General features: G+C 44.7%; 1 protein-coding gene across 3 annotated transcripts; it reads right to left on the reverse strand.

Annotated features, from left to right (window-relative positions):
- Nucleotides 1-18,580: 18,580 nt before the first annotated feature.
- Nucleotides 18,581-58,993, reverse strand: LOC148529108 (uncharacterized). 3 transcript variants are annotated; one of them, XM_088468666.1, is made up of 12 exons: nucleotides 58,888-58,993; nucleotides 54,587-54,619; nucleotides 50,018-50,097; nucleotides 48,613-48,681; nucleotides 41,425-41,769; nucleotides 38,605-38,631; nucleotides 34,526-34,648; nucleotides 33,319-33,354; nucleotides 28,051-29,644; nucleotides 26,001-26,087; nucleotides 23,958-24,119; nucleotides 18,581-19,087 (listed from the first exon to the last, which is right to left on the reverse strand). In XM_088468666.1, the coding sequence occupies exons 3-12, from the start codon at nucleotides 50,043-50,045 to the stop codon at nucleotides 18,718-18,720; spliced, it is 2,841 nt and encodes a 946-aa protein (XP_088324792.1). In that variant the 5' UTR covers nucleotides 50,046-50,097; nucleotides 54,587-54,619; nucleotides 58,888-58,993; the 3' UTR covers nucleotides 18,581-18,717. The 3 variants fall into 3 exon arrangements, with proteins under 3 accessions (XP_088324792.1, XP_088324790.1, XP_088324791.1); XM_088468664.1 differs by having other exon boundaries at nucleotides 48,613-48,684; XM_088468665.1 differs by lacking the exon at nucleotides 50,018-50,097 and having other exon boundaries at nucleotides 48,613-48,684.
- Between the last annotated feature and the right edge of the window lie 13,096 nt (nucleotides 58,994-72,089).

The following is a 72,089-nucleotide window of genomic DNA, read 5'->3' on the forward strand; positions in this document are numbered from 1 at the left end:
CAATACTGACATAATGTCAACAATTTCAAAATGTCAACATTGTGATTATCGACAGTCACAATGTCGACACATGCAATTGGGGTTACGCTGCAATTAGGTTTTAGGTTAGGCTGCAATTAGTGATATTGTTAGGCTCCAATTAGGGTTAGGGTGCAATTAAACTTAATTTTAGGTTAAAATATAAGTGGCGATATTGTGACTGTTAACATTCACAATGTAAACAGTTTGAAAATATCTACATTTTGTCAGTGTCAACATTGTGGATGTCGATGTGTCACTTGTTGACATCCTGAATGTTTACATTCTGAACATGTTGACATAATGAATGTCAACATTCTGCATGTCGACACATACCACACCCAACTTGGACTGCTTTTAACATGTTGTTGTTGCTTTTCTGCTAACAATAGCGCTGTATGTTATTGATTGCATAGAACTTGGTATAAATAAGTGCTTTCATGCTCGCAGCAGGAGAGGCCTCTGTGTGTCTGGAGGCACACTGTGTCTGCGACAGCTTAGACTTAGAAGGCTAATGGCCGCCAGATCTATATATCAGATATTTCAGATGTTTCTGATTTTGTGCATGAGCGGCAATAAATTTCCCACCTCCAGCCATCAAGATCCACACTCTGTGAACAGACAGTACCATCATACTGTTTAAATATCTAGTTTTCCTGCACTTCACTATATATGCAATAAAACCTCCTGCTTAACCTCATCTGTTGCCTATTGCTCCATCAATTAGGGTTACAACTGATTCAACGTGACACAGGTAGGCTTGCCTTCTATTGCAACCTTGGAGACTAGCATTGTGAACGGAGTCATGATTACATTTTCATTGTTCAAATTGGTGTGGATACTCATCGGACAGCACAGCATACTTGCCGACTATCTAGCTGCTCCTTCCGGGAGGGAGCAGCCAGATCGGCAGAACAGGGGGCGTGGCCCGGCAAAAGGGGGCATGGTCGGGCTGAAGGCAATTTGCGGGTGTGACGGGGCGGGGCCACGCGACCGCATCATTTTGGCCCCACCCCCGCTACACAATGCCGAAAAAAACAGGCATTGTGAAGCAGGAGGCGGGGCCAAAATGACACGAATCGCATCAGCGGCCCCCCGCTGCGTGGGTTTTTCAGGTGGTGGGGGAGACGGGGGATCAGCGGCAGGCGGGAGGCTTGCCTGCCTTTCCGGGGGGGTGGGAGCTGCACCCGTTTATCAGGAGGCTCCCGCCCGAATCGGGAGGGTAGGCAACCCTGCAGCACAGTCTACAACAAGCCTGGTTTACAGCGGACTTAAGGCCTGATTCAGAGATGGACAGTAATGTAATCGCAACTGCATTCGCTCACAAATCGTAGTTGCTAAAATATGCTAATGCCTTCTAAAGCACAGTCGAGCGCAGGGATACCCACTGCTGCCTTCTCATATTCATCCGACGACATGGAACAGTGTAAAAACCAGTACCATCGACGCACATCGGGCAGTCATGCAGCATGTAAGTCTAGTCTGACGAGCTGCAACACTGCGGCTCTCTTGACACGCAGCGAACTCTCCTGCTGTGAAGGCGATCACAATGGCTAATTTATGCACACCCATTAAATGGCGTTTAAATGATCAGACATATCTGCGTTCTTCTAACCACCCCTATTACCTATCCAAACGCTGACTACCTGTCACTTTGCGTGTGTTTCCTGTGTACGAATGTAATCGCAGTGCTGCATTCACGCATGCACAATAGCAAACAATCACTCATTCTACGAAAAGATCAGCATTGTATCCATCTTTGAATCAGGCTCTCAATCTCATCCTGTCTTATGGCCTGATTCATTATGGATCACTATTGCTAAAGCGTGCGCAGATGGCCAATTGTTGCGTATGCATTGCAGGGCACGAAGGCACCACTGAGATCACAGACCACGCAAAGCTATCGCAGAGTGATTGACAGGCAGTGAGCGTTTGGGGGTGGTGACGGGGGGGTGATTGGAGAAACGCAGGCACGCCTGTCTGTTTGAACGCTGTTGCATGGGCGTGCATAATTTAGCCATTGCGATTGCATACGCAACTTGAGCACTCACTGTGTGCAACGAGGTTAGCAATTTCTAAGTAAGCTCAGGGCTGCTGTAATTCTGCATGAGTGGGCGATGGTATTCGATGTTACCAATGTTTATGGAGGTTTGCAAGGTTTTACGGATTTGAGATAGCGGTAGTGGGTGGCTGACAGTGCAACGGCATTGTGATAGCAATCATTGGCATATTTTCGCAGCAGATCTGTGTGCGATTACGGAGCTGCGATTGCAATAGCAATCCTTAATGATACTCAGCTGCTGTGTGTTTACATGTAGTTGCTGGCTGGCATCTGTTCTCTATGTATACACTTTGAGCAGAGATAAATGTGCATGCAGTGTTGTATGCATCTCTGTGGTCGGCTTCCCCCTATCCATATGCTTTGTATCATAGCCATCATCAAAGTCAGTGCCCAATTCCTGGTGTAAAAGATCCATCTGAAGTAGGTGTATTTGTGATTATTAGCCATTATGCATGTGTGAAAGCCAAACTGCTCATGCGCAACAATTGTTTTGCGATTATGCTCGCACAGAGGATTCATTTGCAAAGTGAGTGACCGGTATTCAGCATTTAGGGTAGGTAACGGGAGGTGGCTAGGCAAACACAGGAGTGTCAGAACCATTTAAACTCTGGGCCTGATTCAGAGCCGCTCGTAAGCGGGTGCTCGTTCGCTCCAAGCGATGTTCGCACATCTGCGCATGCGTATGGGTTTTAGTACGCATGCGCGAACCAGTCAGTGCGGTCGAAATTCGTGTGCTCACAGAATAGTGAATGCCTGCTAATTTGAGTGACAGGATGAGGCGTTTGTGGGTGGTAACAGGGGAAGGTGCTTGAAAACGGGGAGTGGAGATCCGAACGCAGACGTGCCAAAAGGTCAAAACGGGCGTTTTAAGGGTGTGCATAATTAACAAAGCAGTGTCATCGACCACGTCAGTTGGGTGTCTTTTAGCCAGAACTGCTCGCATGATTGCGGTAGGAAAATGCAACCGATTAAGCTAATAAATAGCGGAGATGACGTATGATGCGAGCGGCCAGGGGGCGTTTTTTACAAAAAAACGACCGCATGTTTTGTTCGCTCGTTCAGACATAGAGGCGTCAACAGACCGCAAAGAGCGAACAGTCAATTTAAATAGCCAGCCCCTTTTTCTGGACGAGCGAGCGCAAATAGCGTCCGGCTCTGAATCAGGCCCTCTGTTTCTTCGGCATGCATAAATTAGCCATTACAACATCCTTCGCGGTATGAGAGCTCTCAGCGTGTCAGGAGAGATGCAGTGTTTGAGGCAGGTCAGACTTCACTCAGAAGCTGCGTGATTGCATGATCTGTGTCGATGTTCCCGATGTTTACGCTGGTGCACGTCGTCGGACAGTTATGAGAAGGCAGCAGTGGGTGTCCCTATGCTCGGGGGAAGTTTTGGAAGATATTAGCATATTTCGCTAATGTGTTCGGCAAGAGGTCAAAGTTGCGATTGCATTAGCGTAAATCAGGCCCAGTGTGTATGTGTGGGTGGGTGGATTATTTGGGGGAAAACTACACTTAAAGCATGACATATTATAGACAAACATTTTGGTGGGCTGCAAATGCTCACTGGTGATGTCAGTAGGGCCGCCTACAAATGGCAGGCGTCCCCTTCAGGAACGCATCCGTTTGTCCGGCCACCCCCGCACCCCGCCGGCAGCAGGGCTGATGGGCGATGTCGCTAGCGACACATGGGTGCACGCATATCATGTGTACACACTAGACAATGTACCCAATATGTCGCTTCGATCCGTGGGATCAGACATATCATCTAGTGTAACCCTAAATGTCCCTCCTAGTGCCTAACCCTCCAGTAAGTGCATAACCATAACTGTCCCTCATACAGCCTTACCTAAACCTAACCATCCCTCCTAGAGCCTAACCCTCCACTAAGTGCCTAACCCTAACCATAAAAACTAAAACAAAACATGTTACCCATTTTTGTGTCAACCTTTTTCATCCTTGTCACCTTTTTGTACCTGTACATTTTCATCCATGTCGACCTTTTGTACCTGTCAACCTTTTGTCCCTGTCTACCTATTGACTGTCTACTATCTGGTGTCTATCTAGACATTGTCTACCTTTTTAGTGTAGATCTTTTGACTGGAACTCGCAGAGACTTGGGATCTCAGTCACAGATGGCAGGGATCACTTGGGCATCCACAGCGCAGGTTCAGACTCAAGAAGGAACCAGTGGCACCCTGTCCCCTATCTCAACCCAACCCTACATGACGCCTGCAGTACTGACTACACCACTTTAGTTCCGCATTATTAGCACCTCTCAAATGTTGGGTGGGAGCTGCGCCCTTGCCTTCCCCCCCATTCCGGCGCCTATGTGTTCACCATAGCAGGCTGCAGTGCAACTGCTTGCCGGGCAGTCATCATGGCTGTGACTGACTCGGCTGGCAGCTTCACGCAGAGGACAGGGGCACACTATAGTCAGACTCAGCACTGCACCAGGGCCACCATCATGGGGGGACTGCCGGGACTGGATTCCTACCACCCAGAGCCACCTGGAGCTCGGGACAGTTCCCAGAGCTCACCTCAGTGGCTTGCCAGGCCCACAGTCCCTGGCACCCATGTTCGGGTCGGTTCCAGAGGCCCTGTGACAGGGACATGCACAGGGCAGTCAAGTCTTTTATTAAATGCGGTGCACTGTGAAATTAGGAGGGGCAGCTGCCAGCCGGAAGGCAGAATAAGGTAAGTGATTGATGCTGGGGCTGGCTGGTGAAACACATGCTGGGGCTGGCTAGAGACACAGAAGGGTGCAGGCTGGTGATATAAAAGGGGGGCAGGCTGGAGACACAGAAGGGGGGCTGGTTGGAGACAGAAGGGGGGCTGCCTGGTGACATAAAAGGGGTATATGCTGGAGACAAAGAAGGGGTGCTGGCTCGGGAGACAGAAGGGTTGGTGGCTGGGGAGACAGAATGGGTGCTGGCTGGGGAGTCAGAATGGGGCTGCCAGGAGACACTGTAGGGCTGGACATGCAGAAAAATGGGGGAAGAGGGGGCCCTACCACTGGGTAATTAATCCCAGTAGTCGATGCAGAGGGGTCAGATATGCATGTGCTGAGCTTGTATTAGAGAAGTCCATCACATGCTCCTCTGATCCATGGAGATCAGCAGCAGCACAGCCTCATGGGAGTGACTCATTGTAAGGCTGTGACTGCTGCTCTGCTGGCTGCCTGATACTGCTGTGGCTTCTGGTGAGTACACTGTGTGGGCACTACAGTGTGGCATGTGTGGGCACTACAGTGTGGCATAATGTGTGGGCACTAGTGTGGCATAATGTGTGGTTATTACAGTATGGCATAATGTGGGAGTCACTACAGTGTTGTACAATGTAGATGCACTCTAGTGTGGCATAATGTGTGGGCACTACAGTGTGGCATAATGTGTGGGCACTACAGTATGGTATGTGTGGGCACTACAGTGTGGCATGTGTGGGCACTACAGTGTGGCATAATGTGGGGGATACTAGTATGGCATGAGGGACCCTACAGTGTGGTATGATGTACATGCACTACACTGTGGCTTAATATTGGGGGCATTACAGTGTGGCATAATGTTTGCACATGTGTAAGGGTCTCATTTACCCACAACTGGGCAGCATTGAAAGGGTAACTGGTTGGCTCACAACTACTTCTCTGACTCCTCCATGCTTACCACTACCTCCCTAACCCCTCCATACTCATCACTACCTATCTGCACTACCCCCAACACCTCCTTACCAAACACTACCTCCCTGACCCCTCCACACTCACCACAAACCTTCTGTACTCAGGCTCGGTCTGGTTGCCAGGGGCCAGGTAAATCCCCGATGGGAGCTACTGCTTCAGAGCTCTGCCCACTATCATTAGTGGGCGGGGCCCATGCAGGTTTGGGTTTCATTGGTGGGCAGTGCCCGTGCAGTACTATGTGTAGCAGAGGCACAAGCTGTTACATACATGGTGACAGAGCCTGCAGGGGAGGTCCCTGCAGCTCTGACAATCTCCGGATCTCTGGTGCATTACAGGTTGTAGCTGAGGCACCGGCTGCTACACAAGTGACCTAGCTGCTGTCCTAGGTGGGACTAGGGGGTGACTGGTGGGACACGGGAGCATGATTGTGCTGCCGGTGCTTAATGCATATTGCTGATGTATTACTCACTGCACAAATGTTGACAGAGCCTCCTCTTTCTTCTCCCACCCCCTCCCTCTAATCTCCTCACCTCCTTCACCCTCTACTTCGGAGTTCTGTAATACCCAGAGTCTGAGACAACTTCAAATAAAGGTAAGTGTCTGGGGAGGGAAAAAGGGGAGTGAAAGTGTATGTCATTGTCATTTGTAGGGGGGAGTGTAAGTGTATGTTATTTGTGGGCAGGGGTGGGTGGGTGTGTGAGTGTGTATTAATGACATTTGTGGGCAGGGGAGTGCAAGTTTGTATTATTGTCATTTATGAACAGAGGGGTGTAAGTATGTATTATTGTAATTTGTGGCCAGGGGGATGTAACTGTGTATTATTGTCATTGTGGGCAGGAGGGGGAGTGTAAGTGTATATTATTGTTTGTGGGAGGGGTGGGTATATTGAAGTTATCAGCAAGGGGGTGGGTGTAAAGTGAATATAATCTCATAATCCCAAGTACATTCATGTAATGTGCCTTTTCCTTACTTTCTCCCCATGCTCTGGCCTGGTCCTTCCATAGCTGTGGTCATTACTCACCCTCTTCACCACCTGAAGCACCTTCTCCTTCACGGCCTTCCTCCAAGGACTATTCCAATCCTCCCAGGTACCTCACCCAGGGGTCTATTCATGTACATCTGCATTATAGAATTGTTACTTATAACTATAAGGGTCACCTTAGCGGCAGCAGGGAAGGAACAGGAGGGGGCGCTGGCAATTCATATGGAGGTGACCCGGCCTATGCATACGCCAGGTCACCTTACTTAAAGGCTGCAGGGGAAGGTACAAGGGGGGGCGGGGGCAATCCGGATGGAGGACCTGACATATACATATACCGTTTCGCCTAGCGGGACAGGTGTAGGAAGGGGAGGCACTGGGTCAGCCATAATTCGCAAGCCAGCACTGCAGGAGGTGACCCGGGATATGCATATACCCAGGGCACCTCTGATTGGCTGCTGGCTCAGAAGGGGCGGAGACAACAGGGAGAAGGCAGGAAGACAGCCGTTTTCGCTGTTCTCTCATAATAGCACTGCTAACGCCATCCTGAGATGGCGAATGCAGTGCTAAGCAGAGGAACAGAAAGATAAGCTTTCTGTTCCTTTATAAATCGCACTCACCGTACATATGTATGGTAATGTGATACACACATGAGCAGGTGCACCTAGCCTGCTCTATAAATTGCTCGAAGCAGAGAACTGCCATGTTTTCAGCTAAACAGGACACGTCACTGCTTCACGAATAGATCCCTCCAGTGTGCTTTTATTGTTTTTGTGCATTTGTCATCCCTACATTCTCCATTGAATTAATACTGTACACCAGGGGTATTCAAAATGTGGCCTACCAGTTGCTGTGGAACAAAACATCCCAGCATGCCCTGCCACAGTTTTAGCATACCCTAATAGCAAACATGCTGGGATATTTAGTTCTACAGCAGGTTGAGAGCTGCATGTTGAATACCCCTGCTGTACTATCTCACCTCTTCACTGCCACTGGGCCTGATTCAGACCCGGTTGCAAGCACAGTGCGCTCACAACTGGGTCGATGGTGGGCCAGTGCGCATGCGCACGACGGAGCCGGATAGCGATAGGCAATCCGTCGCTCCAGGTCTCGCACCAAAGGGTGCGTGTTGTCGATGTTGAGTGACAACATGCCCCCTTTGGTGGGCGGGCCAGGGGGGTGGCTGCCCAGACGGAGGCGTTCCCATGTGAGGCGTTCCCATTTAGGGGTGGCCCCACTGACATCACAAGTGATGTCAGTGGGAGAGCTTTCGGCTCTGTTAGAGCCGAAAGCTCTCTGGGGCTGGCGGCCATGAGACCCTACCACAAGGGTCTCGTCGCAATCCCAATGGTCGCGATGGTCTTGACCATCGCGGCCATCATCCTGGCCGCCCACATTAGCTGTGGTTGGTCACCCACAGCTATGCGAGCGGCCAGGAGTCCGCTCCATAAAAAAAAAAAAAGACGCCTATGATTCAGAGCGAGCGAGCACTCTGTCAGAGCGTCCGGCTTTGAATCAGGGCCACTGTCCTAACATTGAATTGCCACTGTATTGTTGCTTTTCTGTAACCTATCACTTCTCTGTCTCCTCCTCATTCCTGAAGCCTGATGTCAGTTTCCTTGTTTACTCTCCCATTGTCTTCTCCGTCTTCAAAAACCATAGTCACCCCTAACCATGATCCTCCTCCTATGACCCCATCCTCTACAGTCTTATATATTATTATCCAGTCCTATTACAGTATTTTCTTGCATTTACTAATATCACACAATTGTATTTACTATTCCACCACTTTTTGACTCATGTTTTTTTTCATGTTTTCTCCCACCAGAGAGGAATAGTGTGTGTGTGTTAGAGAAAGAGGTACAGTGTATGTATGTGGGAGAGGCTTAGGGGTAAATTTACTAAAGTGAGAGTTTTTAGAAGTGAGTTTTAAAAGTGATGTTGCCCATAGCAACCAATCAGATTCTAGATATTATCTTCTAGAAGGTGCTAGTTAAATGTTAGGTAGAATCTGATTGGTTGCTTTGGGCAAGATCACTTCTAAAACTCACTTCGCAAAACTCTCACTTTAGTAAATTTACCCCTTAGTGTGTGTTTGCGTGAGAGGCACAGTGTGCGTCAGTGTGTGAGGGAGCCATATAGTGTGTTTCATTGACTGTGAGAGGCACAGAGGGTATATATTATTATTAGACAAGAGTGGGCACAGGTTATTATTATTAGACTAAAGAGACACAGATTATATTTATCACACTAAATTTATTAGACTAAATCGGGCACAGTGTTGTGTCTAAGACTCTGAGAATACATAATATTATGCCGTGTCATTTGTACTATGGTCATACCCCTAATGTTGATGAGTACACCATTTCAGTGGGCCCTGCTGCTGCTTATGCCCCAACCCGACACTGTCTGCACTAGCCCCCAGACCACTCCTCGGGGCCGGCTCCAGGGGTCGGAGCACCCTTTGCCGGCCCTTAACAAGGTGACCAAAATTGGGGGTGTGGCCTAATTACCATAGGCCACGGCCTTATGTGACGTTATTTGGCAGCATGCCCGCATGGCACGTCTCCAAATAACGTCAGGCTGGGGGTAAAGCCCAACCCTCCGTCACTGGCTGGGCTTCCAGCCCTCTCCCGTCAGTGAATGGATGGCACGCGCATGCGCGCGGCATCCATTCACACTCCGGGGATCCGGCACAGTTGCACAGCTGCGGCGGTGGGTGTCCCCAACCTCCTGATTTGACCACCCTCGGGCCACTTCGGCCTATGGGCTTCTATCTGCAACTCCCCCTGAAAGGGATTAAATCGGATCCCTCCCGGCACCCAGGGCCTCATTCAGAGGCGGTCGTAGGATGCAAGCAGTCGCTCAGAAACAGGGCGGCCGCTTGCATCCTGAACGGCCGTCTCCATGTCGGTCATTAGGCTGTGGGTTAACACCCACAGCTCTAACGACCGCTAAGGGAGATGGTCGCTATGGTCAAGACCACCGCGACCATCGGAGCTTACGAGGAGACCCTAGGGTAGGGTTTCGTCAACCTTAAGCCCCAGGGACGCCCACAAAACGGCAAGCGTTCCGGAAGGAACGCCTCCGTTTGGCCAGGCACGCCCCCTGCCCGCCCAGCAAACGGAGAGAGCTGTCAATCAACATCGACAGCTCGCTCCGTCTGCTTCGAGCCCGCTAACGACGGGTGATCCGTCGTTAGCGGGGGCTCGCGCATGCGCATGACGGAGCCATCTCGGGGGCTCGCGCATGCCCTGTGGACCAACATCGAGTCGGTTGCGAGCGCTCAGCGCTCGCGACCGACTCTGAATAAGGTCCCCAGTGTGGTGCCTGCGTCACTTGACGCATGTGAAGAGGGACTTCTGCTTCATAAACCGGAAGTCCTTCTATCTTAAAGGACAGCTCTTACCGGGAGAGCTGTCCTTAATAATTTTTTTCAATGGAATTAATAAACACTGTTATGCTTGTGATGAGTGGCAGGATGCATCGCATTCAAAATATCATGCATCCCGCCCAGGGAGATGTAAAAAGTAAGAATATTCAAGGTTTGGTCAGAGGTCAGAAGCTGTTGTAATTAACAAAAATTGTGAAACCAGTTTAGAGCAGATACACTGATATATCACCTAGCATTGAAAGCGGTCTGATTGATGCAGTCCAAACAAAGACATTATATAAAATATATTAGTTACAGATTATGCTATCAATCACAGTAAAGTTAACATTGAAACATACACCCGATTTGGATGTAATTACCCTCAACTTAAATCTGAAAGTCTGCAGTTAAAGCGCATCTTGTTTGTTTCATTTCAAAACCATTGTGGTGGTGGTGAATAGAGGCCAAAATCTGAAAATTCTGTCAATGTCCCAATATTTATGGACCTGACTGTATGTTGTATTAATTTAGTAATTGAAGAAGCGAGTGGATGAAGGAGTTATGTAACAATTTCCAGAAAAATTACTTTTTTTAATGAATGAAGGTGTTATGACCTAGGGATCATAGTAACAATATTACAGTATTTAAAACTAGCTGGGGTACCCGGCGTTGCATGAGTTGAAGACTGGACCCCTGAAGTACACCTGCAGCCTTTGTTTAAATTGTCATCGCCTATAACCCCATTCCGTTGATCCTGAAAAGGACCCCACTGTTTGCTAACATGTGTCACGATCTGGTGCAAGTGTTCCTCTGTGGAGGATGGTGAGCCGGGGGGTTCAGGAGACTATGGGAGTGACTGGACTAGGTCTCCTAGTTGCGGCCGAAACCAGCTTTGGCTAGTCCTGCACAGAGGCGCAGAGTCTAACTCACTTGGTGGTTTTCTCCAGTGACCCCTCCAATTGGGATTTGTTTTTCGCCGCACCAAGTGAGCAGGTCGCGGCCCTCTGGACAGGTACCTGGGATTGGCAGAAGACCAGAAACTATATACAATGCTAGAACACTTTAGGTGAACAGAATGCTAGAAAACAGGGGAAGAGTCTGGATACTAGAACTTAGGCATGGACTGGAAATAGTTAAATATCCAGGTGCTGATTAGCACAGAAAACACAAACATATACTGGGGATTGCACAGACAAGAGCAGAGTGGACTCAGGGAATATATTGGGAATGCTCGAAATGTGGGTGATGACTGCACAGACAAGACACAGAGAGAAGTGGACACAGGCACATGTAGTAATCCCAGTCGCAGGCTTGCTTGGAAACACAGGAAAATGTACAGGAACTGCAACAGATTTTGGAACTGATTAGCAAAGTGAGACACAGAGAGAAGACAGGCATATACTGGGAAAGCTAGAAATGCTGGTACTGGACAAAGGCAAATACTGGGAGAGCTAGAAATGCTGGTACTGGATAAAGGCAAAATACTGGGAGAGCTAGAAATGCTGGTACTGGACAAATGCAAAGTACTGGGAGAGCTAGAAATGGTGGTACTGGACAAAGGCAAATACTGGGAGAGTGCTGGGAGGTCCAGGTGTGAGCTAACTAGTAATTAGCACAGTGAGACACAGAGAGAAGACAGGCATAAATACAAAGACACACAGGAAAGAGATATATAAATACTGTGAGAGAGCTAAAATCTCAGACTAAGGGTTAGCATGGAAGCTAATACAGGAAACTGGAGAACTGTGAGCAGGCTGAAGCAACTCTCTGAAGGAATAGCACAGAGTAACACTGGTGAGTATCACAAGTCACTGCAACAGCGAAGTTGAACAGCTGTTACTTGTTCCTGGAGTCAGACTAAAATACCCCTGGGTGGCTGATCATTGGATCAGAGTATCAGCTGAGTGAGCACAGGACTATCATTGGGAGAGACTAGTCAAGTGATATGAGCCAGCTTGGCTACTCCCGTGCCCGGCACCCCGGAAACCAGGACGCATGCACGGAAGCCCTAGCGGACCCCAGGGAGAATACTCAGTCACCACTCACCTCCACTCCCAGCATCTGGACATCTAAGCCAAAGGACACCAGCACAGAGGTGAGTAGCGGCCGATCCCAGGCCGCATCCTGACAACATGCATGCAAACAGTGGTGTATTTGCCGTAGGAACAAAATATATATCAGATGGCGCTGTCTGACAGCTGCTGGTTCAAGGAGGATGTCACTCTCCTAGCTAATAGAAAACCACAAATAATGAAAGAACCTGCGCTACAGATAACATTCATAGACCATAATAAACAAACAATGATGTGGGTGTGAATATATCACTAGGCTTGAATTAATTTAAGAGATAGCTTCAAAAATCTCAAGTATATAAGACATGAATACTACTAATAAATAGATAAATGTAAGGCTTGACTGACGGTATAAATATATAATTTAATATGCATGTTTAATCATGCCAATAAGAACACAATAGTGCACAAATAATTCAATAAAACAAAATCATACGATTAGAAGATGAATTGATGAAGAATAAAAATCAAATGGATAAAAGTCACAAGGGTAGGGATGGGAAAACTCAGTCCATGGGCCAGTAATAATAGTCAATGATACTCCTCAAGGGATGGAATCCGGAATAATGTCCAGCTATATTGTAAATAATTACCAACTTGAAGGAGGCAAAGGTCCTGACGAGTAGGTGAAATACCCACAGATGGTGAGGAACCTGAGGCACCGTAGTTGGAGAAATGGAAGAAGCCGGTCCAGAATCCACAAGCCACGATGAGGTTTCCAATACTTGAATGCAAGCCACATGCGATGGGGGGGCTAGACGCGTTTCCCTGCGGAAAACCCGCAGCTTCTTCAATAGCATATCCCCTTCAGTAAAAACCATGGGTTTAAATTTAAATACCCTTTTCTTAATGAGAAATGTGCAACAGCTGTGTTAAAATAATTAACCTGTCAGTCAAGCCATATACATAAATCTATTAGTCTCCTTTTTCATATAGCGGAGATTAACACATACATTTATTTATTTAAATCATTATGTTACTTTAATTAGAAATATAAATAGTGTATACATACTTTTTCTATAAAATACATAGCGATGGTCAGTCACGTGATCCAATTGTCCAAAGACCACGTGTCCTAATCACACCTATCAACCAAGAGCTCCCCGTTATAGATCATGCGACACAAACATGTATGGTCGTGTGGATACCACCAACACAACACATGTCATGTGATAGGAAATACGCAACGCATCACGGATCGCGCGACATAAACAAGTATGGTCGCGTGGATACTACCAACACAAGACATGTCACGTGATAGGAAATATGTAACGCATCACTCATCACGTGATATGGTCCAACCATATAGGGGAGCAGAGTACTGGCATATCGTCATGTGTTATATAACCGAAAAACACGTGACCCTCTTTATCATGTGATATTGAAGGTCACATGATAATTAGATATCACATCAATATTTCCATTCTACGCTATAAAATACATATTTTTGTAATTTATTATTTAATTTTCACATCCAGTAACATGTCCCAATAATACATGTGATTGGAATCATTCCAAGAAACATGTAGACTAAATAACATGCTATGCACATAGTGGGTGAATATTATTGAGAGTCACATGATAAAGGCATATAAAGGCATATAGATAAAAAATAATAACTCATAATAAATAATATTGAAAATAATAAGAATAAGAATAATAACAGATAAATAAATAAATAATAAAAATATAAATAATAATGATAAGTAATAAATTTATTTATTTAATTTATTAAGAATCAAACATCTTCCCTATAATTATAACAACATGTAAAATGCATCTACATTCTGTTTGTCTAGTGCGCATGTGCACGAGGGAGCCGGCTCCTTCGTGCGCATGCGTGAGACCCGCTAAGACCGACAGCGCTGGTCGTAGCGGGCCTCTTTCCAAAGGGGGCGAGCTGTCGATGTTGATTGACAGCTCGCCCCGTTTGGAAGGCAGGCGGGGGGGGTGGCAGCCCAAACGGAGGCGTTGCCATGGGAACGCCTGACGTTTGGGGGAGGCCCCACTGACATCACTAGTGATGTCAGTGGAGAGCTTCCGGCTCTGACAGAGTCAGAAGCTCTCCGGGGCTTACGACAAGTGAGATCTCGTCGTAAGCCCCGATGGTCGCTTTGGTCAATGACCATCGCGACCATCACTCTAGCGGTCGTTAGAGCTGTGGGTGTTAACCCACAGCCTAACGACCGCAACAGAGGCGGGCGGTCAGGATGCAAGCGGCCGCCCAGTTTCTGAGCGACCGCTTGCATCCTCCGACCGCCTCTGAATGAGGCCCATAGTCTCTCTCTATATTATTTGAAGGTGCATAATAGCAATCCAGAATCATTGAAAATTGTAGGCCTTGAACAAATAAAGGTCACCCAAAGGGGTGGAGATAGATTTAAGAGAATCTGCCGTCAAGAAGTCTTCTGGATGTTCAAAATCAACTCTCTACATCCAGATAGCCTGAATGAAGCGGTTGAACTTAACTCTTTTCTATAATCACGAGACATCTGGATAGGTAGATAGGGACCCCATCACCTATGCGTTGTGATTGAGTTTTTGGGTGTCTTCATTTTATTTAATATATTTCTACTGATCTCTCCTATAATAATTCATTTTATTTCACCCTTATTAGTCTTAGATATACACTTGTTTAGGCCTAGTTGGATGATATCATTCAAAGGCAGCAATTTATTTAGAATGTAGAGGCATTTTACATGTTGTTATAATTATAGGGAAGATGTTTGATTCTTAATAAATTAAATAAATGTATTATTATTATTTATATTTTTATTATTTATTTATCTGTTATTATTATTATTTTCAATATTATTTATTATGAGTTATTATTTTTTATCTATATGCCTTTATATGCCTTTATCATGTGACTCTCAATAATATTCCCCCACTATGTGCATAGGATGTTATTTAGTCTACATGTTTCTTGGAATGATTCCAATCACATGTATTATTGGGACATGTTACTGGATGTGAAAAATAAATAATAAATTACAAAAATATGTATTTTATAGCGTGGAACGGAAATATTGATGTGATATCTAATTATCATGTGACCTTCAATATCACATGATAAAGAGGGTCACGTGTTTTTCGGTTATATAACACGTGACGATATGCCAGTACTCTGCTCCCCTATATGGTTGGACCATATTACATGATGAGTGATGCGTTACGTATTTACTATCACGTGACATGTGTTGTGTTGGTGGTATCCACGCGACCATACTTTTTTGTGTCACGCGATCCGTGATGAGTGATGCGTTGCGTATTTCCTATCACGTGACATGTGTTGTGTTGGTGGTATCCATGCGACCATACTTGTTTGTGTCGCGTGATCTATGATGGGGAGCTCTTGGTTGATAGGTGTGATTAGGACACGTGGTCTTTGGACAATTGGATCACGTGACTGACCATCGCTATGTATTTTATAGAAAAAGTATGTATACACTATATATATTTCTAATTAAAGTAACATAATGATTTAAATAAATAAATGTATGTGTTAATCTCTGCTATATGAAAAAGGAGACTAATAGATTTCTGTATATGGCTTGACTGACAGGTTAATTATTTTAACACAGCTGTTGCACATTTCTCATTAAGAAAAGGGTATTTAAACCCATGGTTTTTACTGAAGGGGATATGCTATTGAGGAAGCTGCGGGTTTACCGCAGGGAAACGCGTCTAGCCGCCCATCGCATGTGGCTTACATTCAACTATTGGAAACCTTGTCGTGGCTTGTGGATTCCGGACCGGCTTCTTCCATTTCTCCAACTACGGTGCCTCAGGTTCCTCACCATCTGTGGGTACTTCACCTACTAGTCAGGACCTTTGCCTCCTTCAAGTTGGTAATTATTTACAATATAGCTGGACATTATTCCGGATTCCATCCCTTGAGGAGTATCATTGACTATTATTACTGGCCCATGGACTGAGTCTTCCCATCCCTACCCTTGTGACTTTTATCCATTTGATTTTTATTCTTCATCAATTCATCTTCTAATCGTATGATTTTGTTTTATTGAATTATTTGTGCACTATTGTGTTCTTATTGGCATGATTAAACATGCATATTAAATGATATATTTATACCGTCAGTCAAGCCTTACATTTATCTATTTATTAGTAGTATTCATGTCTTATATACTTGAGATTTGTGAAGCTATCTCTTAAATTAACTCAAGCCTAGTGATATATTCACACCCACATATTGTTTATTTATTATGGTCTATGAATGTTATCTGTAGCGCAGGTTCTTTCATTATTTGGTGTAACTGCCGTGGATGCAAGGAGTGCAGCTGCTATGGTGCTCGAACTTCCTCTGTGGCCAACTGCTCCCCCTGCACCGAGTCACACACACAAGGTGGGCCGGTCCAGTCAGGGCCGTCATGAGGTGCCCGGGTGTCAGCGATGTTGATTTGGTGCTTGCCCCTGGCGCAGTGGCAGGCAGTCATGAAAAGGCAGTGCCACTGAACGGGGCCAGATTCAAATTGTGCCGATGCTGTCTGTCCATGTCTGCAGCTGCCTGCCGATTCGCCAGCTATAATTAGCTGGCAGCGCGGCCTAAATCCACACCTGTTGGCTGCTGATGGCACACAGGGGAGGCGAGAGGCTGCTGGAGCAATATAAGGAGGTGAGTTGCTGGGTTGGAGGTATAATGTGCAAGGGACACTATTGTGTGGAAGTATGTGTTATATGGTGCACTACTTCTATGTGGCATAATCTGTAAAGGGCATTACTATGTGGTATAATGTGTAAGGGGCATTACTGTGTGGAATAATGTACAGTATAAGGATCACCTACTACTGCGTGGCATAATGTGTATGTGGTACTACTGTGTGACATAACCTGCATGGGGTCTGTGTGGGGGCAATTGTATGTGTTTGTATGGGGCCCTTTTAAGATCTTGCTATATGGTCCACAAAGTTCTAGTTAAGGCCCCCATACATCAGCAATTTCAAAACCACAATTGTACAATTTGAAGATTTATTGCCCGATCTTAGGATTTCCCAATCGAGCAATCTGCGCCCATACATTACAGATCTTTTTCAGTGATTTGCAGATCAATTGCAGAAAACACAGATCGGACAATCCTGAAAGGCCCATCATTTTACTGGTAACGGTCTGCAAATCTGCTGATCATGGCCATACACTAGCAATCTACAGCCCCAAACGATCTGTGAAATCCAACATTTTGAACAATCAGATTTAACAATTCCAATCACTTTTTGGTTGCAATCTGCGATCTGTGAAGCCCATACATTGCAGATTTTTATACACAATCGATTGCAAATTGCACGATTGCTGCAATCCATCTCTGATGTATGGGGGCCTTTACACCCTTGCATGCAAACACAGAGGCTCTGGATTTAATATGACCGTGTATGAGTCTTCAAGCTTAAGGCCCCCATACATCAGCAATCGATTGTGGCAATTCTGCAATTTGCAATCGATTGTGTATAAAAATCTACAATGTATGGGCTTCACAGATCACAGAATGCAACCAAAAAGTGATTGAAATTGTTAAATCAGATTGTCCAACATATTGGATTTCACAGATCGATTGGGGCTGTAAATTACTAGTAAAATGATGGGCCTTTCAAGATTGGCAGATCTGTGTTTGCTGCAATCGATCTGCAAATCACTGAAAAGATCTGTAGTGTATGGGTGCAGATTGCTAGATTGGGAAATCTGAAGATCGGGCAATAAATCTTCAAATTGTTCAATTGTGGTTTTCATATTGCTGATATATGGGGACCTTTACTCAGACTTAAAAGAATACTCACAGGTTTTTGGCAGACTGCCAATTTCCACTGGAGCCAGCCCTGGAATCTGTGTCATTTGAGAGTGTTTCCATTTTAGGGCTTGTGCGAGAATGTTTGCCCCTGACGAAGTTCAAATCTAGGCAAAAACCTAATCCTGGTCAAACTACACTACCATGCCAAATTTTGTGGAGCTAGGTCCAAAACTGTGGCCGTGCATAAAGGACAAATTGACAGACACGCTTTCTCACTTAAAAATAATCTAAATAGCGCCAATCTATAGAAAATTAAACTTAAGATGTTACTAAGATAGTAAGCTTGCGGGCAGGGCCTTCCTACCTATATATCTGTCTGTTAATACCCAGTTTTGTTCTATGAATGTTTCCAATTGTAAAGCGCAACAGAATATGCTGCGCTATATAAGAAACTGTTAATAAATAAATAATTCTAAGGAGATTCTTGATAACCAATATAATGCATCAATAGCAAAAACAAGGGCGAAGGAGGAAAGAGTATTAGGTCTGCAGCTCCTCTGATAAAGGGTGTCTGTATCACCTTTGCTAATTTGAGAGGAAAAAAAAGGGGGAGAAATCAGGGTGTGCTGACCATGTCTCTCTCAGAATAAAAAGTCAAGAGCATATACAAATAACAATTTATTCAATCATATATTCATAAATACATGTCACTGTAAGCCCAGCCTGGTGTGGTTGCATCTGATGCGACCAGGCCTTGCAGGTGGTTAAATGTTACAAAGTTATTAGTCTGCAGTGTATGCTTAGCAAATCTCTTGGGTATGACAAATTACAGCCTCTAAACCTGACTTCTGGTTGTTCCTGTTCCTGGTATATTGCTTGAGTTTTTCAAGCTGTTGAATAAGGTTGTCCACTTGGTCATTGGTTATATTGGGGTCTTTACCACAGTTTGTACTCCGCAGATCCACTTGGACAGTATCAAGCAACTTGTTCAGCCAATCTTGATTGTAGTTTTTCCATGCCCCATTAAACAAGTCATTGATTTTTTCCTCAACCCACTGAAAAAGCTCCACATTCTCTGTAATCTTCAGCACAATGGTCAGCTCTTTCTTTTTGTCTCTCAGTTCCTTTATATTGGTATATCCTTTCTCCCCAAATGTATTTCCACACAAGCTGAAATAATGTTAAACAGGAATGTTAGCCTAACAAGCATTTTTCATACATTGTATGTTTCCAAAATGTTTAACTCCCGAATGAACAGTATATGTTTACAAAGTACCCCCTAATGTCTACAAACTTTTTTTTAATTAAGTATATTTAATGGAAAAAATTGCATGTAGAGAAATAAACAAAAGCACAAAAGAATTAATACATATGGTTAGCACACAAACATTGTTAACAACAGAATACTGTACAATGCAAGGAGAAAGGAAATATGACTTTTTCTGCGGCACTCATATAGTTTCTAAGTAATTATTGTTAAAAAAACATAACTTTTATTTTTCTAAAACAATTTGTATATACAAAAAACACACCACATATATAACATTTACTAAACTGAAAAGTCAGGAGGTAAATTATTGTCCTTCTGACTATATTGTTGAGTTTAAGAACACTACCATCTGAGGTTAATCCTTCTTTTGTTAAAAATAACATAGATTTAAGGTTCCATAGTAATGGTTAATTTACTAAAAAATAATCTTTAAAGATTTGTACACATCCACAGGACCCCAATAAATTTAGGAAGCAAAAATATTACTACGTAAGGTAAAAACAGAATACAGAAAGACAGTGATACAAATATCTACATGGCAACAAGATAGCAAAAATATGTCTAAAGAGACATAAATACAAATAGGCATCCTCAAAAAATAACTCCATACACATAAACAATTGCAGAAGAAGCATCATCGAGGCGGCAGGGCATCCACAAGTCAACAACTTGAGAATTAACAACGAGATGACCCTTAAGTTCAGAGCATATCAGGTTGATTGCCAAAGGGACCAGATTCTATAAATTTGCACTTAGGGGTATACTTACTAAAGGTCGATTTTAATCATTTTTTATCGGTTGAAAATCGATCAACATCAATGTTGTATTTCTGGGGCTAAATCACATATTTACTAATACTTAAATAAATAAATCAAAAATTGTCTGTTAGTAAATGTGTGATTTAGCCACAGAAACACATCATTGATGTTGATTTAAAATTGATGAAAATCAATCGATTAAAATTGACATTTAGTAATTAAACCCCTTAGTCTACATGAACCGTTCGTGAGACACAGTGAAACTGACCAAGCCTATCCAGGAGTAAAGAGTGAGGGCCTGTGGAGCGATCCAAATCCTAGCAATGCACACTTTAGCTAGGGTAAAGCGAACAATAACATAAGTTTGTAAATGATTCAGCACACCAGCAAGGCCCAGATTGAAACTACATTGCCCTAGAGGGGACAAATGCATCCTTATCCCAGAATTGGCCACACATCCCATTATACTGGACCAAAAGGAGCAACCATAGGGCAAGACCAGAGGAAATGCCAGTAGCCAGCATCGGACTCACGGAGTTGAGGACAGGAGGTGGAAGCCACAGCCCATAAAAACAGCTACTCAACGGAGCCAAATGCCTTGGCGGCATCCTAAGAAACCACCAAGGCCCACATGTTGCAGCTGAAGATAGGAGTAAAGACGTATGACATTAGTAATAGTGGATTTCCCAGGCATAAATCCAGTTTGATCATGATGAATAATCTTCAGTATAACTTTACTTAAACGAATAGCCAGAATTTTAGCAAGTATTTTAACATCTGTAGACAGCAGGAAAATAGGACAGTAGGAGTCTGGGTAAGCCAGGTCCTTACCAGGCTTTGGGAGGACCACTATCAAGGCCTCTGCCATAGAAGGAGGCAAAGAGCCGATAGCAGAGTGGTCATTAAATTTCTCCAAAAGCTTAAGGACAAAGAACGCCAAATACGTCTTATAAAGTTCTATAGGGAGTCCGTCCACTGCAGGAGCAGCCCAGGAAAATATTTAATGGCATCCTCTACCTCCTTTAATGAGTTACGGTTGTTCAGAAATTCATGACTGGCAGGTTACAAAGAAGGTAGGGAGATGTGATCCGGGGAAGAGGCCTAATGACTATAATGAGCCTCGGAAGCATAAACATAGATAAAGTAATTATATGGGTAGCAGCATCTGCACCATTCAGCATATGCACAGTCAGAAAAGTAACCCTATCATGAGCTATATAGGACAGAAACTTATCAGTTCTATAAGCCTGTATGTAGTGATCATACGCAGAAAAGAGGAGCTACGCTTGGATTTATCAAGAAGACAATTAGTCCAATCTCTATGAACAATAAGCCATTCAATTCTGTCAGTAGCCAGCCTGAAAATATACTTTTCTTCATGTCCCGGCTTCTCTGTTCCAATTCTATCTCCTGCTTTTTATAAAAATTCTTGATCTGAGCCACCCTAGAAATTAATTGCCCTATAGAAAAGTCTTAAACACATCCCACAGCAAAGGGGCGCACAGCAAAAATGTCTGCATTGAAACCCTCCCAAGCAACCAACAATTCAGAAGCTGCTCCCATCTTCCAGAAGGAAGCGCCTCTAGGGAAATATAAATCAAAGACTAACAGAGTGGAGTGGCCCAAAACACCCCAGGACAAGTAACAAACTACTGATACAATAATAAAGAATGGGAGACCAACCTCATATCTATTCAAGAAAATATATGATGAGATGAAGAGAAGCAGGAATAGCACCACACCCCTGGATTCTTATACTGCCAGGCATTCACCAGCAACATCTCAGAAAAAAAGATGCGAAAAAGAGGAAGAACCAGCACGCAGGGAGGGATGTGGGTTCTCCCATCATCATCCAATACAGTATTCAAATCACCTACACGCATTACCGGGCCAAGGGAAGATCAGACAAAAATTTGCAGGCCTTGGCAAGAACCTCATAGCTATCGGGTGGATATATAAATACAGCTAGTAAGACAAAGGAGAAGGCATGTATAGAGCCACTAAGAAAAATAAATCATCCAAAATGGTCCAACTGAACCATATGACAGACAAAACTCATGGATTTACTAATAAGAATAGACACTCCACAAGAGTGGGTGTGGAAAGTGGAATGAAAGGACCAGCGCACCGAAGACCTTTTAAGGGACAAGATTCTTCTTCCCGTCACAATACCAGGATTCTGGGCTTTAACAGAAGAAAAACCAAAGACCTCTTAACTTTATCATTAAGGCCACATACATTCCACGATAAGACCCTTAACAGATATAATAGCATAGGAAAAAAGTAAATCAGGATAACTGATGCCCACACAGTATTAAAACAACAAAAAGATGGAACCCTTAGGCGTCCCACCACAAACAGAAAATATATGCACTACAACCATATCATTATAAGAAAAATAACAAAACAACAATTTCCCACAGCTCCCACCTATGCCTAATCCAGGCTTGCCTACCCTCCCGATTTGGCCGGGAGCCTCCCGAATTTCGGGTGCCGCTCCCGGCCCCCCGGAAAGGCAGACAAGCCTCCCGGAAGCCGGCATCCCTCCCTACCCCCACAGAGTTAATATCAAAACCCCCGCAGCGGGGCGAATGGGGGCAGAGCCGCGCTGAATCGTGTCATCAAGGCCACAATGCCGAAAATAACGGTATTGTGAAGAGGGGGAGGGGCCACAATGACGCGATCATGCGGCTCTGCCCCCAAATGTGATGTCACGGCTGGGCACACCCTCCGCTGTTAGCTGACAATCAGCTCCCTCCCGGAAGGAGGGAACTGATTGTCGGCAAGTATGGCCTAATCCCTAAACAAAAAATAAAACCCTTGCAACCCACTAAAAAACAGTGAATAATTACAGAGGGGTATCACATATCGGGGTCCAGGTCTCCATTACCAGGTGCTGCAGTGTCACCCTACAAACATCGGTGTCCTCACTGGCCACCTGTGGCATTCCTGAGACCTGTGGTCACTTGTCTGTAAGTGTAGTTGGTGTTCCACTCCCGGCAGTTCCTGCTGTTCTACATCATATCACTTGATCCATTCTGCCTATCCAACTCCCAGCACTTCGGTCACATGTCTCACCCAGCCTATCAGCCCTCAGGGTGCCCTATTTAAACCAGGAACTGCTGACTGCTCATTGCCAGAACAACATCTTTCACTAAGGATCAGTACCCTGGCTCCTGATTCAGTACTCCAGTATTGCTTTGTAGCATTCTGCTACAGTGCTATCCAGAAAACCTGCTCCAGTATTTGCTACACAAGTAGTGTGTTCCTGCACACCTGCTCCACATTCTGCCAAACATTCTGCCTCAGTGTGTTTCACCATTTTTCTCTAGTACAATCCAGCAATGATGAATAGCATAATTAAGCCATCCAGCTTCATTCACATAACAGCACATACAGCTAGCCCAAGGGACCCAGACCCAAATAAACAAACCCCTAGTGCAGTGACAAAGGGGGAGCACCCGCTGTAGTATGCTCTAAGGACATGGCACAGTCAGCCCAGTACAGGGAAAACAATAAACAAGAACTGACACAGCCTGCAAAACCTTCACACAAACTAGAATGATAGAGGAAATGCCTACAAACTTTTATGGAGCATTACATAATGAGCCTTATTTAGTGTTGAACACAGGACCTTTTTATTGCATAAAATACAAATGTTCTGCTAATCTGTGTGTGTCACTGGTTTTGAAACTTGGGAATAACATGTGCTTTGACCTTGGCAAATGCACCAATAAAAACAGAATTACATACGCACAAGAGCATGAAAGTTTTTTTTTTTCGTGGGTGGTTTCTCAATTATGTCAGACAGGTTGACATTTTGGCTCCCCAAAATTTTTCTCCTGAGAAAATTTTAACTTTACACTTTCCAATTAGTTAGTTCCTCACTCTTACTCACAGTACATACACACCAGGTAGATTAGATAGATGAGACACAAATGTGCAAGACACATTTTAATGATAAAGAAAAAAAGGTTAAAGTAAGAATTCTAATGATAACAAATGAACCTACTGTAGCTCCTTCAGTGAATTATTATTTTGCAGGTGTTCTACCATGCCATATGTGTCTTCAATATTGTTGTCATAGAACGTTAGCATACGCAGGCTCCTGTTGCGACCCAGAGCTTTCCAGAGAGTCTGCGCCCCAACAGACCCCAGCTGATTTGTTCCCAACCTGCAACAATGTACAGGGGTAAAACATATGTAATGATTCAACTGCTCTAATTTAGCTGCAATTACATCACCACTGCAAAACAAACTTTGGAACAGTGGGCCCGATTCAGACCCGCTCGCTAGGAAGCGTTTGCATGCAGACTGCCGATGTTTGCATTGTGCGCATGCATCGCAGTGCGCGTGCACGGACCAGTCCGAGCGATAGGGAAGCGTTTGCTCGCAGCGCATAGACTGCCCAGCTAAGTGAGTGACAGGGGAAGCCGTTTGTGGGTAGTGACAGGGGTTGGTCTTTGAAAACGGGCGAGTGGAGGTGCGAACGCAGGCGTGCCTGAGCATCTCAACGCTGTTTCAGAGGCGTGCATAATTAAGACACCATAGTTAAGACATCATAGTACACGTCACTTGCTTGTATTTAACACTGAAGTGCTCACAGTGCTTGTGGTAGGGTATAGTCAACCACAAGCGCTTGGTTCGCTTCCGATGGACCTCGATGTACCGATGGTTGTATACACATCCTGGAGATGATGTGCGCAAGTAGGCATCTTAAGACAGGCTGGTGGGCGTCTGCATACACAGAGCGATCGCACGCCAAGACATAGTGGGTGTGCCAGTGCCTTGGCATGCGATCACTTGCCTTGCTGAAAATTGCTTACGCATCTAGCGTGCGAACGCATCTAGTGAGCGGGTCTGAATCAAGCCCAGTGTCACATTGTTTTTAAATACAACCAAGAACCAATGAGATGTGATCATTTTATACATTATTCACTGAATGTAAAACATTTTACTTGTATTATACTGCAAAAAGTATTATATAAGTAAGACAACCAACCATTGTAGTAATTGAAGAGGTGAGTAGATGAGGGTGTAATGGAACAATTTTCTGAAAAATTACTTTTTTGTAGTGGATGAAGGTGTTATGATCTAGGGATCATAATAACAATGTTATTTTAAATGTTAGTAGTCTATTTACTTATAGAATTTGGTGCTATGTCCAATTCTTAAGTCAGTTTTTAGTCTAATAATTCATCTTTAACTGTAAATATCTCAGTTTCTGCTAAACGTAACCAGGGGTGTATCTAGGAATCTGAGCACGTCTGGCAAAGTAAGGGACGGGCGCCCCCTCCCCTAAGTCCTCAGTGGCCTCTGGAAGTATGCGCCGGCTGTGAAGGGCAGTCAATTAGGGGCGACCACATAGCCTCCCCTGATTGGCTCCCGCTCTGCGAGCCATGATTGGAGTACAGCCAGCACCAAATTCAAAATGCAGCCGGTTGCCCTTGATTGGCTTGCAGATGGCACCAAATTTAAATAGATGCCCACAGCCACGGATTGAAGACTGGATCCTGAAGTACGTATAACAAGAATAAAGCCACCGGCAGTGCAAAATATGACCACAAAATATATGTACACTGGTTAAGTGTTATGTACGTGTTTTTCTACCTCTGGGGTAGGCCCTTTTATGATCTTGCTATATGCTCACAAAGGTCTAGTTACGCCCTTACATGGAAACACAGAGGGCTGACTAATATATATGGACTAACTCTGGATTTAATATGAACTTGCATGTCATAAAGTTTGCTTAAACTGTGAGGTTAAAAGGATACTTTTGTAGCTTTCACACTTCCACTGGAGCCAGCCCCGGAACCTGTGCAATTTAAGAGTGTCCTCATTTTTAGGGATTGTGTGAAGGTGTGTGGCCCTAACAAAGTTCAAACCTAGGCAAAAAACTAATCCTGGTCAAACTACACCACCATGCCAAATTTGGTGGAGCTAGGTCCAAAGCTCTGGCTCTGCATAAAGGACAAACAGACAGCCAGACGCTTTGTCGCTTATTATATAAATATGTTTTACACAAAACACAGGCTTTACAAGTATGAATACTTACTCAAGCTTTTCAATAACACATCCATGTTCTTCAAGCTCTTCTCCTAAAAGTGTTGCTGTCTTTTCAGTAAGGTTGTTGCAGCTCAGCCTAAAACAATATTATTAGCATAAATAAATGATCATTCATTTTCAGTCGACTATTAGTAGTATGACTAGTAAGACATTTCTTTGGAAGACTAAGCATTTCAACTAATACACTGATATAAATGTGGAGTAATCTTTAAAAGGTTTTTGTGTATATTATTACCCTTTAGATTACAGTGTGGATGAAGATTCCTTCTGGACTATGGACCTCATTCAGACCCACTCGCAAGCGCACATCGCTCGCAAGCGGGTTGATAGTCCCCCACTGCGCATGCACCGCCTCCAGCGTGCCCATGCGCGAGACCCATCCAGCGCCGGCAGCTCCATCGGTACGGGTCTCGCTACAAGACAGGGCGGCTGTCGATGTTGATTGACAGCTCGCCCCGTTTTGTAGGCGAGGAGGGGGGGTGGCAGCACAAACGCAGGCATTCCCTTAGGAACGCCTGGCATTTGTGGGCGGCCCTACTGACATCACTCGTGATGTCAGTTGTGGACTTCCTGCTCTATTAGAGCAGGGAGTTCACTCGCGCTTGCGAGAGCTGAGACCCTACCACAGGGTCTCCTCGCAAGCCCGATGGTCGCAATAATCGAAACGGGCTCCAGGCTGCTCGCAAAAGACCCACAGCTTAGCGAGTGGCATGAAGAAAAAAAAAAAATAGGTAAACCTGTTACAATATGATCAGACCAGCTAGGAATTGCCTGGTGCTGGTTCCTGCTTTTGTAGTGGGACCCCATGGTCTTGCAATAGCAAAGCTCCCAACATGGGACAGTAGGACGGAGCCCTGAATTGCTCCACTGAAATTGGAAAGGTTGAGAGGTATGCAATAGAGTCCACTATGTGGTTGCTATTAGTTATATATACAAACCAGTAATTCTGATTTAGACAGTTGCGTAATCATTATGGGATGCAAACATGTAACTTGGATGGAGCTAAGCATTAAAATTGGGTTGCGCCAGATGTAAAGTTAACACTTGCTACATCACATGAAACAAACAAACATCAACTAGGCACTAAAGAATAACAATAATAATGGTATTACATGAACAAAAATAAATGATCTATAAAAATAAATGGGCAAAAACAACAATACATTAAAGCATCCGCTACTTCAAAAAGAAGGTCACTGCAAACCTTAAGAAAGAAAAGGACTAATCAAACATAAAAAAAAGTTTTAATAAACTATCATACCTGCGACCCTGAGTGGTGAGGGGATAAATGGACATTATGGGGTAAATTTACTAAGCTTCAATTTTTTAAAAAAAATTTATTTTCTGTATGTTTGCATAAAAACACGACTTTAGACTGCAATAGACCATTGGCCTATTGCAGTCTAAACATCAATTATTTTACATAAACAACAATAGAAACTCTGAATTTACTAATCATCAGATTTGTTAACCTGATAGACATCACGGCAGATTAGTAAAAATAATCAGAGCTGCCTTTGGCAGACATGTTTGGGCGAAGCATTGCACAGATCAGTATGATCTGTGCAGGCTTTGTTATGTCTAAAAGTCAATAAATGGTTAAATGAAATTTTTTAAAAATTGCAGGGTGCCTGCCCGCAAATTCCGTAACCAGTCTCAGGTCACTTAGCTTGGGCTGGTATTGGGAAATCATGGGGAATAATGGTGTAAGGTCCCCCTTACTGTGTGATATGACTTGTCGACAGTTTGAAGGCTGACAAACAGAATGCCGACACCAGAATGTCAACTGCCCAAATGACATGAACAATATCTTGACAACCAATATGTCGACATACAATTAGGTCAACATGGTTAAATGGCCGGCGGTGTCCAGTGATTCTGAGTAATTTTACCCCTAGGTATGTAATCGCATTACAATCTAAAATCAGTGATTTCACTGTACTCCACTATACACGTTCACTTCTCTACACCTCAGTAATGATAGAAATGTAATCTGTTAGAGCAGATTTATTAGATATTGTATATATACTGTAACTCACAAGACATGTTTTGTATTCTTAATGATGTTTCTCAGTTGTCTGACACCTCGGTCTCGAAGTGTACATAGCCGCAGGTCCAACTGTTCCAACTTGATGTCTCTAAGCAAGTACTCCAAAGCCTGGATGTCTATGAAGTTTAGTGGGGTATGAAACAGAGTGAATTCTTTAATGACAGATGACACCTTCCGCGTCACCTGCTCATCATGCAGTTCATAAATACAATGGATGATTTTGATCTTTTCATAATTTGAATTGTTTCTCAAAATAGAAGTCGTGAACCTTTCCGAAAGTACATTTCGTTTCTCATTATCCATTGTTGGGGTGTTGTTAAAGAAACTGTTATAATTTGGATAAATTAAAAGTCTCATGAAGAATCTTATAAAATGATAGAATTTTTCACTGTGCTCTTCAGCAATGACTTTCAGCAATGTGTTGCTATTATTGTATAAATCATGGCAAAACACCATACTTAGAAAGTCTTTGAAGCTATCGACTGACTGCGTTTCCCATACACAGTACAGAGCGGCAAACATGTCTCTCAGTATGTTAGACTGATACTTAGAACCTGTTTTGCAATTATCTGCCTTCAGAAAATAATCCCATTGTTTCATGGACTCCATATTGTTTTTTTTCCCTTTGATAAGGTTTCCATAGGATTCTTGGGCCAGTTTTATGAAATTCTCTTTCTCAGCCATCTCAGGTCTCAATCCACTCAAGTATGCAGTCCTCTGTAGCAAAAAATGGGTTAACACCTCATACGGGCTGGTATAGTCTTCTATTTCCAGACATTTTTCACTGTTAATCGCACACATCATTATAACAAAAGCTGGTGTGTAGGTAAAAGTTCTTAGTCTTTTATAAGCATCAGGTGATTCCTGCTTGTCTGCAGAATAACTTTTACATAAAGTTTCAGCCTCGTCCTCAGTAAGGTCTTGAAGGACAAATGAGGTACATTGTTTATGTAACCCATCAACTGAATAATGATGAGCAACCATTAGAACATCAGTTTCAGGAAGCAGTTGTTTGGTAATTATTTTGCCCACTAAGGTGTTAAAATCAAAATGAGAATCAATACCATACTTCGTACCTAAGATGATATTATCCTTTGTTTGTTTTTGTTTGTTTGTGATATTATCCTTGTCAACATCATATAGAGGTTCATCAAGTCCATCAAGAATAAGCAAAACATTACCTAAATCTAGAACTGAAGAAAGATCCTTGAATTTTTGTTCTACAAGTTCCTTCAGACTTATTTCCTTGTCTTTTATTCGATTACAGGATACATAGAGAATACACTTATAAATCAGACTTTCATTTTTTACCCATTTGTTTTCAAGCCATTTGCAGAAGTAGCTCTTTCCTACCCCAACATCACCAATGAGAAGCATTCTCCTCGACCTAAACTGATTTGTTTCTGGTGTGAAAAGTTTTTCTGCTTTCAGTATATTCTCCTTTTCTCCTAAATATCCACTGTTTGTCCCAGATGTGGTACAAAAAGTTCTTCCTTCCACAACAAGTAATTGTCTTGGCAAAATATGATTATCATGGAAATCAGAGGATTTCATATGTTCTCTGTAGTCATGTATAATTTTCTCTATAATGAGAAATAAAGGAATAGGATAAACTGAAAAAACAACTAGTTTTACGTAAAGGCTAAAAACCATGAAGCTTTTACTTAACAGAGAGACTTAGAGGCTTATTTACTAAAGTGCAGGTTTTTAGAAGTGGAGATGTTGCCCATAGCAACCAATCAGATTCTACTTAACATTTATCTAGCCCCTTCTAGAAGATAATAGCTAGAATCTGATTGATTGCTATGGGCTAAATCTCCATTTCTAAAAACCTGCAGCACTTTATTAAATATACTCGGTATACTGAATAGGATAAGTTTATTTGCAGACTGTTGATTCCTTTACATACCAGAAGTTGTGAACTAGCTATAAGTGTGGACATTGGGCTGATTCATACTTGGGAGGGAATTCAATTAGAGGCAAAGTCAGATCAGCCGATTTTGTGGCCGATTTCGCCAACGACGGCGAAAAAACGGCCGTGTTTCGCCTAAAAACTGGAGTAAACTTTTCTCCAGCCTAGGGCAGGCGAAAAAAAATGTGCAAAATACCTATTTTTGGGTAAAAATGTGGGGATTTCTTACAGAACCCTTTGGACAGCCCCCCTAATGATACTTTAGCGCAGTGGTTCCCAAACTTTTTTTGAATCATGGTGCAATAGAGTATCAGCATTGTTTTCATGGCACCCCTAAGTTTAAATTTGTTATTGAGAAATTCAGAAAAAAATTAAGTAAAGTAGTAAAGTGAAGTAAATTTTGCTTAACGGTCATCCTTAGGTTCAGTTATGTGGTGGTGGACAGGTTTGCGCTTTTGTTTGCCCACATATTTACATTACATTGACCATAAATAATTTGATTGGGTGCTGGACCACCAACCTGAGGCACCCATGCAAGTGTCCCGAGGCACCCCAGGGTGGCGCACAGTTTGGGAACCACTGCTTTAGCAAGAAAAAAATTTGTAAGGTGCGTACTTTGGCGAAAAATGACCGCTAAAATTTCGGTCAAATTTATTTATTTTTCCTGAAAAATGCGTTTAACGTATTGAGTCTGGTATTTTGGAGAGCCGTAAGGATGCATCAAGTGTTTTAAACTTCGCACGTGGCTGGCGCAGGTGGTTTTTTAAAACCACCTGAAAAATGCCTGCACCAGCCACGTGTGATGTTTAAAACACTTGACGCATCCTTACGGCCCTCCGAAATACAAGACCCAATATGTTAAACGCATTTTTCACGAAAAAAAAGTACGCAACTTACGATTTTTTTTTCCACTAAAGTATCATTAGGGGGGCTGGCCAAAGGGTTCTGTAAGAAATCCACACATTTTAACCCAAAAATACGGATTTTGCACATTTTTCCCCATTTCTCAAAATGGAGAAAAGTTTTCTCCATTTTTACATGAAAAATTGGAGATAAATTATCACATTAAAACATTGGTCACAAACATGAAAAGACACAAATATAACAAGCATTACATGAGCTGTTTTGTAAATAATATAATTGGCAATAAACCAAAACTAAAAAGTTGAACAGAAAAAAAGGCATATAAAGGGGTTGGTAGAAAGGGTGGGGGAAGGTGTAGGGGGGTGGGAAACAGGACTACTAAGGGAAGCAAGGTACCATAAAGAATACTAGATGCTGGGCATGAGGCATTGCAAAGAGGAAATAAGTGCCACTTAGAGAACAGCAAAGAAAAGTATTTAGTTAGTTAAGGGGGTTTGTCACGGAAAGGTCGGTGCAGGGGGCACAGACCCATCCACTGAAATGTTTTAATTCTGAGCATGCATCAGAGATGAACATGCGTCCCGACGTTAAATGGGAACTCAGACCAGAAGAGATGCATGCAATTCCGTTAGGCGTTCCTGGGCGGTGGCTTTCATCAGCAATCGTGACGGGGGTCTACCGGTGTCAAGGACTGCATTGGAAGATGCAGTTCCACTAGCACTGGCGGCCATGTACCAATGAACAGGGGGCATTACGGGGGCTTACTACAGGGGGCATTACTGGGGGCACTACAGGGGGCTTACTACTAGGGGCACTACAGGGGCCCTTACTACTGTGGCACTGCAAAGGGGGACCACTACTGGAGGTACCGCATAGGGACACCATTACTGGGGGGCACTACATAGGCGGCACTGCATAGGGGGGCGGCAGCTGGGGCTGGCATAGGTGCTGGGGGGTGGTACATTTTAATTTGGGGGGGCACCAACATATATCTTGCCTCCGGGCACTTGGGATGAAGTTACGCCACTGTTTGACCAGCTGAATCAATATTATAACAAATAGTGTGAGCTTGGTTGTGTTTTACACGTTTTATTGCATTTACTAATTTATTTATTATTTACCACTTCTACATTCATCATAGTGCCACTCATTAATATAGCACATCTAAAATTTGTAAGAATTCTAAAAAAAATGTTATCAGAGAAAGCGAGATGGATAATTGGGAAATAGTCTGCATCCCGACAGTCAGAATCCCAAGGCGCTTTATACCGGCTGCGGGATCCCGACAGGTCAAAATGCTGACAACTTCAAATGGTTTTAATGGTATTTAATGATTCTAATGGTATTAGGGTTAGGATTAGCCTGCGGGAGGGGAAATTTAGGGTTAGGGTGCCGAAGGGGAGGGTTAGGATTAGGCTGCGAGAGGGGACGATTAGGGTTAGGTTGCTGAAGAGGTTGGTTAGGGTTAGAATACTTACCGTAAATCACCAGCATTTTCACCGTCGGGATTCCGCTGCCGGCATTCCGACCATCAGGATTCTGACTGTCGGGATGCCGTACCCAACCAGGATAATTCACCACTTACTGTGAAATATGAGAATATTAGAATCATGAAGCATATCTATGGCCATATAAAAGCATGGCATGACTTCTAATTTTTCTCATGTTTCTCAGTAAGTAATGCATTTTCCATATAATACAGTAATAGTAGTTTTTAGCAAAGAAATTAACCATTAAAGGCCATTTCATTATATTATGTATTGGTATACATACCATTTTTTTCTCTCAAAGCAGTTTGCCACATTATATATGCAGAAGCACTGCTTACCACATATTGTTTGCATGTTGAAGTTTCAGACTAATTAATCTTTCCGGTAAAGCAGTAGTTATCAGTGATATCTCCTACATAAATTACAAAACTATTGTTGCATGCCGTCCCGAACACTAGTTTGTTCTCTAGGTTCATCTAGATTTGACAACTCATAGTAGGGATGGAGCAGTGGTGTCCCTACCTTTAGATGCACCTGGTGCGGGCAGCGGAGCAGTGTGCCAAGGAAAAGGGGGCGTGGTCTTGTGATAAGGGGGCGTGACCTCACGTGCGGGGGAGGGGTCACGCACCAAACCCCGGTTTAAGTCTCTCCGGGGGTCTGGGAGGTGCGGTCTGCCCCCCATGCACCACTTTACTTGTAGTGCCGGCTCCCTTACTGTGACAGGAGCCGAGTGCTGCACGTACTGTAATTCTACAGTGCAGCACCTGGCTCCTGTCACTGAGGGGGAGTCTGCACTTTGGTGTCACCCCTTGGCGGGTTGAAACCGTGGAACACAGTTTGCCATTCAATTTCAGTGGTGTAATTCTATATTGTCACCCAAGTTACACAAAACCATACTATGGTTGGCATAATACCTGTCACTGAACTGTACAAAATTTGATAATATTCATTTATCTAAAAATAACTAGTACATAGATACAACATATCTTACCTGCTGAACTATCCAAACTGAGTAAGGGTTCCTTCTCTGGAAAATGAAGAAGAAAATAAATATCATCACAGTGTTTATATATACAGTTTGTTCTGCTTAAGTAGTTGACCAATGGTCATGCTGCATGCACTATGAGCCTGAGTCAGAGCAAAGCTGATATTTACGCAAATTGAGGGATTGTTTGCCATTGTGCATGCGCGAAAGCCAGACTGCACATGCACGGTGATTGCATTGTGATTACGCTGCTAGTGCTGAATCACTCGCAAAGTAAGTGACAGGTGGTCAGTATTTGGGGGCGGCAACGGGGGGGTTAGAAAAATGCAGGCATGTCGCGGACCGTGTAAGTGTCGTTTTATGGGCGTGAATGAATTAGCCATTGTGATCTCCTTCACAGCATGAGGTCTCTCTGTGTGTCAGAAGAGCTGGAGTGTTTGCGGCTGGTCAGACTTAACTTGCAAGCTGCGTGACAGTCCAATGTGAGTCGATGTTACTAATGTTTACGCTGTAGCACGTCGTCGGACGGATATGAGAAGGCAGCCGTGGACGTCTCTATACTCGGCTATGCTTTGGAGGTATTAGCATATTTTAGCAACTGCAATCCTTGAGAGAATGCAGTTGCGATTGAATTAGTGTAAATCTCGGAATCAGGCCCTCTGTTTGGAGCACAATTTGTTCCTTTGGTATAGCCTGAAAACAGACCAGGGGGTAAATTTACTAAGCGTCCATTTGGCTGAAGGTTTTTGAAACCCTGCACATTGCGAGAAATTGAAACACCAATCCACTGAATTTACTATTTTATGGCTGTTCTGTGGTGCTTTTTATAATGGGATTTTGACCAACTGCCATAATACCAACGTAAAACCGTTGCATAGATCTGGCCAATCAGAAGGACAGGAATCACAATGCAATTATAATGAAAGCAATTATTATGTATTGAATAAAGAGGTAGATACTGTAACATTAATAATTCTCTTACGAGGGAAATACTATTTTATTAATATATTATTGGGAAATTATTGTTTCATTTTATTAAGAGTACTATGAACCCAGATGCTTAATTGCTTACATTGGAGGCCATGTGTTTTTCCTTAAAAATGTAAACAGTTTTTTTTTCTATCCATACATTGCATTCAAATATGTCAATAACTGAACAAACCAATTTTATCTTGTTCAGTGCAGCGTACATAATACAAGTCACTTAAATTACCTCCATTTCTTCTGTTAATTTCCCTTTTTCGACTATAACAAACTATGTAACCCAGCAGTAAACTCGGCAATAAAATGGCTGAAATCCAAAGATACCTCACAATTCTCAATTCAGGTTTCAACTCTGAAATTAGAAAGATATAAACATAAAGATTTATTAAAATGGACCTCTACCCTTCTGACCCTAATGGCTTTAATTCTCATTGGTTTCTACCTCTACTGGATCTGCATCAATTTTGCACGTCTGCATAAAATAAATACAGAAATATTCCAGCACTAAAGGCCTGATTCAGAGGTGAACGCTAATGCAGTTGCACTACTGCGTATTTATGCGAGTACTGCAGCAGGTGGGATGTCTACTGAGACCAGGGGCGTATCTAACCATTGGCCAGGCTGGCACTCGCCAGGGGCGCCGGCCAAAGGGGGGGGCGCCGTCCGGCAGTGTCACTAGCAGCCAATGGGTGGACTACCCCAGGGGCTTGAACTGGCCCCGCTAGTCAGACAGACTCTCATTGGCTGCTACGTCCACAGAGCCGGCTAGAGATCACTCATGAACTCTGCCTTCCAGCTCCCCCCACAGCGGGCGATGGGAGAGACGTCATGACGTCGCTCCCAATAGTGCAGAGCGAGAGCGGTGTTTGGGGGGGGGGCGGGAGTGTAGCTACTAGGGGGCACGTTATGGATGGAGAGGTGGGCTATAGCCGCTACTGGAGGCACTGTTTAGGGACTACTACTACTACTACTACATAGAGGGGACTACTACTGGGGGCACTGCATAAAGGGGACTACTACTGGGGGCACTGCATAAAGGGGACTACTACTGGGGGCACTGCATAGAGGGGACTACTACTGGGGCACTGCATAGAGGGGACTACTACTGGGGGCACTGCATAGAGGGGACTACTACTGGGAGCAGTTCATGAAATTATGGGGGGGGAGGGGGGCGCCAGTCCATTACCTTGCCAGGGGCGTTCGGATCCCTAGATACACCCCTGACTGAGACCACCACAGGCTGCAGCTGCAATCCGCTGCGGTGAGCAAATAGTTGCACCATCGAGCGGCCATTGGCTGCACCATTGGACATTAGAGTAGCCCTATGATTGCTCAGAATATCTGACGGTATCATGGCCACAAGTGCCCGTGGAACTGCGCCGACACACCTGTGGATGTAAGTCACCCCACAGGAATGCCTATCCCCATGCAATTCTGATCTGCGTCCCCTGGTGGTAACCACCATATAAAACATTGGGCACCCAATGTTTTTTTATGTGTCCACCTATGAATCAGGCTCTAAATTAGATGATGGTTAAATATCTATAAAATGTTAGTAAATAAAACAAAATGATGAGTAAAGCCTGAATTTTGTTGCAATAGGTCAGGACATACACTGCCGTAACCAGGGGTGTATTAAGAGAGGAAGGGGCCCATGTGCCTTCCCCTTCAGGAGCCCCATCCTCTCTTCCTGGCCTGCCGGCAGCGCACTGACCACAGCAGTAGACTCTGGGCACTAGTCTGTGCCCAGAGTCTACTGCGCATTCGTAGGTTACCGGAAAAATGGCGATTTCCCTACTGCACATGCGCACATCGCTGAGAAAATGGCCGCGGTGGCCATTTTCCAGGCGTTTTGTGCAGTGCTGCTACAGCTGACAAGGGACATTCGGAGAGGTAAGTGTTTAAAACTATGGATGCAGGGTGTGCGGTGTGGGCCCCTCCTGGATCCACACCCTGTACCCATTATACATACTCCCCTGGCCGTAACAGGGCTCTAGTGCCCCCTGTGCTGACCACACACTATGAGTGCATGACGACATGATAAGGGGTCAGGGCTTCCAGCGCTGGGAATTACAGCACTGCCCGGAGCGTCCTCAGGATGTGCATGTCTGGAGAATCCAAAGGACGCTCTGGGTGACACTGCATCGGTGATTCTGACTGCAAGGTGCCGTTCCAAGCACCCTACTCGCCAGATGCAGGGGCCGTGGGGCAGCGACTACAGGGCTCTGCATGGCGGCACTGATTGCACACCCATAGTTACAGCCCTGAGAACATATATATAATTTCCATACTATCAGACTGGTTGAAGTCATTTATTAAATAGGTTTGGTACATCTGTTGAACAGAGGGCCAACAAAACAACTATGTAGTGATATTTACAAATGGGTCTGACACATAGATTGGGGCATGTCGACATTATTCTTTCAGACTATCACACTGTGTGGGGTAGAGTTTAGGAACTTTTGGCAATAGCATCTAAAATACAGAAACTTTTTTTCTGCTAAATTGTGTTTAACAGGTACCTGGATACATTTAGCTAGGCCTCATTTCACTCTGCAATAATAATGTTATGTGCTACTGTTTATATTAACATATTTCTACTGCAGAGACTTGATGGTGCTCAGGGCAAATAAAATAATGAGACCCCTTGAAAATAAAAATAAACACACACTGGTACACAAATTAGACAGCAAGGCACAACATCACTATGACAGCAATGACTACCACTTGCACACACACTGTCTTTGCCCCAACAATCTTTAGGAATTTTGTTAGCGTGAAATTAAATGTAGATGCTTTTTTACCACTCCTACCACCAGTTGAGATTCAATTGTTGCCTGACCAACTAAATGTTCATGAAACTGACTCCATATACTGACAGATTTACAGTAAGATATGGCCGATATTCTCTCTATAAAGGTTGTTTGTCCTATAACTGCTGGTTGGAGGTCCAGCAAATCAAACATGATAGATAACCAGACCAAGCTAGCACAATCATTGTTTATTATCATTTGTCTGTATACACTGATCAATAACCATTCAGAAAAGTCGTTTGATTGGCTAATCTGACTAATTATTGTCCAGTTAAAGGCCAACTTTACCTTACAGCCCAATCCTGGTTGCTGTAGACGGAGGCCACCAGGTAGACAATGATAATGAGGCATGGGCCTCATAAATAGACAGCTTTTTAATGTAGACTAGCCATACCACTTGAGGAGTTGTGGCCAAGTGGCAATGCGTTCATGGGTGGTAATGTCATGCTCAGATCGCATTGCAAATGCGATCATTAATAAATGGGCCCCAAAAGTGAGTAGTGATTCAAATCAGTGCACAGTACAGCTGCTCTACATCTCTGTCAGTGCAGAGTTAAAGCATTTACCCAGGAAACCACAGCACCTTCATATACAGCAACTACTATGCAAGGTAACAGCCACCTTTTAGCCTAGTTATAGGATACATTTCATTAGCTGAATGTAAAGGCATGGAGATTATTCCCTATTATAAAGCCGAAACAAAGGGTCGTGGGAGTTGGATAAAGAAAGGTGATACTAGAAAGACTTTACCATTGCAACAGCCAAAAGTTTATATGATATTAACAGAGTGCTAATTGAAATCGGAAGTACTTAGGGAGACAGCTATGAGACTTTCACAGTTGTAATAAGGGAACTTTAGAGCAGACTATCTCTAAGCAAAAATACTTTTCAACACAGTTGCCAAATTCATGAGGACACTTATAAAAATTGAGCCAAGGATATAAAGTAACTAATATAAGCTACAACTAGAAGAAGGGGAATAAATAACTTTCTCCTGCATGTCTTACCTCGTACATTGGCTTCTGCCTTGCTTACTTTCTATTGGAATATCTATGCTCAGTTCAAGGGAAAAATTAGACTTTTAGAGTTATTAACAATAGAGGATTAAAGTAATTGCTTTCAGAAAATATTCTATCAGCAGTTTCAGCTATTGCTTAACATGGATAACTGCTGAAATAAGGAGCATTTGCATGTGGAGTTAGTATTCAACAAAGAATATATATATTGTTGCAGAATAATAATTGACTCACAACATACCACCTTCCTTATAAACAAATGAGAGTTTGCAACAAACAAAACAAAAATACTATAACCCAGCTTACAATAAGAAAAGTACAGTCACAATATATTCATACAGGTATACATTCTTATTGTAAGCTGGGTTATAGTACTTTTTTTGTTGTTGTTGCAAAGTCTCATTTGTTTATAAGGAAGGTGGCATGTTGAGAGTCATAAAATATAAGAGAATGCCAATATTTGTTGTGATTTTACTTACCTATGATGTATCCAGTTGCATTCAGACCTGAGAAGAAAAAAACAGGTGGTTAATATATCGTGGGAACTGTGATGTACTAGATTACTTTTATATTTGTACACTCTACAGCAGGGGTGGGGAACCTTTTTTCTGCTGAGGGCCATTTTGATACATATAACATTATTCGGGGGCCTGTGCCGGGCACACCCCTCCATGTGATGTCACACTGTGCAGAGCCACAATCACCGGTGATTACAGCAATGCCCAGAGATCCTGAGGATGCTCCAGGGAGCTGTAAGGGCAGCGGTGTGACTGTCTGAAGCAACCGAAGGACGCTCCAGGCGGCACTGCTGCATAGATTCTGGCTGCAGTGTGCCATACTAGGCACCCTGCTAGCCAGATGAGGCTAGCAGAATATAGCTCAGAGGATCAGACCAAATGATTCCAAGGGCCTTATACGGCCCCCGGGCAGGAGGTTCCCCATCCCTGCTCTGCAGAATACAGAAATTCACCAATACCCATTAGAAACAGGCTTACCCAGACAGGCCTAGAAAATCCTATGGCAATAATGTCTAGCTTGGGTGGAGGCACGTTATTATAACCTACAAAGGGAGGGTTACAACTAAAGCAAAACACGGGTGAAAAAACACGACTCGAACAGAAATAGATGGCCAAATATGCCATAGACAAGTATACAACTCACGGATTTACTAAGAAATGTGTTTGCAAACTCGGGCCAAAATAGAAGAATCAAATAGATGACCTCAGCAGCATGTTGTGCAGAAGCAATGCACATATCAGTGTGATCTGTACAGTGCTTCTGTGTTATAGGTGAAAGGGTTAAAAATTAAGGAAAAAAAACGGCGTGAGTTTTCCCTCCAAAAGCATAATCATCCCTGAACCTCTGCTCTAAGCACAGATCTGTCCTCACTCATCTTTGCTGCAGTCATGCCAAACAGCCCTCTCGGCGTTGCACTAGCAGATCTCTCATTCCCTCTCCTCTACACTGTATGAGAGGGAACAGCAGAGCCTAGTTGCACATTTGGAGACACCCAACTTTATCTATTTTCTTTTAATTTTAGGTTTCTTTATTTGTAGATCTAAATAGTGACGGTGGTCATCTCATGTCCTATTGTAGGACCAATTATTGACAAATCACTTGAACCTGATGTTTTTTACATTATAATTTTAACGTATATGTTAGTGATGTATTGTTGTAAATTCTGTGTTATTTTGCCTTATATATGTTAAGACAACTAGAGTGATCTTAATATATTTCAGTCTTATATAATCTGTCTATAACTATTTAGTATTTGTTATGTGTACTTGTGAGTTATTTTACTCTGTCTAGTATATACCCATTAAAGGTTAAGTTTTATTTAAAGTGACATAATGCCAATTTGAATGCTCTCATTATAGAGTCGTTTTGTGGTCGGCCAAACCTTCCACAATTTTCTTTTTCAATGGTCATTTTACTCTGAGAAGCACCTCCACAGTTTAATATACACCCTGAGAGGTATGATGGATTATATAGCGGATGTAGCAAGTTTTATTCACCTTTCACAACTTATTACTTTGTTATAAGGTGAAATCCAGAACTTGTGCGGTGATATTCCCTACTTCCCCAGTCCTATCCTTTATACATATAGCCCTCTCGGCATGCCTGGTCCCGTGAGACACTGCTAGCGCCACACCAGGAGACTGTGCTGATGAATTTGATATGTGACACTTGTATATTTGTGTGCCACTGAGTCCCTGAATCAGTATGCAGAGTGCTATGATGCAGCGGCCACAGCTTTTTTCCACTCCAAGTGTCATTTACAGACTTAATTGCACAGATATACAAGTGAATTTTCAACAAAAAAAAAGACTCCGGACGATAGCAGTCTCACAGGACCAGGCGGCTCACTCACACCAGGCATATTGCGGTGCATGACAGATTGAGGCTAGATGAGCAAGGACACATCTGAATGTACTTACAGCGCTTCTGTGTCAGTGGAATCAGGATTTTAGTTTTTTTTATTTTAAGAAGACCTTGGACTTCTACCTGGAGAAGGGGACTGACCTTCTCTAGCCGACTGGCACTTGTGGTTCTACAAGTGCCTCAGGGCAGGCTTGCTGTGACCTTTAGAACAAAATTATTTCTACCTTTAAACTATTATCCCCCTGGGCTGGCTGGTTGTTCCTCGGAAGACGGGATTCTATTTTATTTTTGGGGTCCCCACTTTCCGAGGATTGCCAGCCCTGGGCTGACCATATTGGAAGCTGGTTAATGCTTTTGACACATGCTGTGTGTCCTCTTGCTATGGCATTATCACCGAGGCTGGTTACAGGAAAATAGGGGGAACCCCACGTCGGTTTTGTCCTCATTTTTCTTGTATCAGAACGGTCTTCGAGGTTAGGTGCTGGTTATGTTTTTTTGGGGGGGCACCACGCCATTTTTTTCTAAGATTTTAACCCAAAACACACAAAGTACTGCACAGACCACACAGACTCCGCATCACTGGGGGGCAGGCAGATAGTTAGCTAGCCAATGGAAGCTGGCTGGCAATAGAGTCTGTGGGGCAGGTCCATTCACCGGCAGTGACCGCTACACCGCAGTTTTCCCCACCTGCGGGACACTGTGACCCACGGGTGGGGATGGCACCCACAGGCTATTTTAGCAGGGTGCCACGCTGGAGGGCAGGGTGCTCTTTGCCCTTTAGAAATAGGGCAGGGCGCGGCGCCCCACGCTAAAACAGCCTAGCTGGAATGCTATACTAGTTCTAATATCAAGCATTTGGAAAATCCTGTAGAAATCCTGCGTTTTCCCCTGAATAGTAATTTTTTAATAAACCTTACCTTCCACTGTGAGATTCACATGTTGGATTTTGTATCCAGTAGATTGTTTCAGAATTGTATAACATGTGTAAAACCCAGCATCTGATTTCGACAGATTCCTCAGAAGCAGGGACATATTACATAAGTGCAATAAATCATAAAACAACTGGGTTCTTCCTCGATAGTTATCCGTTTGATACTCAGAACGACTGGAACCACGAAAGAAACTATGGACCACAGCATCATTCTCTGATCGTTGCCAATTGACCACAATACGGTTATAATCAAAGTTATCCTTGCAGTCTACCATACATGGCAGGAGTACATCTTGGTGCAACACACCTTTCACGGATAAGCACTGACACACTGTCAAGACAAAATGTATTTTATTATATACAGTATGTAAACCTAGAAAATTTTACAAAACAGGTATGAAGCATGACATCATATACAGTGTAGCATGCAACATTTCAAATATACAACATAGCGCAGAACATACAAATGAAAAAAAGACCAATGTTCCAATTGGGATGCACTTTACATTTTTTATATGAAATAGCCCCTGTTAAATAAAAGGCTTATACAGTATACAGCCATTGCCAAAAGTTTTGAGAATGACACAAGTATTGGTTTTCACAAAGTTTGCTGCTTCACTGTTTTTAGACCCTTTTGTCAGATGTTACTATGGTATACTGAAGTAAAATTACAAGCATTTCATAAGTGCCAAAGGCTTTTATTGACAATTACATTAAGTTTATGCAAATAGTCAATATTTGCAGTGTTGATCCTTTGTTTTCAAGACCTCTGCAATTCGCCCTGGCATGCTGTCAATCAACTTCTGGGCCACATGCTGACTGATGGCCGCCCATTCTTGCCTAATCAATGCTTGGAGTTTCTCAGAATTTGTGGGTTTTTGTTTGTCCATCCGCTTTTGAGGATTGACCACAAGTTCTCAATGGGATTAAGGTCTGGGGAGTTTCCTGGCCATGGACCCAAAAATTTGATGTTTTGTTCCCCGACCCACCTTATGGCAAGGTGCTCCATCATGCTGGAAAAGGCATTGTTCGCCACCAAACTTTTCTTGGATGGTTGGGAGAAGTTGCTCTTGGAGGATGTTTTGGTACCTTTCTTTATTCATGGCTGTGCTCTTAGGCAAAATTGTGAGTGAGCCAACTCCCTTGGCTGAGAAGCAACCCCACACATGAATGGTCTCAGGATGCTTTACTGTTGTATATATGTGTTTATTTTTATTATGGCGGTCCTGTATTGACCAAGACTCGATACGGGGCCACCGATTAGGGATAGTATACTATACAGTATACTAGGGATGGCCACCACCATGGATGGTTTGCAAACCATAGATAGTCTATGACAAGTGTTTTTGCCATTGCTGACAGGCACCGTTGTTGCACAAACTATGGTAGCTCCTCAACCGACGTTAAAGAAACATCGGAGCATGCGATCTCAAACCATAGTTTCTATCGATGGTTGAACCCATTGACCATTGATGGTACAGCTGTCAATGGTCATCACTACAGTATACTATAAAAAAATATATTTTTATGGTATGCGGTGTTAAAAAAAAAAAAATATATATATATATATATTATTTTTTTTTAAATTGCATTGGATAAGTTTTAAAAAGATGTTCTTGACCTAATTCAATCAAAAAAAAACCCGACAATTTCGGAGCAGTTTTTGGAAAAATAAATTGTCAGTTAAATGGTTAATCCATAGGGCAACAAAGAAAAATAAAAAGTAGTCCTAATAAAGGGTACTCACAGCATAAATTTAACACATTTCTTAATGACCCATGTTATTGCTGATAAACATTCATAAAATATAACCTTTATTTCAACTTTAAAATTAGGTCAGCAAAATATTATTTCATATATTTATTTATTATAATTTATAAATTTGTATTATTATTTAATACAGTTATTCACTGCTAAAATAAAAATGTGTGAAAGTGAATTAAAATGTTACCACCGTGAGTGTTTCCTATTGTCAAAGTCTTACTCCATGATCATCCCCCCAATAACGGGTGATATAATATTCCAGAGGGTGTCGTCCGACTATCAGACCCACATACTCATTTCGTATTGCCCAATCATATTTTCATACTGTGTTTGTGTAGATTAATCTTCCTTATTTCTGCATACCTGTGAGGGTATGCTTAATCGTATACATCCCATAAAATGGATTGAAATATCAATTCATTGGCATATAAATCAATTTAATGCCAGGCCTCCTTGTCATGTATAATCTAATCCAAATGAACAATCATGCTCATCTGCACCAATATGAATATGCCCTGGTCACTGTGAGAGTGTCATTCATTTCATATAAATCAAATTTGATATCATAATATTGCTCAACATTAACTATGTCTCATCATTAGAAGCACTTGTTTATACATACCCATAGCAACATGAAGCTAAAGTTACTCAATACTGTATCAATTTTTGGTATATAGTCGTTCTTGTGACTCAGGAGCTGCTAGTTTAGCTATATTACATATCACTTTATTATTTATTTAGGAATTTAGGCAAATCCCATAATAATACAGAGTCTCCGTTTAATCTGAATTGGACTCCTATAGTGGTAGTTTACCTATAGTATACACCCCTTTGTCATTTATTTAGGGATTGAGGCGAATCCAATCATAATATTGAGTTGCCGTTAAGCTGAGTAGTGTGTATTAGTTCCCGTATCACAAGCTATTGCTTAACAGTAATACATATTCAATTACTTTATAATTAGGAATTTAAGCAAATCCCATGTTACATCACAATTTGTTAGAACCGTGCTGCTGTTTCTACACAATTAAGGCCCCCACACACGGTACGATTTGCAAATGATACAATCTCGTTTGCGATTTCCCTTGAACTCCTGAACACTCCCAGACAAACGATATTGGGCCTGATTCAGATGCGGATGCAATTAGCGCTCGCTCGTCCAGAAAATAGGGGTGGCTATTCAAATTAACCGTTCACTCTTTGCGGTCTGTTCACGCCTCTAGGTCTGAACGAGCGAACAAAACTTGCGGTCGTTTTTTGGGAAACTACGCCCCCTGGCCGCTCGCATCCTACGTCATGTCCGCTATTTATTAGATTAATCGAGTACATCAACCAGGGTATGAACTGCTCGCTATTCTTGTGGTTGGTTTTTGCTACCACAATTTTGCGAGCAGTTCTGGCTATTAAATAACCCAGTGACGTGGTCAATGACGCTGCTGTTTTAATTATGCACACCCATAAAACGCCCGTTTTGACCTTTAAGCACGCCTGCGTTCTGATCTCCACTCCCCGTTTTCAAGCACCTTCCCCTGTTACCACCCACATACGCCTCTTTCTGTCACTCACATGAATTTCGACCGCACTGACTGGTTTGCGCATGCGTATAACGATCCGTACGCATGCGCAGTTGGGCAAACATCGCTCGGAGCGAACGAGCGGCCGCTTACGAGCGGCTCTGAATCAGGCCCATTGTGCCTACACATGGAACAATTGTACAAACAACCAAACGATATAGATGGATCGTTAACGGCTGCAAATCGTTAAGGTTATATCGTTTGGCAGCAAACAAGCTCAAGATGCATCTGCTGGAACATTTAAAAATAGTGGAGCGGAGTGGCCAGGATCAGTGACAACAAATCGTCCATCGCATCGTTCATCGTGCACACACAGGAAATGATGCGTGCCAAATTGTGAAAGATAGGTCGATATCTTTCTGTAGGTTCAATTGATCAGCGACCAAGATCAGCGACAGCGGGACCACGCATCGTTATCATGGCCACACACGGCACTTTTTAAACGATTTGTCTTTCAAATCGGTCGAAAACAGCCAAATCGTTTCAAAAATCGCTCCGTGTGTGGGGGCCTTTACTCCTGTTTCCGGGGTTGCTGGTTAGAGACTGGCATACAATGTTGCACTTTTCAACTCATTATCCAATTTAAAATAAGCAATAGTAGCGAATGTTTGCAATTGAAAATATTAATAATGGAGCATTAATACTCTCAACATCCAGTCCAATATTAAGAATTTACATAGATCCCATGCGTTCACTATTAAGTTGTTATTCAAAACGACATAGGGCCTGATTCAGCAAGGATCGCAGTTGCTCATACGCCCGCAATCGGCCAATTGTTTCACACTGCGCATGCGCACGCATTACAGTGCACGAAACAGCCGCTGCAATCAGAACATCATTCTCAGTGACTATGCAGACCCATCGCAGAGAGATTGACAGTAAGTGCCATTTGTGGGTGGTGACGGGTGGGTGGTCAGGTGAACACAGGCGTGCCAGTGCGTTTCAACGGCAATGAGGGGGCGTGCATATATTATCCACTGCAATACTTTACGCAGCCTGAGACCTCATAGCGTGTGCTGAAGTTAGCAATTCCTGAGTGAGGTCTGACCTGCCATAACTGTGCGTATGGGTCCTATGTTACTCCATGTTACCGATTGTTTCGCTATATTGCCAAAGTATATGGATGTGTGCAAGGGGAAGTGGGCTGTGATCGCAATGAGAATGTCTCATAATATAATATCCAGCATATGTATAGGTGTCTCCTGTCTCACTCGTCTGGATCCGAGTACATACAGGCCCTCATTCAGAGGCGGTCGGAGGATGCAAGCGGTCGCTCAGAAACTGGGCGGCCGCTTGCATCCTGACCGGCCGCCTCTGTTTCGGTCGTTAGGCTGTGGGTTTACACCCACAGCTCTAACGACCGCTAGGGTAATGGTCGCGATGGTCATTGACCATCGCGACCATCGGGGCTTACAACGAGACCCTAGGGTAGGGTCTCACTTGTCGTAAGCCCCGGAGAGCTTCTGGCTCTGTCAGAGCCGGAAGCTTTCCACTGACATCACTATTGATGTCAGTGGGGCCTCCCCCAAACGGCAGGCGTTCCCATGGGAACGCCTCCGTTTGGGCTGCCACCCCCCCGGCCCGCCTTCCAAACGGGGCGAGCTGTCAATCAACATCGACAGCTCGCCCCCTTTGGAAAGAGACCCGTTACGACCGGCGCTGTCGGTCGTAGCGGGTCTCACGCATGCGCACGAAGGAGCCGGCTCCCTCGTGCGCATGCGCACTGGACAAACATCGAGGCGGCCGTGCAGTCGTAGACCGTACGGCCGCCTCTGAATAAAGCCCACAGTCTCATGCATCTATTAATCAGGTCGAGACGTCTAACAGACACCCATAACAATGATTTACATAGGATTTCACAAGTGCTTATCACATATTAAAATAACATAGTGCGCGCTCAAACAGCGTGCACCACATGTGTCCTGATGCGCATTTCGCTGTTTAGCTTAGTCATAGGAGCAACCCGTCCGCTGGGTTGCAAGGGCTTATATTCTGGTTGTCCTCCAATCAGTCTCGTAATTGAGATGTTGCAACAGCAATTCACTCCCTTCACACCTAATTGGATCGAGCCCTTAGAATTCAATAATTTTTTCACGAACTTCAACCAATCTCAAAAGTTTGCCATAGCAGATGCAACTACTGCAATTGAGCCTAAGGTTACCAGTTACTGTAAAAAGAAATGCAGGGACAGAAAAATCTAGATTTTACTATGTTGTTTTTTGACTCAAAACAAGGCTAGAAAAAGAGACAGGTAACAAAATGCTCCTACAACCTCCTGTGTACTAACAAGCCTTTATTATTTGAATGTTGTTGGTAAGGTTTGGCACGTGAGCAGGGAAGACAAATTAATAAAGATACAATACACACAATAAAAGCAGGGAGATATCTTATATATAAAATTAATTGGTCTGTTTGTTTGTCTGTCCAGTTATGCATTCGGACACCCCTGCACCGATTGGGATGAAACCAACGTGAGGTCATCCGTTGGATCCTGGCCAGGTTTACAGAGGGTTAGAGTCCTGGTCGGACCTCCTGTTGGTGTACACTGGGCAGAACTTTGACCCGGGGAGCCTGTTCTGAGCTCTCCACTGGATGGATATGGACGAAAACTTCAGCGTTGTAACATTGGACCCCAGAAAACATCTAGGGGGTTGAGGTCCCGGGCGGTCCTTCCGCCGGGCGGTCCTTTGTACGATGGGCAGAACTGTGATCCAGGGAGGCTATTCTGGGCCTTCCACTGGATGGATTTTGATGAAAACTTCACAGAGGGGTGGCAATTGGTCTGGGATGCCTAACAGAGTTGTTGGGGTCCTGGTCGGAACTCACTGCAGACTGTGCGGGGAAGAACTTTCCTCATTGGTGTGTTGAAAGAGCTGCTTTTTAAATGTTAATAGTTACATCCAACTCATTGATAACTTAATAATTTGAAGATTTAAACCCGGGCAACACCAGGTACTTCAGCTAGTAAACTATACTTAGAGATATACTAAGGAGCAGTCACTGGGGCAGATGTATGAAGCTCTGTTAAGTGATAAAAGTGGAGTATGATAAACGAGCAGCCACTCAGCTCCCAACTGTCATGTTACAGGCTGTGTTTGAAAAATGACAGATAGGAACTGAGTGGCTGCTCGTTTATCACTCTCCACTTTATCTCTTCCCAGAGCTTCATACATCTGCCCCACTGAAACACAAAGGTCCAGAGTTCAATCTCATGTTGAACCTTACAGAAAACATATGAAGTCCAACAACAAACAGCATAGCAAATATACATATAGAATATCAAAAGTGATTGTAAACCGAAAATGAAAGGTACAGCAGTAACTGAGATCCTTATTTAAATCTGTTTACAGTGAAATTATAATGTCAGGTGTAAGAACAAAAAACAATCTTTCTCTTTACAAAGGAAACACAGTAAACCTACAGGAAGCATCTAGTGAAAATAAAAATAAATTCAGATCACTATAACATACTTACCTACTCTCCTTGAACCTGTAAAAGACTCACAATTTTTTTGAGAAGACCCCTGGGCTCCCAGAACAGTTGGCTGTCCTCTCACAGGATGGGGATAAAAATGCTGTTATTTATGGCCCATGGGAAGGGAGTATGACACGATTCTATGATACTCACGTCATTTTGGCCCCACTCCCTTTTGTCAGTTGCACGATTCAAAGCAAATTACAGCAAGGGGCAGGGTCTTATGACGCAACTACTGTAATCCTGCTCCGCCCCCTACAGCTGCCATCTGCATTTCCCCTTTGTGCTTCTCCCGGAGAGGAGATTATAAAAGTAGGCAGTATGCACTACAAGGATTAAACTTTGCTGACGTCACCACTTACCTGGAAATAACAAGACAATTGAACCAAACAGTTTCATGCTTCCAGAGGTGAAAGAGAAGTCCATGGATGCTGCTAGATGGGTGAAAATAAACCATTGTAAAGGTCAACAAAATAGGACTAAAGTAAAGTACAAGTATTTAATGTAGGTTCTTTGAAAAAAATTTATTGATTATGCATATTTATTTATTTATTTTTTATTTATATATATTATGACAATTCAGTCCTCTTGATTGCGTCAAGTGGTAAAATAATGAGACAATAATCTCATGTTTTAGGGGTCTGTTTCTGAAGATGAGATATGTCTTTTTTTCAGCATCTTGTTCTTAAAAAGGTGCCTATCTCAGCTTCTCACAAAATACCAAGAGGTAAACTGCAGAGAGATCTTTGATTTCTCTCTTGGAGCGGGATGTACTAAAAGCAAAATGAGGCCAAAACTCTGAAAACTGCCATCGGAGTTCTGGCCGAATTCCCTATATGTACCAAGCTCCAGTATGGGATACCAGTGATTGGACCCGTTAGGCAACGCCATCATTAGATGGAATTGCCTAATAGAAGCCTATGGGCTTCTCTACATAATGTTCACTGAGAGGGATCGACCCGTCACCCGTCACATGAGCAGAAGACTCCCTAGGAAGTTCTAGGTCGTAAACCCAGAAGTCTTATCATCGCAAAGGACAGCTCTTCTTTTTAGAAGAAATAGTAATTCTAAGTGCTTAATCGTAATTCTAAGTGCATACCAGAGTTATTAACGCCACTTTGCACTCAATAAGTGGCGGGATGTACCGTATGCATAGAACATCCCGCTTTTATGAAGATGACGACTGGACTCAATTTATCAAGTGTTAAGCTGGGCATCCACTATACAATTATCTGCCAGATATCTGTCCAATCTGGCTGGTTGGAATGAAAACCTGGGTTGGATTGCAGGGTCACTTGACCCAGGTTATTTTTCAGGGACCCTTTTACACTGAGCTGCAACCCGGGTAGACCCAGCAAAAACCCAGGTTTTTGCTCTGGTGTAAAAGGGGTATTAGAGAAAATACAAAGGAGGGAGTTGATAAAAAGAAATGTGTAGTACATGGTGAGTTTTAGGTTTGTTATTTTTAGACAAATTGTAAAGCAATCAGTTTCTTAATCTGAAAATTACCTTAGATGTTGGTCAATGTTTGTTCAACTGTTATGTAATCACACTTTGTGCATTTAACACTTGGTGCTTTTAACCCCAGCTGCCCCTAGACTGAATATAAGGACTCAATTGGTCTGCTGATCAAAGGAGATAACTTGCTCTGAGTTGGAGCAAAAACCAGGCCAGATATATACCATAAACTATGCTTCACTGACCAATACAGACTATACAGGAAAAAAATAAATAAAATAAATCTATGCAAGAGAGACAGTCACCTACATTTAAATCCACACACGATTGCAAGCATGAGGTTCTATGCAGAATATAGGTGCAATAAGCAGGATGAGACAGTCACCTACCTGAGGGATGAAATGAAATACACAGATGATTAGTCCATATTCATGCAGGGTAAGTGTTTGATTAACTGTTATGTAATCACACTTTGTGCATGCTTTTAACCCCAGCTGCAAACAGCCCCAGCTGCCCCTAGACTGAATATAAGGAGTGGTATCCCTTGATTAATACCCCTTTTACACCGGAGCTAAAACCCGGGTTTTTGAAGGGTTAACCTGGGCAGCTCCCTGGTGTAAAAGGGCAGAGGGTTGGATCGCCGGGTCGAGTGACCCGGCAATCCAACCCAGGTAACTAGCAGGGTTTAACACGGGCGTAGCCCGTGAAACCCTGCTATGGGAACAGCGCACTCCGGGTCACAATGACCTGGAGTGCGCTGCTAGCCGGCCGCTTGGTCCGGCTTCAGTGGCGCTTGGAGATGACGTCATCTCCAAGCGTCCACTTTCACTCCGCAAAAGCCGGGTCTATGCAGACCCGACTGCGGTGTGAGCGGCGCTGATTCGGGAATATTCCGGGGATATTCCCGAGTCAGCGCTGGCAAAATTCCGGGTCTGATCCGGATAGGACCTTTGTTCCAACTCCGGGTCAGACCCGGAATTTAGGTGGAAAAGGGGTATAAGACAGGCTACCAATAGCAACTAAATATGCAGATTATTTACATCAAGTATAGGGAAATTTAAACAAACTGTAAACAGCATTAATACAAACATACATATCCTCTTCCTGCATCCATTTTTCCCGGGTTTGCATATAGTTAGATTACTTTGGAGCACCTAAGCTTGGGCTTCAAAGGAATACTTGTTTGCGAGACACAGCAGGGGATATATTTACTGAAGTGCAGGTTTTTAAATGTGGAAATGTTGCCGATTGCTACCAATCAGATTCTAGCTATTGTCTTTTAGTAGGTGTTAGATAAAAGTTAAGTAGGAAACTGATTAGTTGTTATGGGCAACATTACTTCTAAAAACCTGCACTTCAGTAAATATACGCGGGATCGCAAATATGTGCTATAGCGCGTATTTTACCTGCAAATCGGGACCGGAGACTTACTTTTGCAGAATGGGTGGGTCCCCATGGACACGCCCCGCTGTGGCCAATCCCCTGGCTCCTGATTGCATGATTGATGCCTCCCCTGGCCCGGCTGCAGGGAGAACTATAAAAAGGAGGTGGCGCTTTTCCTTGATACAGCGACCCCCGGCACGTGGCTCCCGGTGTGCAGACTGCTCAGGTACCTGTTCCGGCCCCCGCGTGAATCTGGCCCCCATAAGAAAGCTGCCCCGACCCCCATACCAAGACTGCTGCAGCCCCCAGCATGAAGACTGCCCTGGCCCCCATGTGAACCCGGCCCCTGCATCAATACTTCTGTGGTCCCCGCTACAAGACTGCCACGGCATCCGTCCCCCAGCGTTAAGACTGCACCCTGTATTCAGAAGGCAGACCAGGCAAGACACTGCGCATGTAGCTGTACTCCCTAACCTGTACTCGGAGGGTAGACGGGTAAGTGTAAAGCGGGTAGCGCTGTGGGTGGGGGTTACATAGCTGCGATGGGGGTTTGTTAAGTGTGATGAGGGTTGGTTTGGTGCGGTTATATTGGTTACATTAATGCGGTGGCGGTGCTGCTAATAATACAAATAGGGTGGGTCTAGGGGTGGCGCAGAAGCTAAGGGGGCCTATGTACTAAACAGGAGTTGACGGGTAAAAACATTAAAGCTAGGGTAAGTTCATGTACATAACGCTTCTCGATATGTACTTATGGATTTTCTCCTCAGTTGTGCTCCCTGCGCTATCTGTAGGGGTATTTTTCGCTTAGTCATAGGCTCCTATGACAGCGCTAAGTGCTTTAGATGTTTTCAAAGTTTTTCTTACTTATCATCTCCTCTCTTCTCCAGCGCCGCATCGCGACCCCAGGCTGCCGTTAAGTGCTGTCTTTTGTCTCTTGAAATATGGGCCCTCATTCAGAGCCGTACGCTCTGAGCAGAGCGCACGCTCTGCATGAGGGCCGGGCTCCTTTTTCATGGAGCGTCCTCCTGGACGCTCGTATAGCTGTGGGTCACCACCCACAGGCTATACGAGCGTGCATTTTGATGGCCGCGATGGTCGTGACCATCGCGACCATCGAAATTGCGAGCCGGAGCCTGCGGTTGAGGTTTTCAACCGCAAGCTCCGGAGTGATTTTGGCTCTATCAGAGCCAAAATCACTCCCACTGACATCACTAGTGATGTCAGTGGGCCGGCTTCTGACGGGAGGCGTTCCCGTGGGAACGCCCCCGTCAGGGAAGCACGCCCCCGGCACGCCCACCAAAGGGGGCGTGCTGTCAATCAACATTGACAGCACGCCCCCTTTGATCGGACACAACGAGCGAAGGAAAGTCCTTCGCTCGTCGTGTCTGGCGCATGCGCACGACGGAGCTCCCTCCGTCGTGCGCATGCTCAGTGCAGACCATCGACCCACTTGCGAGCGTACAGCCGCTCGCGAGTGGGTCTGAATCAGGCCCATGATCAGGAAGTCCAGGTTGTTTGCTTTGTACTGTGTTATTCAAGTTTTTTTTTAATGTAAAAAACCCCCACATTGCTGCTGGTCTATTTTCTACTTTCTGGGGGAAGCCAAGATGAAGATCCCACCAAGAAGAAAAGTCCAGCCAGCCGTCGTCTATGCTTCCATGTGGCTGTGCGGGCAGTTTTGTTGCTCAGACACCAGGGGTCACGCGGCAATAGACTGGACGCACATACGCATTACAGCCAGCATGGCTGAAAAGTAAAACATAGGAAACTGCTGAGGGAAGGTTTCTTAATACACATCAGAGTAGCCACCTTCTGCATCGCAGCGCTAGCATGCGTGGCAATAACTCCACGGTAAGTGGAGTGAAGATAGTACACAGACCCCTAACACTCTGCACCAAACAATGTGGCTGGCGGCGGGGGAGGTGTGGTTCCTGAGGGTAGACCACAGGACTGTCATTTTAGTGTTTTTCATCATTCATCAGCACTTTACCCCCTCCCTACCCCCAGCACTGCCTGCCCGTCACCCTCTCCTTACCCCCAGTATTATCCCAACATCTATCTACACTTAGGGCTTGATTCAGAGCCGCTCGTAAGCGACCGCTCGTTCGCTCTGAGCGATGTTCGCACATCTGCGCATGCATATGGGTCGTAATGCGCATGCGCGAACCAGTCAGTGCGGTCGGAAATCGTGTGCTCGCAAAATAACGAGTGCCTGCTAATTTGAGTGACAGGATGAGGCATTTGTGGATGGTAACAGGGGAAGGTGCTTGAAAACGGGGAGTGGAGATCCGAACGCAGGCGTGCCAAACGGTCAAAACGGGCGTTTTAAGGGTGTGCATAATTAACAAAGCAGCGTCATCGACCACGTCACTTGGTTGTCTTTTAGCCTGAACTGCTCGCATGATTGCGGTAGGAAAATGCTACCACAAGAATAGCGAGCAGTTCATACGCCTTTCGATGTACTCGATTAATCAAATAAATAGCGGAGATGACGTATGATGCGAACGGCCAAGGGGCGTCTTTACAAAACAGCGAGCGCATGTTTCGGACGCTCGCTCAGACATAGAGGCGTCAACAGACCGCAAAGAGCGAGCGCTCAATTTAAATAGCCAGCACCTTTTTCTGAACGAGTGAGCGCAAATAGCGTCCGTATCTGAATGAGGTCCTTAACCCCCCTTTATTACCCCAACTCCCCTTTACTCCTCCCTGCTTCAAGCCCCAGCTCTACCCCAACTGCTGCCTGTCTTAAACCCCTCTATCCCAACTATTACCCGCCCCCAGCACTGTCCCATCTGCTGTCTGCACTTAACCCCCTCTACCCCAAGTGCTACTTGCCCCAATACTAGCCAAGCTGCCACCTGACCCTAGCACTGTTCCAACTGCCGCCTGCCCTCACCCCCTTCTCTGCCCCCAGAACTGCATCTGTTGGCTATGTTAGATTAAGGCAAAGTAATTATAAGCATTATCTGTACTGTAATATGAGATTGACTTCCCATGGTGTATGTGTAGGGCATGTGGGGTGGTCTGATGCTTTATGAGGACCTCAAAAGCATAATATGTGATGGGACCCAGAATCAGTAGAGTAGGATGCCAATGTCTTAAATCGCATGGTGTATGGGCATGATGTCGGACCGAGCGTGCACCCATGGGGTCGTACATCGCACCCCCAGATCTTCCTGCAGGTTCAGTCAATCAGGAGATGCGATGTGCGATCCCATGCAGCGTTATGCGGGTGGGGGAGGGGGGAGCCGGCATATCGGGTGGTCGGCCACCCGATCGCACCATGTGTGGGGACCGCCCAATATCGGACGTCAGATCTCCCGTCGCGTCGCACGGTGCCTATTGCACCATGTATGGGCCGCTTTAGATGTGCGCAGCTAAGTAACATGGCTTATTGAATCTGCCACTTCGATTATTCTGTGTTCGAACAAATTGTTCAATGTATAGATCAGTTGTATAAAACTTTTTCATTAGAATTGTTTCGTATATGGTTACCTGTAGTCAGCTTCCCATTAATATCCATCTTTCCTAGAAAAACAAAGCAGAGAGCATTCCTAAATTAGTCCCACCAGAAGGTATAATCTATTTTAAAAAATTTGTGACAGTGAGCAAGTTCCCTCTTCAAGTCATTCTTACTCCTCTAATTTATGTTTGCTTATTCTTATATATATTATATATATATATATATATATATTACCAGTTATTTATATAGCGCACACATAGGGCCTGATTCAGAGCCGGACCCACAGCTATAGCGAGCGGCCATGATGATGGTTGCGATGGTCACCCCCCCGGCCCGCCCACCAAACGGGGCGAGCTGTCACTCAACATCGACAGCTCTCCCCCTTTGGTGCGAGACCCGGAGCGACGGATTGCCCGTCGCTAGCCGGGTCTCGCGCATGCGCGCGACGGAGCCGGCTCCGTCGTGCGCATGCGCTCTGGGCCACCATCGACCCGGTTGCGAGCGCTCAGCGCTTGCGCCGGGTCTGAATCAGGCCCATAGTCCGCTGTGCTTTACAGAGAATATTTGCCCATTCTCTCCCTGCCCCAGTGGAACATACACTCTATGGCCCTCATTCAGAGCCGTACGCTCTGAGCAGAGCGCACGCTCTGAATGAGGGCCGCCCTCCATAATTATGGAGCGTCCTCCTGGACGCTCGTATAGCTGTGGGTCACCACCCACAGCCTATACGAGCGTGCAGTTTGATGGCCGCGATGGTCTTGACCATCGCGACCATCGCCGCTGCGAACCGGAGCCTGCGGTTGAGTTTTTCAACCGCAAGGCCCAGAGTGATTTTGGCTCTATCAGAGCCAAAATCACTCCCACTGACAGGCCGGCTTCTGACGGTAGGCGTTCCCTTGGGAACGCCCCCATCAGGGAGGCACGCCTCCGGCACGCCCACCAAAGGGGGCGTGCTGTCAATCAACATCGACAGCACGCCCCCTTTGATCAGACACAACGAGCGAAGGAAAGTCCTACGCTCGTCGCGTCTGGCGCATGCGCACGACGGAGCTCCCGCCGTCGTGCGCATGCGCAGTGCACAACATCGACCCACTTGCGAGTTGACAGCCGCTCGCGAGTGGGTCTGAATCAGGCCCTATATTCCCTATCACATGCACACATACACACTAGGGTTAATTTTGTTGGGAGCCAATTAACCTCAGTATATTTTTGGAGTGTGGGAGGCGACCAGAACACCCAGAGGAAACCCACGCAAGCACAGGCTGCACAGCTCAAACTGGAAATATAGAATTCAGGGTTTTCCAGGTCGCCCAGAGCCAGCAGGAAGTCAGCAGCACAAGAAAGGTTTAAAACTGTCACACAACTGTTGCTCATTGCCCTGACACTGACTAGCGGCCAGGTAGTAGCTACAGTGTTCTAGTGCCAGGGACCAAGGGCTATGCTGGGAGAGCAAGGCCAATTCTGACTACTAAGCACAAGGAGTGCTGAACCTTTTATGTTTGTTTGCTTATTTTCTGTTATGTGCCTGTGTGTGTGTCCACTGCCTCCCACTACCGATATCTCACATCCGAAATACTTTGCAAACCTTCACAAACATTGGTAACATCGAGCACCATCAGTCCCTCACGCAGAATTACAGCTGCTCTGACCTTACTTAGAAATTTCTAACTAAGCTGCATATGAAATCACAATGGCTAATTTATGCACGCCCATGCAACAGCGTTCAAACAGTCAGGCACGCCTGCGTTTCTCTGGCCACCGCCTTCCTCACCACCCACAAATCGCTCCCTGCCTGTCAGTCACTGCGATGGCTCTGCGCGGTCTCCGTGATCGCAGTGGTGCCTTTGTGCTTATGAATGCATCGTACGCAACAATTGTCCAACTGCGAGCGCTGTTGCAGTTGCGATACTTAATGAATCAGGCCCTATGGACGCACTACATAATAGTGCGAGTTGGAGGGTGCAAGTATGTCAGAGATGCAAGTCCGTGTGAGTTTTTCTGGTGGAAATCTCGCAATTTGTAATGTGAGTTTCATAACAAGCTGCGAGTTTAGCAGAAGCCTACACACCCTCACTCTGGGTGCCCAGGCTCGTGATGGATTCTGGGAGTTGCTGGGAGTGCTGCACTATGAAGCATGACAGCCTCAGCAACTACAAATCCAGAGGGGCCGTGCTGGCTGTCCTTCTGTGGCTACAAACAAAGGAGACGGGAGGTGGAGTGGTGGGGAGCAGAGTACACCACTAGCGTATTGTGCATAGCAGCAGGTGCCCGGAAATATAGATCATGTTGGCGGGTGAGAACGGCGAGTTTCGGCCGTGGGGCAGCTCTGCGCGTGCCCGCTGGTCGCTTCTGACATCCGACATCGCCCGTACATGCAGGTCAACCTGACGATCTCGTCAGGTTCAGCAAGTGCGGGGATGAGGGATGTGCCGGGACTGAAGGAGTGAACGTTCAGTCTAGGCACATAGCTAGAGTGGGACAGTTTCCTCATTTCAGATTGTTTTTCCTGCAGTTTAGAACAGGGAAGTCCAAAGGAGTAAAATTATTTTGGCTGGAGGCCCACGACAAGGGTTCTTTGCTGAGTAACTCTTATTCTAAGAAACACTAAGGGGTCCATTTATGAAAATGTATTTGAGGTAAAATCCTCGAAAGTTTACCTCAAATACTAACAGGGGTATTCAATATGGAGCGAAAACTCAGTTTTTGCGATGTTTTTGCACCAATTACGTCATTTTCGCAGGTTTTGGTTTTACACCGTATTCAATTTCAAAGACTTTTCGCAGGTTCGAATAGTCTTTGATAAAAAACGGGGATAACTTTTCACCACTGAATAGGTGGCGAAAAAAAGTGCAGAATTTATGGTTTAGGGGTGCAGGCTTAAAAAAAATAGCCTGCACCCCTGGGAATGACATTTTAAAAATAACTGTGTAAAAAAAAGTTTTAAAAAAAAATAGGGACACCCCAAAAAATGAATTTAAAAATTGGGGTGATAAAAAAAAAAAAAGGGAAAAAAGTGTTTAAAAATAGGGAAATAGGTTCAGGGCTATTCTGCAAGTATGCGGCAGGTGTATTCTAGAATAGGCTATTAGCAGCAGGCGCATAGTTGCAGAATTTTTAAAACTTATTTTAGGGACATAAAAATATGCTAGTACCCATTTTCATGTACCCCAAATTTGATGGGACCACTTAAAAAAACGAAAAAAATAACCTAAGTGCTCTTCTGCAACACTTCTTCAATGTCGGGAAAAAAACACCTGCGGCCGCTATTTAAATCCCCGACTTTCATTTGCAGGCTAAAACGGGGGTACCCATAGTGATCCCCCATGTTTTTACAGTTTTAGGGGGGTCCTACAATTTATTCCAGATAAATTTCATTTTTTTTCGCAGATCCCACTTCACAGGTTCTCGTTTTCATAGGTTTTATATTGAATACTGGGATAAAGCGGGCGCGCGCCCGATACTTTATCCCAGGAAAATCTCCGATGTGGAGCGAAAAGTCCAGCACGGACTTTTTGCTCCCATATTGAATACCCCTGTTAGTATCCTCCGGATGTATTAAGGAGGGACCACAGCAGATATCTCCGATACCTGCTGTGATCCCTCCATTGCCGCTGGCAGCCGCCACCCCCATAGGTTTCTATGGGGGAAGCGATGCTGCCACATGTACCAATATCTGGAATGCGATGCATTCCAGATATTGGCCCCAGCAGCTAACGCCATCTGAACATGGCATTAGTCGCTGTAGCATATGGGTTACACCGCACACTATTAGCCGTGGAGGGATCCGCTGGAACCCTCCCCGGCTGTGGCGGATGTGCATGTGCAGTTCACGGGACTGCACATGCGCACCACCCCCTGCAGTGACCGGCCGCTCTCCGGAGACATCGCAGGAGCCCGTGGCCCTGCATATCCCGGATGGTACATGCGGACGAAGAGATTGCTTTTTGCAATGCGATCAGGTGCGTTACTGGCATGCCCTGATCACATTGCAAAAGCGATCCTTGATAAATGGGCCCCCTTGACTAATGAAATATCTTGAAACAAATGTATTGTGAATGATTTTAGCTTTTAATTTTGCTCACTGTGATGTGATGAATAATATCTCATAATTATTATCTTTTATTTATATACATTTGCATACCTCACAATTAACAAGGACTCTGTGAAGAGTTTTAGTAAACGCCACTAAGAAACCCGTACTACATAAGTGATAAACTGGTCTAGTCGCACTGGTAGGTAATTAGTGATTATTTTCTAGTTGTTCTGTGTGACCTGTAACTATGTCATTTCCTCCCCCCCCAACACACACATCTATCTATATTGATGTACTTACATTTGGTGGTCAGTTGAATGAGCTACAGCTGTCATTATTTTCTACACGTATCTGCTATCAGTATCTAGTAAAGACGTTTTAGTTCTGCAGTCCACTTTCACATTCATTGTGGTTTCACTTTGAAGTAGTAAACAAGTAGTGATTTTACTTTAGTGCCACTAGAGGGAGGAGGAGAGCTGTCTTTGTTACTACAGTAACACCACTGATTAGTTGGTAACGCTCATACAGCAGAGTTGTTAGTATATACTGTTTCCTGTGTATGTAATGATTGCAAATACAAGCTGAGGGTTGGTGAGGGGGCACAATGTAGAGTATGTGTAGGATCCTCCCAGCTGTCTGTATTGCAGCGCATGACAATCACTGGTATCAGGGCCGGATTAAGGTCTGTGGGGGCCCCTGGGCAACAAACTTGTGGGGGCCCCTATATATCACAGTTTCTCGTCACCCTAGGAACATTTTTTTTCCTTTTTATTCACCTCCGTAGTAATGCCCCTCTTGCAATGCCCACTGTAGTAGTGCCCCATATACAATGTCCACAGTAGCAGTGCCCCCAGTAATGGTCCCCCATATGCAGTAGCTACTGTAGTAGTCCCCCATATGCAGTGCCACCTGTAGTAATGCCCCTTATGCAGTAGTGGTCCCCCTATGCAGTGCCCCCAGTAGTGGTCCCCCAGTAGTGTCCCTTATATAGTGCCCCCAGACCCAGTAGTGGTCCCCCCCAATGCAGTGCCCCTTATATAATGCCCCCAGTAGTGGTTCCCCTATACAGTCCCCCAGTGGTGTCCCTTATATAGTGCCCCCAGACCCAGTAGTGGTCCCCCTCAATGCAGTGCCCCTTATATAGTGCCCCCAGTAGTAGTCCCCCTATGCACTGACCCTAGTAGCGCCCCCCCTCAGTGCCCCCATGAAACGCGCCCCCCCATGCAGTGCCCTCTGTAGCGGCCCCCCTCTATGCAGTGCCCTTTGTAGCGGCCCCCCCTATGCAGTGCCCTCTGTAGTGGCCCCCCCTATACAGTGCCCTCTGTAGCGGCCCCCGCCGCAGTCAGCTCTGGGTCCCGGCTCTTCTCCTTCAGTATGGGAGAGACGTCAGTGTCATGACGTCTCTCCCATCACACGCTGCTGGGGGAGCCAGAAGGCGGACCTCATGAGTGAGCTCCAGCCGCCTCCCTCCATTGTGCAGCAGTAACATACACACAACTGCCGCCGGCCACTCTGTGTTTTTTTTCACTGTGTAGTGTGGACTGCGCTCACTGCGCGGTCTACACTACATTAACGGAGGGGACACTAGCGGCGGGTGCAGATAATACACCGCTGCTAGTGGGCGCCCCCCTGTGTGTGGGGGCCCAGTGATGACCGCCCCTGTCACTCCCCCCTTAATCCGACCCTGACTGGTATCACACTGGTATGCTCACTCGACTATAATGTATTATGGTCACAAGTATGTTCTCTGTATTTGATGCCTGTCACTAGGTTATTTTCTGTGTAGCAGTAAATGGGTGCCTATTAGGTGTGCAGGGTGTGTGCCCACATACCCCAATTGAATCTTTTTAAAGAACCAGGATCCACAGCAGGGGGCAGCGTGGTTGTAGCAGGTGCTTCTGGTGCTGGTGTCCAGTGGGGGCACTGACAGGTGACCATCTGCATTTGTCCTTTGTTATGCTAGTATTAAACAATTGGGATGGATATATTACTCGGTCTGGGGAGACTTCGGGACACAATGCCGTATACTGCCTATTCCAATAGAGGCAGCATGCGACCACTCTATTTACACAGGGTAATGTGTGATACCCCAAAGTTTGGGGTCTCCCATTTAATTATTAGGAACTGCTTTGCCCCTTAGCACCTGTTGTTTAACATAAAAGCAGTGTTCTGGCAGGCTACAGTGAACTTTGATTGACCCTATCCCTGTCAGTCCCTACTGAGCATGTGCAGACAGGGGAGAAGAATTAATCCCTTGGACAGTAACCCCTTTTTGCAGGAAAAATCACCCCCATTCATTGGTGGCCTGGGTGTCCGGTAGAGGAGCCCAGGGGCGATGTGTTACCAGGGCCACCTGTCCACTCAGAGGAGTCAGGTCAGACCCAGGTAGGCGGCCAGAGTAGTCATAGGCAAACTCAGGGGGGTTTCCGTCTGCCTGGAAACCCCCCTCCCCAGAAAACACCATGACCACAATAGACATATAATAAAATTTTACTAGTGCTGCATGTTCTTCTCAGTATCACAACTGAAATAATTAGCACAACCTGTGGATTGTTTAACATGTATCAGCCAGTAATAAATAACCTGTGCACCAACTAGGAGATCTGGAAAACACGCACTGTTAGGGATACACTGCTATAGAGCCCAATATGTACATATATGTCCAGGGCAGTGCTAGGTTCTTCTGCTGCTCCTCCAGGCTCCCGGACATGCTCCAATAGTCTGAAATGGTGCCCACATCTAAGATAAAAACATTCAGCTCAGGCAGGATGGCCCTACTGAGGCATTTAATACCTTACTGAGATCACTGGCCCTGTATATGCTGGAATTATGACACACAATACACTTTGTATGACGCATATTAAAGCTGGTTAAGTACTAATTATGCCCTCTTCATGGACTGGCCACACTCACTCTAAAATTCAAGCATTGGGAAACCCCCCTCTATAAATCCTGCGTTTAACACTGGTAATGTAGGGAGATGATAAATACGGTTCCCCTGGGAGGGGGGAAAAACTTAGATGGGAAGTAGCTGGGCAGCAGGTGCTGCCATGTAGTTGATAAGGAATTTAGAAATCCTGTAATAAGGGAAAGACTGCCTGGCCCCGGAGAAATAGCTGTCACTAAAGGAGAGTCCACATATGGGAAGGATCTGTGAAGCAACGCAGTTTTGTAATTGTATATTATGTAATTCCCTTTAAATGTCCTGGTACAGCTAAGTAGCATTGAATTTGGAACAGATACAGCTGCTGCTTATGTGCAGCTGCATCATTCATGCCACTTCCCAAATTAAAACATGTACCACAGCCCCTTTTATCACCTGTGCTTTTGCCCCCTCACTACCTTTGCCATTGCCCCTTTTACCTCTGCTCCATGCACCGTCTGTGCAGCCACAAGTGAGGATAAGAGTCTTACAGATGCAGTGCCCAACGGAGTAGTATAGCAGCAGTTTCAGAAATCAGCGTGTTCCATTTTGGAGACATCAGAGTGCATCATACTTACCTACCTTTTATAATCTCTTCCCGGGAGAATCCCGGGTAAAAGAAACAGTAGGGGGCCGATGGGGGCGGGGCCTAATGATTCGCGTCATTAAGCCCCACCCTGTAAAATTTACATAGGGGGTGGGGCCAAATGCTGTGATTCACGCAGAATCACATCTTAAGCCCCGCCCCCTTCACGGAGACCCGCGATCGCCGCGGGTATTCTCATTCTGCCCACTTCACTAGGAAGTGGGCAGAATGCGGGAGAAATGCCTACCCTTCTAGGGTGACTCTGTATAGCGATCACTAGACTACTTTCTGTATTATATATGTGTAACCTAAATGCTATTTGTATTGTATAGCAATTACTAGCATGCTATCTCTAGGAATGGTCCTAGAATGGTCTCTCTATTGTATATTGGTCCTTAAGATGCTATCTGTATTATATATTGAACACTAGGATTCTCTCTTAATTGTATGGCTGCCTCCCTAGGATGTTCACTGTATTGTATCTGTACTATATATCTATTAGTACAAGTTCTCAAGCTCTGTCCTCAGGACCCCAAAAAGTGCATGTTTTGCAGGTGTCCTCACAGAATCACAAGTGAAATAAATAGCTCGATCATTGGATCTTTTAAAATGTGTCAGTGAATAATGAGTACACCTGTGCACCTGCTGGGTGACCTGGAAAATGTTACCTGTGTGGGGTCCCGAGGACCGAGTTTAAGCACCACTGTATTAGTATAATGCTCTCTGTATTTTATGCTCACTAAAACGGTGGGTTTCATTTTGATCAAAACAAATAGTACACATGTGACCAATATGAGTGATGTAGAAATGAACACACTTTATTTACAAGTAACAAACAATTAACATACAAAGTATACAGTATACTCAACTTTTGTCCATGTATTCAGATGGCATCGGTAGTTCATCATCTTCAACATAAGATGTACTTCACTTCTTCTTCTTCCGGGGAGCCCTCGTTTCAACAACGCCCAGGTAGTTCAATATTCATTGCAGGCATCTTACTGCAGTCTCAGATCCATGCACGAGCCAAGACCTTTGTCTAGCTCTCGATTTATATACCTTAGTCTGGGGTGGTGGCTTTCCGGATATTAAGCCCATATTGGTTACATACTAGGTACCCACTGATTGGTACAACGTAGCATTGACCAAACTTATCTCTCTTGCACATGCTCTATAAGCACTAAGATATACTCAGACAAAGAAATACAGTAATAACGTATCCTAGTATGTCTGGAGATAAACTGTATTTCAAAACTCCTTTATGTGGAGAATATGGACATCACTAACAGTTACCCATAATGCATAGCTTCTCTACACATTTTAGCTATGAATGGCTCATTATACATCTACTAATAGTAATGACAGGTACAAGCTAGGCCTCAATATTTATGTCTTATTTGACCTCAAGGTGATATCTGACCAGTCTATGGATAGACTGCAACTATATGAATACAATCTCTTTTCAAACCTCAATGAGACCTAGCAAGGGTATATGTGTGTTACTACTTATATGCCTATGTAGAAATTAATTATTTAATCCACTGGTTACATCTTTGTATTGTATATCAGTCACTAAGATGCTCTCTATATTGTAAATCTTCTCTACATTGTATATCAGTCGCTAGGATACGCACTACACTGTATAGTGACCGTTAGGATGCTCTCCGTATTGTATGGTGTTAGTATGGGGCTAAAGAATAAATGTGGATTTGCGGGAAATCCTCTGAAAATTTACACAGTGCAATATCAGAGGAGCTGTCCCAGCAAGTTCTTATTGATGCATATGGGTGGTATGCTACAGTAGGTAGCGCAGACTTAGCGATCTATGATACATCTCACCCGATTCCACTAGAATTCTCTCCACATTGTATAGAGGTGACTAGAATCAGTATTGATTGGGGTCACTAGAATTCTCTCTTTATTGTATAGCGGTCGCTAGAATTAGAGCTGACTCTACCACTTTTAGGGCTGGATTCTGAATCGCACGCAGTGACGATGTTCATGAAGTTGAGTGATTTGCTGCTACAGCACATGCACAAAAAATCCTAAAAATGGTGCATGCATTACAATGTGTGTAAGCAGAGAGGCGCAGTTGTGATTGAGATGTATGACATCAGAAATGTATTAGAAACGGGCTGGGCATTCCTGGACGGTGACTGGGAGTTGGCTATTCAAATGCACGAAAATGGTTCATTATATGGTATTGTCGCGTGTGTGTCACTGAACTGGTTGCGTACTAAGGGCCTGATTCAGACTTGGGAATAGAGTGAGATATCTTTCTCTACTGATCATCTTGGTGAAACCATGCTGCACTGCAGGTGCGGCAGATTTAAAATGTGCTTAGGGATTTAGATTTGGGAGGAGTGTTTCCAAACTGACATCTAAATTGTAGAGTAATAATAAAGATGTGCAGTATTTGTGGGATACATGCAAAAGCAGCCAGTATTTACCCCACATGTAAAACATTTTTATGTGTTTACACCCCTTTCATTGCAATATGATTTGTTCAGGTTCACATTTGAGAGAGATGAATCACTCTATTCCCAACTCTGAATCAGGCCCAGACCCTTAATAACTCACATTGGAGGCCATATTCAGATGGAAAGACCATAGGGTTGGTTCAAATTTCGATGGTGCTAGTGATGGTGGCATCTAAAGATGCACCAAATGGTATTACAGCATTTGAAGATGCTCAATGTTGGTGTCTCAGACCTTGCATATTCAGACTAATGTTCCCACACATTCAGACTAGTGTTAAAAAACTCCCTGCCTTTATAAATTCTCCCCAATGACCTCCCTCTGAACTCAGCGGGCCTCACTATGTCTGCTCTGCTCCTCCCATCTGCCATGCTCCACCTCCGAGTTGAACTGGGAAATACTGCAGTATCTGGTGAGAGAGCAGTTTTGCCTGTTCTAGCTGAGGCAACGCAAATCTATCCCTCCTGTCTGCCTCCAGATCCTGCTTACTTACCCTCCCTCATCTTGCGGGAGAATCCCGGATCAATGTAGAGTCTCCCAATGCCCCAGAAAGGTAATTAAAAACCCCACATTCCTCTGCTCTGCCTCCGTGCTGTCTCACCCTAGTGACAGTCACAGGACGGCTTATATGGGAATAACCTGTATGTAAACACCCTCTAGCTGCGGATGCTGCCGGCGGCCACCAGGGGGAGAGCAAATGAAAGAGAGGTGTCCGATATTATAGGACTTCAGCAACATGACTCCTCTAGAAATCCCCACTCTCTGCTGCTCGACACGGAGATATGGCAGATGCTGTGCTACAGGTATATCTGAGTATTACTGCACTGTTATGTGTATATGCCTGACACTATTGGTATAGGGGATGCACGCTGAGCACTGTATGGGTATGGGAGTGTATGCTGGGCCCTGTGTGAATGTGTGGGTATGAGGGTATATTCTGGGCACTGTATGATAATATACAGATGTGTCCACATACATCTATCCTCCATTCGCTATAAGTTGCGTTACACATAACACATGGGCGCCGTGCGACTCGGTAGAGCTGAGCGTCTCTTCCTGCAACTTTTCCCCTTCAAATGTGTCTTATTTGCAAAACGAATCAAAATATGTCCCATGCCTATATTCTGTGTGTGACTGTGGCTGTATCTGCAAGTGAAATAATAAGAGATATAGTAAGACCTTACCTTTGTTATCTATTTTTCTACGAAGTCCATAGGGATCCACAGGAGACCTTGGGGTATAGGTTGATGATGTCAGTCGTCGAGCACCTCAATAGTTAAATTTGTGCTCCCAGGATGCACCGGGTTCCTCTCCTATACCCCGCCGCCAGGCCAAGGCACCTCAGATTCGTAACAAGCCAATGGCCGGAGGAGGAGAAGAGAGAAGGAAGAAATTCTGGAACACTCAAGTATCACATTCTCACATACAGAAGGAGATGGAAAACCGGTGACCAGAACACAGCCCATCTGCAGCACAGGTGCGACAGGGCGGGAGTCCTGAGGATCCCTATGGACTTCGTAGAAATAGAGATAACAAAGGTAAGGTCTTACACTATCTCTTATTTTCTACTGCAGGGTCCATAGGGCTCCACAGGAGACCTTGGGGATGTCCCAAAGCAGTCTCCTTAAGGGTGGGGACGCTCCTGTGCAGAAAGGAGAATCCTCTGCCCGAAGGAAGCATCCTGAGAGGCAAAGGTATCAAATGCATAATACCTTAAGAATGTATGGACAGTAGACCACGTGGCCGCCTTGTACATCATCATCAACATCCTCATCATCCTTGTTGTTATCGCCAACTACATAAATATCCTCCTCATCCTCCTGGTGCAATTCCACAGATGCATCCTCGATTTCTACGTCAGCATGTTGACTTGTGCTGCTCATCCCCACATTTGCAGAGGGCACACAAATGGTGGAAGTAGGATCCTCTTCAAGTACAGTATTAGAAAGGTCAGACTCACACATGGCAACTGCGGACACACTTGGACCTTCTACAAGCAGAAGGGCTTAAATCATTACAACTAGAACCACCAGTCAAAAATAAATACTAAGGCCTTATCCTTTCCTTGCCACTTCGTGTATTGAATGGCATATTGCCAATTTGTTGTTTCTCTAAAGCTGACAGCTTTAGATTGTTTTTGCTTTAACAGGGTAAAAGTAGATTTTTTTTAGCCTGACTTTTTGGCTCGACTTAAGCTCTGGTACATCGGCCTTCATAGATGAAGTTGACGGCCTTGCATCATCATCATGACTGCTGCTGACAGCTACAAGACTGGTATGTGGATCCTGCTCTCCTGTCATGTGACTGTCCTCCATACTCACTGCGGTCTTACAGAAGTGTCACCAAGCAATTATAGTGCAGCTAAGTTGGGGCTAACGCACACAACCACACACAGAAAAATAGTCTTTGGGGTTTTTTTCACACTGGGGGTGAGGAGCACCCCTGAAAGAGGCAGCAGCCCCTTGCCAGACAGCAGCACAGCACCTCTGCGAACCTACAATGCTGACAAGTGTGGCTAGCATGCACAGAAATTTTATTTTTTTTCACACTGGGGGTGGGTGAAGAGCACCCCGGAAAGAGGCAGCAGCCCCTTGACAGACAGCAGCACAGCACCCCTGCGCACCTATGTTGATGACAGGTGTGGCACAGAAAAAATAGTTTTTTTTTTTTTTTTCACACTGGGGGTGGGTGAAGAGCTCCCCTGAAAGAGGCAGCAGCCCCTTGACACACATGACACACAGCATTAGGGCAAACTAGACCAATACTAAATATTACCATTGTTAATATTTAGTATTGGTCTAGTTTGCCCTAATGAGTTTCTACCCATGCCTTCTAAGTTAGGAATAGTGAATTTTATGGTTAGGCCTATAAAACTCTGAATTCCTGGTGTAGTGTAATATTCCCAGTATGGTTATAAAATGTTACTCATTACCAGTTTATTGCTTATGAAAGGAGCCTCTTTAAGCCTTTATGAAGTAAGTAAAAGTTCATACTGATAAACATGTTTGTATGTGCATTGCCCTCACACCCTTTGGCCAATGTGTAGAAAATTACATACAAAGCAAAGGTGTGATCTTATGTACTGTACTGAAGCTGAGCCTGATAGCAGACTATGAGGACACAGTATATACTGTAAAACCAAGGGTGCCCATACAACTGCTAAGGGCCCCACAAGAATCGGGGGCAATGCCTCAAAAGAAAATATTAAACTGCACTATCACCTACATAAAAGATTTTAGTAAACTGCCCCTAACCTTAACTGCATGCATCCATTTTTCCCGAAACACTGGATCAGTTAAATTCACTAGCTTCAGGGAGAGTGTGAGGAGGAGAACCGCCTCAAGGCCGTAACTAGGAATGGCCAAGCTGTGATGCTACTGTGGGAAAAAGGTCAAGGGGGCGGCACTGTTGCTTCCCCATGGCAACAGCATTTGGCTTGCAGAGTGCCTGGTCTCTGGAGAGCTATCTGAGGCCACCTCAGTACACTCTGGTTGGTGTTGCATTACCAACAGAGGATTCCATAGGACACTCCGGGCCCCTAGCTCCTTCCTGGCCCCAAATAATTCCGGGAGAGTAGGTAAGTATACTGTACATTGCTATGACTGTAACCAATACAGATACACTGTACTGAATGCTGTGTGCTGGGCTGCTGTGAGGGAGGGGGGGGGGGGCGGTGCTGGACCCAGGCCCTCGCCGGGTCCCTCAGGAAGCCCGGGTAATCTGTACCCGCTCTCCCCCCCTTCTTGGCGCCCCTAGCCCCTTACAAATTATGCTCATAGTTGTAATGCCTTTTACACATTATGCCTATAGTAGTAATGCACCTTACACATTATGCCCACAGTTGTAATGCTCCAGGCACATTATACCCACAGTTGTGATGTTCCATACATATTATGCCCACAGTAGTAATCCCCTCCCATTTACACATTATGCTGCCTAGAACAAATGCTTTGTGTGCACGCTGATTGAAAAGTGGGAGTGACTTTGCAACAAGAGGCATGGCCTCAAAGGTAGTGTCATATCCACAAGCTATGCCCTCATTGGAGAGACAGTGGGTTACGCCTGGGAATGAATGACAAAGAGAGGCAGTGGGTGACGCCATGGGGAGGTAGTGGGTAACGTAGAGGAAGATGGGTAGAGGCAGTGGGTGACAGGAAGAGAGGGTAACAGGAGACATAGGTGATGGGTAGAAATAGTGGGAGACGGAGAGGCAGCCGGTGATATATAGGGAGGCATTGGCCTTGATGGAAATGGGGCAGTAAGATGGTGCTGGGAGGCAGGGAACACTAACTGGAGAAGGGGGTTCACTGTGTTAAATAATGGGTGGGAAACACTGATATGGGGGGAGGGCATGAGATGGTAAGATGAATGGGGGCACTGGGCAGGATAGGAAGGGGGCAATGAGAAGGTGTAGGATCACTGTGACTGGACTGTTTGCATAGTACCTGTGCCAAATAGAATTGCACATAGTAGATGTGCTGGGGTTTCGGAATTGTAGAGAGAGAAGAGCAATGAGCTGCAACACAAAAGATGTCATCTGTGGAATTCATTTTCCACATTTTTGTTTTGCAGCTCATTGATCTCTCTTTCTGCAATTCAATTCCAAAACACCAGCACATGTACTATATATTACACATATACTATGTATTTTGCACAGACACAGTGTGTATGTGTGTACTAAATAAAAATACACCTTACCTATATGGTGGTTTCTCTCCTTTGGCAGACAGTCGGTATTCCCTATTCATGTAGGAAATCCCATTTACCGGAAGATGCCTGTTTGTGTAGGAATATCACCAATGTCATTATCCTACAACAGAGGCTCAACCAAACTCGTGCCTCATGTCCCCTCCAGCCTCCTACCTGTGTCACTCCAGCCTCCTGCTCCGTGTCCAATTCATTCATGTGTCTTTCAAGCTATATGCCCCATGTCTCTCAAGTCTTGTGCCCCATGTCGCCTCCAGCCTCCTGCTCCCTGTGTTACCTCCTGCTCCAAGTCAACCTTCTGTGTCTCCCCAACCTCATGCCCAATGTCGCCTCCAGCTCCCTGTGACATCTCCAGCCTCCTGCTCCCTGTGTTACCTCCTGCTCCAAGTCCCCACCAACCTTCTGTTTCTCCCCAACCTCATGCCCAATGTCACCTAAAGCTCCCTGTGTCATCTCCAACCTCCTGCCCCAATGCCCTTCCAGCTTCCTGTGTCATCTCCAGCCTCCTGCTCTCTGTGTCATGTTCTGCCTCATGACCCACCCAGCCTCCTACTCCATTTTGCCGCCAGCTCACTGTGACATTCCAGCTTCCTGCTCCCTTTGTCACCTCCTGCCCCGTCACTTGAGCTTCCTGTCCTACTGTCTTTCCTTCCTCTGCTACCTGTCTTTCAAGCCTCCTGCTCCCCACTGTTATTTCAAGACCAGCCCCTTTGTCGCTCCTGCCCCTGCCACCTGTCCTGCAAGCCTCTGCCCTGTTTTTCAAGCCTCCTGCCTTCCCTCTGTATTTCCAGCCTCCTGTTTCCTCTGTATTTCCAGCCTCTTGCCCCCTCTGTCAATCCTGCCTCCACCACCTGTTTTTCAAGCCTCCTGTACCAGTCTCTCAAGCCTCCTGCTCCCCTCTGTAATTTCAAGACCCCCCACCCACTGTCTTTCCTGCCCACTGTCTTACAAGCCTCTGCCACTTTTTTCAAGACTCCTGTCTCCCCTCTGTATTTCCAGCCTCTTGCCCCCCCCCCAGCTTGCTCTTTCTGTCTGCAGCCTGCATGGTCCTCTCTGCAGCCTGCATGGTCCTCCTCTCTGTGTAGGGCAGACAGCTCTTCTTCCTGGCAGAAAGTGTAAAGTGATGTCGCGCTCCGGCTCCTGGCAGTCCTGGAGATAGGAGGAGCTGTCACGCCGCCGAGCACCATGGTCTTGCTCGGTGGCACAGGGCACTGTGGACCAGGATGGGAGAGATTTCCATCATGACGTCTCTCCCAGTCCCTGAAGAATGAAGACTACAGGAGACAGGCCCGGGAGGGGGAAGAGCACATGGGACAGTCAGCTGCAGCCCTGCCCAGTGCCGGACATTTTCTTAGGGTGAGTAAGCTTCTGCACATGCGCAGAAGTTGTAACTGCCTGATCAGAGCTGAACAGCTCCGATCGCGGAAGCTGGGGCTGGGCCGGCCCGGCATATCATAGAGGTGGTGGGTGATGGAAAGGCGCCAGGCGGCCGCCGGCCCCTAAAGGAATAAGGATATCTATATGCACCTACCTATACCTTCTAAACCCTGCCTATAAACCTCTAAAATTGACGCTATTTGCGTACGCAGTCATACAGTAAAATAAAGACTTTAGACCTTGAACATGTGTTTAAAAGCACAAAATATTATTCATGTAAAGTACAGTCAGTTACACGCTGTGATCTAAGTACAATTTAGCTTAAAGAATTATACAGACCCAAGATACAGTCATACATACGCAAGCGCTCTGGGACCAGATTCCGGCATTAGCAAGAAACCTCCGTCAATCAGCAATCAGCAGAATAGACTAGAAACCCAGGGTCAGAGCACACATATTTATACCCCCCAGAAATAGACAACACAATAGAGGAGTTTGTTGCTGATCCCATTGGTTCCCAGTGCGGGTGCATTTGTTACAGGGCATTTAACAGGTTGATTCAAGTGGCCACAGTCCAGCCTCCAACAGCTGGTTGCCTTTGTTTCCCACCTCATGCAAATCTAGACTGTTGGTTTTACAAAGTACATTTTGGTTCTTTATGTCTTTACGGTCCATAAGTTGCGAACGCATGTTCCGATCTTCACACTGATGATACCGGAAAGCTGTGGATAAAGTGCGGATCAGTATAATATCAAACACGGCTTACTTATCACGTATTAAACCTTAGATACCAAAATAGTATTTATTTCACAGCATTTGTAATAAATGAATAAAACTCGGATCCTTTACTTTATAGCTATGGAACCTTTTGCATTATGTGCATTATGTAAGTATTAGAGATATGGGAAAAGACGCTAGTTAGGTTTATCTGATTTGGGGCAGATGTGCACGCATGCAGCTAATAAACAGCATTTGCGTGCAGGATATTGTGCATTCGCTACTGAGCGTCATGTTTGCAGCGCAACTGTGCGTAATATGCGATGTTTATGTATGAGATTCTATCTATGATGGACAACATATATATATATATATATATATATATACCGTATACATACACATATCTCATTCCTTACTAACAGTTTCAAACTGCAATGCAAATGTGTTACGGGCAGTGAACTTCACTTCTCAAACAAGGCCCCCTGTGAAGCTGGGGCCATTCTGTCTGGGAGTGAGACTAAAACCTGTTTAGGATTCAGACAAATTCAATTGTGTAGATCAATGTCTGGGTTATATTACAATTGCCACAACTATACTTGTCTATATACAGGGATTCCCAATTTGTATGTAAAACACTCACAGTATTCTGGTGTATTGTCTATTCTATTTACTTTTCTCAGGAGGCTGTGTTTCTAGTTGTTTTTGGTATTTCTC

This window comes from Taudactylus pleione, unplaced genomic scaffold (genome assembly GCF_031769625.1).
Source record: "Taudactylus pleione unplaced genomic scaffold, aTauple2 ptg000086l, whole genome shotgun sequence".
Classification (NCBI taxonomy): domain Eukaryota; kingdom Metazoa; phylum Chordata; class Amphibia; order Anura; family Myobatrachidae; genus Taudactylus; species Taudactylus pleione.

Excerpts from the sequence above, each read along its gene's own strand:
- LOC148529108 (XM_088468665.1), bottom strand. The coding sequence starts at position 54,614 with ATGGATATTAATGGGAAGCTGACTACAG. Across the intron at positions 34,649-38,604 it reads TGCAACTGGATACATCATAG|AGTTGAAACCTGAATTGAGA; the intron begins GTAAGTAAAATC and ends TTCTAATTTCAG. Across the intron at positions 29,645-33,318 it reads CAGTTTGGATAGTTCAGCAG|AGAAAATTATACATGACTAC; the intron begins GTAAGATATGTT and ends TTCTCATTATAG.